The sequence below is a fragment of the Hibiscus syriacus genome, unplaced genomic scaffold (genome assembly GCF_006381635.1).
Source record: "Hibiscus syriacus cultivar Baekdansim isolate YM2019G1 unplaced genomic scaffold, ASM638163v2 tig00111005_pilon, whole genome shotgun sequence".
Taxonomy (NCBI): domain Eukaryota; kingdom Viridiplantae; phylum Streptophyta; class Magnoliopsida; order Malvales; family Malvaceae; genus Hibiscus; species Hibiscus syriacus.
Window position 1 is genome coordinate 238,901 of NW_024062949.1, and position 69,332 is coordinate 308,232.

The 69,332-nt window shown below is 34.8% G+C and overlaps 10 protein-coding genes, 1 non-coding gene and 5 pseudogenes across 13 annotated transcripts; 7 read left to right on the top strand and 9 right to left on the bottom strand.

Annotated features, from left to right (window-relative positions):
- The first annotated feature begins 424 nt into the window (after positions 1-424).
- Positions 425-2,544, top strand: LOC120149408 (remorin 4.1-like). Its single transcript, XM_039162203.1, has 6 exons — positions 425-462; positions 499-541; positions 581-1,028; positions 1,062-1,130; positions 2,101-2,182; positions 2,305-2,544. Exons 1-6 carry the CDS (start codon positions 451-453, stop codon positions 2,515-2,517), a joined length of 867 nt encoding a protein of 288 aa, XP_039018134.1. The 5' UTR covers positions 425-450; the 3' UTR covers positions 2,518-2,544.
- Positions 2,545-3,695: 1,151 nt separating this feature from the next.
- LOC120149505 lies at positions 3,696-4,804 on the top strand (annotated as a pseudogene).
- Positions 4,805-6,940: 2,136 nt separating this feature from the next.
- On the bottom strand, positions 6,941-7,014 carry TRNAV-AAC. Its single transcript has one exon. It is a non-coding gene; the product is annotated as a tRNA-Val (tRNA).
- A 1,403-nt stretch (positions 7,015-8,417) lies between these two features.
- On the top strand, positions 8,418-9,799 carry LOC120149486 (mitotic spindle checkpoint protein MAD2-like). The gene is made up of 7 exons (XM_039162259.1): positions 8,418-8,667; positions 8,748-8,763; positions 8,862-8,992; positions 9,079-9,199; positions 9,272-9,375; positions 9,458-9,579; positions 9,658-9,799. Exons 1-7 carry the CDS (start codon positions 8,595-8,597, stop codon positions 9,712-9,714), a joined length of 624 nt encoding a protein of 207 aa, XP_039018190.1. The 5' UTR covers positions 8,418-8,594; the 3' UTR covers positions 9,715-9,799.
- Positions 9,800-10,700: 901 nt separating this feature from the next.
- Positions 10,701-15,769, bottom strand: LOC120149485 (annotated as a pseudogene).
- Positions 15,770-19,189: 3,420 nt separating this feature from the next.
- On the top strand, positions 19,190-22,408 carry LOC120149481 (serine/threonine protein phosphatase 2A 57 kDa regulatory subunit B' theta isoform-like). Its single transcript, XM_039162257.1, has 2 exons — positions 19,190-20,457; positions 21,990-22,408. Exons 1-2 carry the CDS (start codon positions 19,267-19,269, stop codon positions 22,347-22,349), a joined length of 1,551 nt encoding a protein of 516 aa, XP_039018188.1. The 5' UTR covers positions 19,190-19,266; the 3' UTR covers positions 22,350-22,408.
- Positions 22,409-22,751: 343 nt separating this feature from the next.
- LOC120149482 lies at positions 22,752-40,395 on the bottom strand (annotated as a pseudogene).
- Positions 26,702-30,260, bottom strand: LOC120149480 (two-component response regulator ARR11-like). The gene is made up of 5 exons (XM_039162256.1): positions 29,890-30,260; positions 28,688-28,840; positions 28,193-28,579; positions 27,980-28,056; positions 26,702-27,846 (listed from the first exon to the last, which is right to left on the bottom strand). The coding sequence occupies exons 1-5, from the start codon at positions 30,020-30,022 to the stop codon at positions 26,857-26,859; spliced, it is 1,740 nt and encodes a 579-aa protein (XP_039018187.1). The 5' UTR covers positions 30,023-30,260; the 3' UTR covers positions 26,702-26,856.
- On the top strand, positions 39,720-41,329 carry LOC120149483 (very-long-chain 3-oxoacyl-CoA reductase 1-like). The gene is made up of 3 exons (XM_039162258.1): positions 39,720-40,372; positions 40,462-40,531; positions 40,972-41,329. The coding sequence occupies exons 1-3, from the start codon at positions 39,735-39,737 to the stop codon at positions 41,224-41,226; spliced, it is 963 nt and encodes a 320-aa protein (XP_039018189.1). The 5' UTR covers positions 39,720-39,734; the 3' UTR covers positions 41,227-41,329.
- A 695-nt stretch (positions 41,330-42,024) lies between these two features.
- On the bottom strand, positions 42,025-42,791 carry LOC120149506 (annotated as a pseudogene).
- Positions 42,792-42,979: 188 nt separating this feature from the next.
- Positions 42,980-43,633, bottom strand: LOC120149384 (photosystem II core complex proteins psbY, chloroplastic-like). Its single transcript, XM_039162184.1, has one exon. The coding sequence runs from the start codon at positions 43,610-43,612 to the stop codon at positions 43,037-43,039; it is 576 nt and encodes a 191-aa protein (XP_039018115.1). The 5' UTR covers positions 43,613-43,633; the 3' UTR covers positions 42,980-43,036.
- Positions 43,634-46,365: 2,732 nt separating this feature from the next.
- On the top strand, positions 46,366-47,786 carry LOC120149412 (probable pectate lyase 5). The gene is made up of 3 exons (XM_039162206.1): positions 46,366-46,481; positions 46,579-47,328; positions 47,426-47,786. Exons 1-3 carry the CDS (start codon positions 46,366-46,368, stop codon positions 47,784-47,786), a joined length of 1,227 nt encoding a protein of 408 aa, XP_039018137.1.
- Positions 47,787-49,273: 1,487 nt separating this feature from the next.
- Positions 49,274-53,660, bottom strand: LOC120149450 (T-complex protein 1 subunit epsilon-like). Its single transcript, XM_039162228.1, has 9 exons — positions 53,346-53,660; positions 52,654-52,972; positions 51,569-51,917; positions 51,266-51,398; positions 51,082-51,134; positions 50,689-50,791; positions 49,969-50,135; positions 49,763-49,876; positions 49,274-49,665 (listed from the first exon to the last, which is right to left on the bottom strand). The coding sequence occupies exons 1-9, from the start codon at positions 53,542-53,544 to the stop codon at positions 49,495-49,497; spliced, it is 1,608 nt and encodes a 535-aa protein (XP_039018159.1). The 5' UTR covers positions 53,545-53,660; the 3' UTR covers positions 49,274-49,494.
- A 5,906-nt stretch (positions 53,661-59,566) lies between these two features.
- LOC120149461 (red pigment-concentrating prohormone-like) lies at positions 59,567-60,025 on the top strand. 2 transcript variants are annotated; one of them, XM_039162234.1, is made up of 2 exons: positions 59,567-59,955; positions 59,986-60,025. In XM_039162234.1, exon 1 carries the CDS (start codon positions 59,659-59,661, stop codon positions 59,944-59,946), a length of 288 nt encoding a protein of 95 aa, XP_039018165.1. In that variant the 5' UTR covers positions 59,567-59,658; the 3' UTR covers positions 59,947-59,955; positions 59,986-60,025. The 2 variants fall into 2 exon arrangements, with proteins under 2 accessions (XP_039018165.1, XP_039018164.1); XM_039162233.1 differs by having other exon boundaries at positions 59,567-59,947; positions 59,978-60,025.
- Positions 60,026-62,606: 2,581 nt separating this feature from the next.
- Positions 62,607-65,675, bottom strand: LOC120149428 (actin-related protein 3-like). Of its 2 annotated transcripts, XM_039162215.1 has the most exons (8): positions 65,230-65,675; positions 64,268-64,414; positions 63,964-64,056; positions 63,700-63,819; positions 63,335-63,445; positions 63,107-63,232; positions 62,923-63,021; positions 62,607-62,790 (listed from the first exon to the last, which is right to left on the bottom strand). In XM_039162215.1, exons 1-8 carry the CDS (start codon positions 65,671-65,673, stop codon positions 62,710-62,712), a joined length of 1,221 nt encoding a protein of 406 aa, XP_039018146.1. In that variant the 5' UTR covers positions 65,674-65,675; the 3' UTR covers positions 62,607-62,709. The 2 variants fall into 2 exon arrangements, with proteins under 2 accessions (XP_039018146.1, XP_039018145.1); XM_039162214.1 differs by having other exon boundaries at positions 63,107-63,445.
- Positions 65,676-67,110: 1,435 nt separating this feature from the next.
- The window catches only part of LOC120149429, an 8,662-nt pseudogene continuing 6,440 nt past the window's right edge, over positions 67,111-69,332 (bottom strand).

Consider the following 69,332-nt stretch of genomic DNA (forward strand, 5'->3'; position numbering starts at 1 on the left):
CTACATATAGACAGAAAATTTAAAACACAACTAAATACAGTTCCCAAGGTCCCCAAAGAGTTTGATAATTCCCAATTTCACCCATTTTTTCACCATCAATTACTGTGCCAGAGTGGGTTACATTTGATTTTTGGTTGGTTCAAGTTTCCAGCAACGCAAAGCACTTGTCTTTCACTATATTTTGATGTTCAATGGATCTGAAGTTCTGAAAACCCTGAAACTCTTATCTTCATCTCTGCCAATGCATCCCAAAGATCCATGGTTTTAAACCATTATTCTCTGCTAGACTGTTACACCTCGTTTCTCCTAAAAAAGAGAGGAAATCAAACCCATTCGCCATTTTCCTTCGTTATTCCCTGCTTAATCAATGAGTGTGTTTGAGTGTTTTAAACACGGTGATTAGCTAAGCTTTGGGTTACTTGTAGAAGATAAGCTAAACGTACTTGGGGAATGAGATCCGTTGTATATGAAGGGTGGTATAGCCTTGGACCGGCTAATGGGATTTCGAGCAGCAATGGCGGTGGTGGTGCCGTGAGTTTCGAGTTTCATAAAGCTTCTCAGTCTCATCATCGAACAGCAGCCTTGGGGAAGCCGATGACGCCTTCGAAGTGGGACGATGCGCAGAAATGGCTTGTGGGGCTGTCGAGGAGCCGAGACAAGAAGGTCCAACCCAAAGCCAAGCCTCGAGACTCGAACGCCGATGATACAAGGCTGATAGCGCCCGAGTTCGAATGCGAAACGAAGAAGGTCGATTTCGACGGGCCTGTTTGGCGAGTACTCGACAACCCGGGGGAGAACTCGGTGCCGGGTGTTCGATCGATATGTGTGAGAGATATGGGGACCGAGATGACTCCGATTGCGAGCCAAGAGCCGTCGAGAACCACAACGCCTTTACGAGCCACCACCCCTGCAGGAAGTAGTCCTGTTTCTTCAGGATCTTCGACCCCAGTGAGATGCAAACATGTAGGACCAACATCGGCCGAGGGGAGAGGCGAAACTGATGCTGCCGCTAAAGGAAATGGCTCGGACTGGCTCGAGGGACATGAACCGGGTCAGGCTAGTAAGCAGAGTAGTTTGGAAACTCGAGCCATGGCTTGGGATGAAGCTGAACGTGCTAAATATATGGCTAGGTAATGTGCTAATTTGTTCCTACTCTGACAAAGCACAATGTTTATTATAGTCTATTACCGATTGATTAATCTATATCCGGAATTATAAGTTTGCTTCACTCGTAATATCAATATTCAAATACTTGATGTAGGGTTACAATTCGATTTAATGTTCGTATATCATTCATTTATTAAGTTAAGTAAATGAACGTGGACAGAATTTTTATGGTCATTTAATAAAAATAAACATGAACAAAGATGCTTTTTGTTCGTTATGATAACGATTAAACTCGTTTAACGACTAATTTATAAACTTATTTACTCACTTTTTTTTTCATTTTTAATTTTGAATTGGGTATATTATGTGTTTAGATATGTTTAGTATTTAAATTTTTAATTTTTTAAAAATTGAACCTAAATTTTAATTTTTGTTTCATTTTAGTACATTATTTGAAATTTAAACTCTAAATTTTGAAAAAAATAAAAGTTTATATACTAAATTAAATCAAAATTGATAGTTTAGGTACTAACGCGTTAAGTTTTTAACATCGATGTACTAAAATGAAATAAAAATTAAATAGTATGTATGATTTTGAAAAAAATAAAAGTTAGGTACTAAAATATATAAAAACTAATAGTTTAAATATTAGACGTGTCATTTACCTTTTTAAATATTGGTAAGGATAGATAATTAAATTAAACATAATATGAACTTTAGAGTTCAAACTGTGAACTCTAAGGAACTAGAGTACTAGTGATATAATTTTATTATTTATGAACATATAAATGAATACGTTTACGAATGTTAAATGAATATGTTCCCGGATAATAAATAAATAAACATGAACACGATATTAAAATTTTCATTGAACATAAACACTTTAAAAAATAAATAAACATAAATACAACATTTTTCGATCAAGTTCAGGTCGTTTATACCTTACCTTGAAGTTTATAGTCTAATATGATAAAGGCATGTGTTGCTTTGTAGGTATAAGCGTGAAGAAGTGAAGATACAGGCCTGGGAGAATCATGAAAAGAGGAAAGCTGAATTGGAAATGAAGAAAATAGAGGTAAGTCCTCTGCTAAATCTCCACTATATTCGGAGTCGAATCGGGTCGGATTTTTTAAACGAGAAACATTGCCAGATCTAGATGTTCCATTGCCATGAATTTGTTGTTTTATGCGTTTATAGGCGAGAGCTGAGAGACTGAAAGGTCGGGCAAAAGAAAGGTGCGCAAACAAACTTGCAGCCACAAGGAGAATAGCCGAAGAGAAACGTGCAAATGCAGAATCAAAGCTAAACGAGAAAGCTGTAAGGACTTCACAAAGGGCGGATTACATAAGGAGAACCGGTCATTTTCCTTCTTCTTTCTCCTTCAAGTTGCCTTCCCTTTGCTGGCAGTAACTCTGCAGACTACCAAAGTTAAATTGCCTCTGGAATCTTTTATGACACGTCTGCAAATATCACTGCAGTCTCAAAGCAAGTCGGTTGCGGAGGTTACCGCATATTGTGGATTTTATCTAACTTCCAATTAGTTGTTCTTCGTTTCGATAGAGCTTGATTTGGTTCGAAAATTCGTAAGTCTAAAACTTTTAAGCTTGATTTGAACTCAAAATCATGAATTGAAGTTCGTAAAAGTTTAAAAAAACTTGAAATTAAGAAAAAAATGTTAAACTTAACTCGATTAAAATTTTAAACTCACACCTAAACCTTAAATATATGAAAATCTTATATTGTATTTAAAAAAAATCAATGCATAATAATTAATATTATTAATAATTTATTTAAAAAATAAAATTTTAATATATTATATTTTCGAGTTGTTCTAGAGCTTTTCAAGTTGAGTATTAGGTAATTCGTTTTAATTCATTAAGAATTGAGTTAAGCTTGAGTTTGAGTCTAATCTATTCGAGTCGAATATTTATCGAATTTTAATAGAGTGAATTTCGAATAGCTGACAATCTGTCTCATCTCGTTTACTCATCTCATTTACTGTGTGGTCAATGTTATTTACTCTCTGACGTTGCAAAACGAGACCGTTTAGGTTTGAGACTCCAATGTATTCGATTAAATACAAGTCATTATTATTTAATGAATTTCCTTTTTATTTTTATTAACTATATAAATATATATTGGTCAAAATCAGGGATTCGTTATGGATTAATGGCTGAGTTCTCTTGACAAGATAAATCATAAGTTGAGCCGAGCACGATCAGGTAGATTCATTAATTTATTTACAATTTAAAATTAATATATATATATATATATATATATATATATATCAAAATTTAAAACAATATTTAGAAATATGTAAGTTGTTAACAGAATTTCGAGTCGAGTTAAGTTAAATTGGATTTTGAGTTTTAATTTTTAAATATTAATAATATAATGATATTATTTTATTTTAATTTAAATAATTTTTTATAACTATATATAATACATACATGCTTACTCATATATATATATATATATATCAAACAGAATTAAAAGATTCGACTCAAATTTAAAAATCAATATACTAATTAATAAAAATTTTGAGATATTCGAATTATATTTTATAATTTTTTTTTCGTGTAAAATTTATGAAATTTTGTATCCTCTACCCAGAACTCATTTCCCGCCTCGAAAATCTAGTCTCCTCTCTTAGCACCCGATTTAGCCTCTCCAAAGGCGACTGTGCTCTCGTTTTCTCCCCTAACAATGTCTACATTCCGATCATTTACAAGTCTCTCTTATCTCTCGGCGTCGTCGTCTCTCCCATCAATCCGGCCGCCACAGTTCCCGAGATCCATCACCATATCCGGCTGTCAAAGTCGGTGATCGCTTTCGCCTCATCGGATTCAGCTTACAAGCTACCTTCGCTTAAACACGGGATCGTTTCTATAGACACCTTTGAATTCGAGTCGTTAATGGAAACTCAAAGCGAAACAAAGGAACGAGAAGGAATCAAAGTTAACCAATCAGATGTCGCCGCGATTCTCTACTCGTCCGGCACCACCGGTCCGGTTAAAGGAGTTGCATTAACACACCGTAACTTGATGGCCAACATCGCCGGCGTAACGCGTCCGGTGAGGACGATCACCTTGGTTACTTACTGTACGGTTCCGTTATTTCACGCTTACGGATTATTGTTGAGTATGAGGATCGTGGCGTCCGGTGACTGTTTGGTGATAACGGGAGGAAATCGGACGTTTGATAAGAGAATGTACAGTATCATCGAAGAGTACAGGGTTAACCACTTGGCGGTGGCTCCACCCTTGACTGTATCGATGGGGAGGGATTCTGAGATAATGGGCGGCTATGATTTGAGCTCGCTTCAAGTTCTCATCTCCGGTGGAGCTCATTTGAGTAAAAAATATGATACACAAGTTGAAAAAACGGTAGTTCAGCTGACCCAGGTAAAAGTAAAACCCTTAATTAAACTGCTAATCCATTAACCAATAATTTCATATGATTTCCTTTTTCTTTTTCCATTTGAAGTCATACGGATTGACTGAAACAACGGGTCGGATCTTTGGCACGACGGGGAGCTTTGCCTCCTTTGTAACATGGGGAGCTTTGGGCTCGAGGGGATTTTATAATGAAGGGTAATAATGAAGTTGATGCATATTTAACACTCTCCTCAATAATTTCTATTTGTATGTGTTTAGTAGATCATTCTCATTGCTTCTCTAAACTTCTCAAACTTTAATCTATTCATGTTCTTCATGAATATGCTTATAACTTGCTCATATGTGTTTGTTGGAATCATTTTGATCTCTCCTTCAAGGGCCTTCTTGTGAATATAGTGACAATGTACTTCTATATGTAATATGGTCTATCCTTACATAAAAGATTGGATTTTATGTTAGACGTATGATTGATAAACTAACGCAGAGGAGTTTTACTTAATAATCTTTTGGTTGATAAAAATATTTCATTAGTTGTTTAAGCTAAATATTTTGTGTCGTTGATGTGGTCGATCGATATTTCGCTATGGTTAGAGATGAACTCGGGGGGGCAGGTGAGGACTTGGATGGACTAAAGGGGATGGATCCGCCAATGGCTAAACTCTCGAGATAACGTTCTCGAACAAATTATTTTACAAGATAATGCACTTCCCATATTAATTGCTCAAATATGGTGAAATCTTCAGTGTTGGCCATAGGTCGCCGTGTCTTCCCAACGAGCTATGAGAGAGATTGCATGTGCCACGCACGTTCCAACACGCTGGGCATCCGAGGCCATCCGACCGAGGGCATCCAAGCGAGCTATGCGAAGGCATCCGAGGGCAAGAGGAATCACGCGAGGAGCAGGATGGAGTGCATGGCGACCTACAAGGTCGCCAGGAGTGCATGGCGACCTACAAGGTCGCCCGGCTCGGAGGGCATGGCGACCTATGCTTGGGGACGTGCATGCCACGTAATAGATCGCCCGCAAGGCATGGCAACCTACGGCCAACACTGTGGATTTCACCCTATTTGAGCAATTAATCTTGGGAGAGTATTATCTCGTGAAATAATTTATTCGAGAACGTTATCTCGAGAGTTTAGCCATGGGCGAATCGTCACCTAAAATTTTTAAATTAATATATATTTTAAAATTTTATTTTTGTATTTTCAAGATCTATACACTAAAATTTTAGAAGTTCACCCGAGACTATATCAAGATCTATATCAAGGTAACCAAATATAGTTAAAGATCAAAAGACCCAAAGAGCAACAAAGCCAATACAATGTTGAATGAGACAAAAAGAACACCTTCTCTGCCTGAACCACAGTCCTGGGCAAACCATCCAAAATGATGATAATAATGCTTCGGACACTATCCACATTGAGTGAAAATAATTCTTGCAAAGGTATTTACAGTGTTCATTCTCCCTTTCCCTGTTAAATGATAGAGAATAAGAGACGATCTTGTGTGTTGTCATCTAGTAGTTTGACATGTCCAAGAACTTGCGTGCTTACATAGAAATATCTTGGATGCTGAACAGTGAGTTATTTATTCGATTCAAATTTATAGAGGTAACAATTATATTAGTTGTTATAACAACTACTTTCAAATCAAATAAAGAGAGCTTTGGGCCAGAATCTTCTTATTAATAATTTCTCAAATTTTAGTCTACATTTTTCGTGAATATAGTGATAATGCACTTTTATATGTAAAATTTTAGTCTACTCAGATTCTTCGTGAATATAGTGATAATGCACTTTTATTATGTAATGTGTTTTATCCTTGTATGAAAGACTGAATTTTCTATTACACGTATGACTGATAAATTATCGTGGAGTTTTACTTGATAATCATTTGGCTGATAAAGATCTTCCGTTAGTTGTTTCAGCTAAATATTTTCTTGTGTCGTTGATGTCATCATTTGGTATTCCGCTACGATCAAAGATGAATCGAAGGAGCGAGTGGGAATAGGGATGGATGGGGTAGTCGTTCTCCTGAAAATTTCAAATTAGCATATATTTTAGATGTTTTCTTTGTATTTTCAATTAATAGCGAACATACTCCGGTAGGGGAACGGATGGTCCTCCTAAGCATGGGAAATAAAGAAGTGTAAAGTAACTGGTTCATCAACTTGTCTGCACCTAAAATCATCAAGTAGCAGGATTATTACCAGTACTATAAAGCTGAAGAAAAGGATATTACGGGTGATGATGAAGCTACTGGTTCCATCTTGATGATGGCTTGCATGATCATTGGTTTCAAAAGTTAGCAATGTCTTTTAAAAACATTCTGACGATAAGTAGATGATGAACAACTTGATTCAGGTATAGCAAGTGATCTAACTGCAATATATAGCAGCGACAGCGGGCTTTGGCCTCAAAAAAATTAATGAAATTGGCGTCGCCCGGACTCGAACCGGAGACCTTCAGTGTGTTAGACTGACGTGATAACCAACTACACCACGACACCCCGTTGGTACTGGGTGTTGATCATTTTTATAAGGATGCTTTGAAAGACGAAAGTTAAACATATATTTAAGGTGTTCATTGTTCGATTTTTAGCAAATTAATATATCAAATTGAAATTTAATTTAATTAACTAGATATTCGATCGCAGTTTTAAAATTTTAAGTAATAATATAGGTAAAAAAGAATTAGAGGTCCCTGTATTTTTTTAAAAAATCAATTTAGTCATCATATTATTTTTCTCCTAATGTGACCCTCGAATATAGGAAAAAGGTCCAATGTGACCTTTAAGATACGTTTGGTTCACGGAATATAATATTACCAGTGGGAATAAAAGATTAGCAGGGAATAGGATTACTGGAAATGTTGTATTTTGTGTTTGGTTGGTTTAGCAGTAATGTAAGATTATCGTGTTTGGTTAAAGGAATAAAAGATTATTTGAATGTATATTTGACCAAATTGTACTTATTATATATTTGTTTTTTAACAAGTTGGAAAATATTTATATATTCTCTTTAAAAAATTTAAATTCATAAAATTTATATAATTTTTTTATAAAATTGAAAATATAAAAAGGTTTAATGAAAGGGTAAAATTTTATTTTAACCCCTGAACTTCATATAAAATTTTAATTATAGATTTTTTTGTAAATTAAAATAGTTTAAGGATAAATTTGTAATTTAACATTCGTAGAATTTTTATTATTTAATGACAGAATAATAATATTTTTGAAAAAAATTTAAGGACATTTTAGTCCAAAACGTCAGTAATCCAACCATACATAAGGAAATGGAGGTAATGACATTCTCGGTAATATACCCAAAAAAATCCACTATTAGTAATGAAAGATTACCAGGAATGACATTCCCTGCCAACCAAACGGGAGAATGTGGATTCCATTCCCCCAACCAAACACACCCTTAAAGAACATTTTTCGTTGTTTGATCGTTACGGTATCGACGTGGAGTTCACAGTGCTAATGTAACAGTGCACGATGGTTGATAATGTGGCATATAACATGACAGAGGGGCTAAATTGGTAAATCAAACATGATATGTCAGTATCGTGGACCACCACGTCAACACCGTAATAGTCAAACTACAAAAAAATATTAATCAAATGATTACATTAGATTTATTTTATGAGTTGAAAAATTACATTAATAAAATAATATAAGAGTTATATTACCTTTTTTTCAAATTTACATATACCTCTAATACCTTTTTGCTATAAAATTATCATTAAAATAATATAATAAAAGTTTTAATTAAAACGACAAACAAACATGCACTAATTATCCTCTGATAAAAGGACCCACTTTTTATTACCGTTAAATACGCTCTTTAAAAATCTGTAGTTGGCTCCAAGTCGAACGTCAAGAAACTAGCCGTTACACATTTATTTTATTTTTTCTTCTCGAACCCATATTTCTCGAAAACTCATCAGCCATTACCGATATTCATCTCCTTCAAACCAAACGATCATCTCTACTTCCTACATCTCAATTTCAGCTGCCTTTTTGCCCTCATTTTCTCCATTTATTTTGTTCCTTTTAGTCAAAATTTCGAACCCAGAATAATTCGAATGGCGTCCAGAACTGTTGCCAAAGATATAATCACTCTTCGAGGATCAGCGGCGATCGTGAGCGAGTTCTTCGGTAATGTGCTTTCTTAATTCTGCTCTTTTCTGGGTTTTCTGGGAAAATTTTCGCTGACTTCGTTTTCCCCCCTTTTTCAGGATATGCAGCGAATAGGTAAGGATGAGGGGAAGTTAATTCTTATTGATTTCTCTGAAACTGTTATTTTTCTGGAGAAAATATCTGTGATTAATGAAAGAATTGGCTTTGTTTAGCATTCTGTACAATCGAGGAGTTTACCCCGAAGAAAGTTTTGCCAAAGTGAAGAAATATGGACTTCCAATGTTGCTTACTCAAGATGAAGGTGTTAAATCCTTCATTACCAATCTAACAGCTCAGCTTTCTGGTAAATCTCTGCCTTTGAACATGTATAGATAAACATATAAAAGTGATAATTTTCTCACATTGTGTAAACGAAATTGTTGGGAAAAGAGTGGCTGGAATCCGGGAAATTACAGAGGGTTGTAATGGTTATCATGAGCAAGGCAACCAATGAGGTTTTGGAGAGGTGGAATTTCAGCATCGAGACTGATAGTGAAGTTGTTGAGAAAAGGTAACATTTTTGGTGTTTTGGTGTGAAATCCGAGAGATGGATTTTCATTTTGTGTGTGTGTTTGATTTGCAGTGTGTCGAGGGAGAAGAGTGACAGAGAAATCATGAGAGAAATCCAGGCGATTATGAGACAGGTTGCTTCGAGTATTACTTACTTGCCATGCCTTGATGAACCTTGTAAGTTGAAACTTATTAACTAAAAATGTGATTCGGATCGTCTTCTTTCACCGGATCGTCTCATGCACTCGTTTCTTTGCAGGTGTGTTCGATGTTTTGGCGTACACCGATAAGGATGTTGCAGTACCGTTCACTTGGATAGAGAGTGACCCGAAGTTGATTGCAAATCCACAAATGGTTAAGTTGCATTCATTTGATACCAAGGTAAATCAATCAATCAATAGAATTTTGAGGCCAAAGTTGTTGTTTATGCCAAGTATATGTCTGTTTGGGGTTATGCAGATACACAAGGTTGATACTCTTGTTTCGTACAAGAATGATGAATGGGACGAGCAGTAGACCGGACAGAACCTTTCTTTTTACTGCAATATTTATGTGAATCTTTCTTCACATATATTTTCAATGGATTGCTGCGAAAGATGAAATGAATCGGATGTTTTGAGTCTGCTTTTGTGTGTATGGTTGTGAAATTTGTTTCTCAATATAAATGTCAAATCATTAACAACGGCAGATTTTCTTACATAGTTCATTTTATCCTATAAATGATTCTTTCTTCCTCCGATCATTCCATGGAACCCTCGCTTGTCTACTATGTTGTTTTCTCCCGATGACAAACAGAATGGACTCCTACCGAGCCTTGCCCTTTCCCTTTCCGTCCATCCATCGCAAACGCAAACGGTAGGTCCTATTATCTTTATACATTTCGGGTCTCGCCCAGTCCTTGTATCTCCTGCTGCAGAAATAATGTTTAACCAAGATGTCCTATTTGCAAACCGCCGTTACCTGCTCACGGGAAACACCTCGGTTGCGACTATACTACTCTTCCGGGCTCTGTATGGGGAACACTGGATAAACTTTGAATAAATTCTCAAAAAATTGACCTCATTTGAAAACCTTGCCCAAAAGCATATGTACAAAGAAGATGCCCAGGTCATATACACAGATAACGTACTGGAGTGAATACATAAGAAAACACTCAATATGAGCAAATCTTAGAATCCCGCATGCACACTTATGCCAAGGCAAGGAAGATGCACCAGCTTTCAGCTCACGCCTCGATATATAGCATTAGTTTGAAGGTCATCCATATTGTCAATGTTTCTGTATCCATCAATCTCCCTGAGACTTGTGTAGGCCCGACGGACTAGATATTCAAGGTAATCATCTTCTGTGTAAAAAGTCTTCTCCTCTGTGTGGACTGGTATATGATCTGACTCGTCATAAAGGCACACTATATTTTTATGAAAATGCTTACCATAAATTTTTTATGGTTAGAATTTGTAGAGCACGTCAATCTTACCTTCATCAAGATGGATTGCATAATTTCCTAGATGCATTTCCCTGTCTAGACTACGAACTATATGGTCTTCATCCTCTAACCAAAGTGCACGCTTAGTTCCCAATCTAAAAGCAGATTTAATTGCCTCTCTGATGGCTTCAGCTGTACCATCAATACCAATCCTTCGGATGTAGTCCCCATACTTGACAGTTATAACCCTGCCTCCATATGGCTAACAATCCCCGCCTAACAAATACGGTGCGAAAGAGAATAAGTCAACATAAATATTTCACTCAAAATTAAAAGTTTCACCTCAGATAAGATGGGAGTCGATTCTCATGACCAAGCACTAGAACACTTGAACATTGTTCTACATGCAACACAATAATATTTTTGGTGAAGTTTGTTCAGCAAAAACTCCAACAGAACTTACCGTTTCCAGGGGTGTCTCTCCAGTTCCAAAGAGGAACTCCAATGGATGCAACTGCCTCAGCTGTTGTGATAGCAAGAGGATGCCCTTCATGATCTAAACCTCTTTCGAGATTAAGTGTCCGCCTACCACTAGCTGTATACCAGAAAGCATAAAATGGAGGAGATGCATAACTTTTTTAAAGTTGAGAAAAAGGCAGCATGGAAATGAAGCAAGTCTATATCCTGAATAAATGAAAGACACGCATCAGTAAAAAGTCATTCACTTCAGATCAGTAAGAAATTCTTTAACTAAATGATGATTCAGTGCGGAAGCACATGAACACGCACAATCGATTTTCTTTTCATTATTTAATTACCAATTCTAAGTATTTCCAAATAAATAATAAGCCCATTGAGATTGAAAATTAATAGAAGGCATAAGATTGCATATCCACATATCATAGATTGAATGCTTATGAACTACAGTGATGGATGCACATGTCCTTGAAGTTAAATTGCATCCACTTGTTCAAATGTAAAGTCGAGCCAGATATGATGAAATACACTATTGATTCTCTATAGTAGTACTGGCGCTATAGGAAAAGACCTCGTTAGGGACATTCCATCTGATATCATTTGAATGCTCAATCAAAAGGTTTCTATCAGTACATGACGTTTCATGAAATAAGGACAGTATTAGATTAAGAAAGTGTGATAATCAACAAGTTTCTATCAGTACATGCTGCTTCACTCTCATATTAACGTATTCTGTGTGGCAGCTGGTGTTATGTTGGACTCACAACAAGGCTGATGACACTGTTACCGCAATTAAAAGATCAGAATTAACTGCAAGTCGAGAATGAGGGTAAAGAAACAAGCAAGTCTGTCCATAAATCTTGGCCAAGAAGGCTGAAAAGGGAGGTTACTTTAAAAGGGAAAAGTTATTATTCCGTTTTAAGTTCCAAAAAGTGATAGGAATACTCTTCTCCAATTATGCCTCAAGTTGAATCCCAAAAGAAGAAGAAGATGGGTATGGGGTTGATAATATTAATAACATTGCATCCAATAAATTCTATGATTCAATCGAATTAGTTTGAGGGAAAACATTACAACGAGCTTATAAAGGGATGAAACAGAAATCGTGTTATTGAACCAGAAGACAGCAAATTCAAATAACAGCAGCAGCAAACATACCTTCGAGAAATGTTATGCTGGTATCCTCAAAACCTGCAAGAGTCCAACCATAACAGTGACAATTATTAAAGTCGTGATAATAGAAAGAAATACTTGGTATATGCAGCAATAATCCATCAGGTAGCCCCCGTGAACACTATGCTCAAAAGGAAGAGATAGGAGGGAATAGACATTTAAATCTCCAAAGTCTGAGAAAAAGAACTTATATACAGCTTTCATCAAGTGATGCAACCGCAAGGTATTATGTCTGAAATAAAACAAAACCCGGGTAAACCTTGTAAACGTAAAATGACGGTATCAGAAAACGGATCATAGTCAAACCACTTAAGAAACAGAGGAATTAATATACCACATATATATTATAATCTCTTCCAATGCAATATTTGAGTTTCTCAACATACTACCTCCCTACTCTTATCAAAATAGGGGTATTGTAGAACTCATCCTGTTCGGCGCAGGTTGGTTCATGCTTCAAGCACCTTGAACCCCATATCATATTTTGAATCAGAAGTAGACAATACAAGTTAAATATGTGACTGTCTCGAAATTATTTGCAATAAAAGAACCTCTTACAGTTAAAGTCCAAAATTAATTTCTTTTCTCAGCTGCAATTCAGAATACCATCTTAAGTCAACTTTAGCAACTTAAATTCAATTGGGAGAATTACAGACTTTAGACCCCAAACATCAGCGTTTACATTGGAAATTCATTAAAGCCATAGCACATAAAAACAGATTCTTGAATCCAAATGAAGGCTTTAAATAGAAAGCCTCACATGCATTAATGAAAGCTCCGCTTTCTAAAAAAATGCAAAATAAAGAGGGCAAAGAACAAACTGGAAAGCATAATATACCTGTCGTAACCGTCATTCGGGTGGGTTCATAATCAGTTCCGACTTAATTTGATGTGATGAAAAACTCTTGAATTTTTTGTGCTTTTTATGTATTCAAACACTTTGCTTTCGGTTCTTAATTTGGTGTTTCTGCTTTTTCTATATATTTTGTTGATATTGCTTGGTTGCTTTGATTGTTGTGTATCCTCGATTTTTCGATGCTATGGTTGTTGTTTGCTTGGTTTTTCTTGGATTTTTTCTTGTTCGGTTTCTTGGCGTTTTTGGTTACTCCGGTGATGTCCTTCCTTCTATTTGTTGGCTCCTTAGCGTGGGATTTGTATAGCCCCTGTTGGTGGATGTTTCTGATTGCTTCGGGAGTCATTCTCTCCGTTCTCGATTTATTCGGGTTGTGAACGTTGTTGGCCGAAAATCCCGGGATGATTCAGTCCCGAGCTGTTCCAATTTTCTCTGTCGAAAATCTCGGCCGATTATTATGCGTGGCTACTGGCGACGCCACCAACCGCTCAATCCCTCTATGCAATGTCCTTGATAGTTTAGGGTTTACACAACCCTAACCCACTGCTGGATTTACTGATTGGGTCAGATCTATCCCTATCTGGCTGGCTTGTTGAGTCAGACCTACTTGCTCGGTTGGATTGTAATTTGGACTGAATTAAACCTATAAACAAGGAAAATAAATAAATAATAAAAATATGTAATAAATATAAATAATATATATAATATAAAAATAATAATATATATAATAAATAATATTAATATAATAAATAATATAATATATATACTATATAATAAATATATACTATAATATATAATAATAAATATAATATATAGATATAATATATGTATAATATATAAGTATATAACTATATAGTATATATAAGAGAAAATAACCTCAGTGATCGAAAATGCCTTATAATATACGATTTTAATCAACTTTTTTTGGATTTGCCAAAATGACCAACAAAATCGCAACGCGAATTCTAATTTTTCAACTTAGTTTTCAAATTTGCAACGCAAATATCCAGATTCGCAACGCGATTTTGAAAAATGTGTTGCGATAATTAAAATGTTTTGCGAGAGTTTGAAAAACGTGTTGTTGCGATAGTGAAAAAGTGTTGCGATAGTGAAAAATCCAAAATAAGTTTACATTTTAACTATTCCAAATTCATGTGGAGTTTGAAACAATAAAGAATGTGTTGCGATAGTGTAAAAGATTCCCAAGCCATTTGTAAGATCTTAGTTTGAAACAATAAAGAATGTGTTGCGATAGTGTAAAAAATTTCCAAGTGTTTGCAATGCTCAATCCCACATAGTATTAAAAAAACTATTGAGAATGAGTATTTAAGGCTTGGATTTCCCACTTCCTTGTTGAGTGGAAGATAACAAGGAGGACTCTCGCGTACTGTCGCCGCCGCCGTCCCGTCCCGTCTCGTCGTGATCGTGGTCGTGGTCGTGGTAATACGTGTCTTCAACACGTCCGCGCGGATACTATTTTTTAGAGAAAATTCTTAAGAAACAAATGCAATACCACCAGTCGTTGCGATTTTGTATTATCGCATTGCGATAGTCATAATCGCATTGCGATTTGTATTATCGCAATAGTCAGAATCACTTTGCGATTTGTATTATCGCGATAGTGAAAATCGCGTTGCGAATCTGAAAACTGATTTGCGATACTAGAGATCGCGTTGCGATTTAGAGATCGCATTGCGATTTTGTTAGTCATTTTGACAAATCAAAAAAAAGTTGATCAAAATCGTATATTATAAGACATTTTCGGTCACTGAAATTATTTTCTCTATATGTAATATATAACTATATAATAATATATAATATAAATATATAATAATATATACTATATAATATAATTAATATATATATTATAATATATTCCCGGACTAAAATAGGTCTACAATATCCTTATCGAAGAAATGCATGAAGGAATCAAGCTTATGAGGAGGAGGAGGAGGAGGAGGAGGAGGAGGAGGAGGAGGAGGAGGAGGAGGAGGAGTGGGAGTCTTATAAGCATTCTTCGTCCTCTCCCTTAAAATCTCTTCGATTTCCTTAAAATAAGACATCTTAGCTGACCCACTCCCTCTATCATGATGCTTAGCTTTCTTAAACTCCTTCAACAAGTTCCTCCACTTATCTGTACACGTAGTCGGTGATCGATCGAACCCTTTTCCCCTCATCTTAGCAGATATCTGCTCCCAAAGGTGCTTGTTCGATTTGAAAGTATTGAGACGGACGTCAGTTTGGGTCATCACCGCTGCTTTCACCCAACATCATTTGCTGCTGCTGCTGGAGCTGATGTGGGAAATCCCCATTGGCGGGGACCTCGATGATCATGTCATTAGCTATGGAAGGGCCTTCCTCCTTGTATTAACCAATTGGACGAGGCTTCTCCGAGATGTACATGGCCAGCTTTGAATCTGAACAGGGAAATGGGTTCTTATTTCATCTTTTTTTACTTTTTTGGGGGGGGGGTTTCAAGGCTTTTAGGAGTTGAAAAGAGTGAGGGTTTTGACAAGGAGAAGGAGAAGTGAAATCATGGGGTTGGGTTGGGTTTAATTTGATTTTGATTAGTAATTTTATTCCTTTTTCAGTGTTTTGTCGATAAAGAATGAAGATTGAAGAAGAAGAAGAAGAAGAAAAAGAAGAAGAAAAAGAAGAAGAAGAAGAAGAAGAAGAAGAAGAAGAAGAAGAAGAAGAAGAAGAAGAAGAAGTGAGCATCGAGTACTAAAAATGCTTGTGGGGTATTTTTTGCCTTTCTTCTGGCCTTTGAACGATGCGTTGCCCTTTGGCCTTTCCATCTTACCTCTCTCACTCTACCCAAATTGATAATATTTATTTAATCAATTTTAATATTACATTTGAATTTTAATTTTATTTTTTTACAAAAGTGTATGCAATTTTAAAAAAATTAACGTGGTCCTCTTATTATTATATTTTAATGTGACCTTCTAACTAAAAAAATTAATATGATTCTTTGATCAACATTTTTTGTCATTGACCAACGATTCTGTTAATTCTTACTGAGGTTGATGTTTTATCAAGTCTGTTACGAAGGGAATCCTACTTGTAGCTATTGGTAGAGATCGAAATATTCAGTTTCTGGTTGTATGGGCAATTGTTGAAAGGGAAGGAAAAGAATCATAGAGATTATTTTTGCATAAACTTACGATTAACTTAGAGTATCCTAATAACGAAAGAATTATACTAATATGGGTCAATGACGAAAAATATTGGTCGAAGGACGATATTGGATTTTTTTGAATTGGAGCACACATTGAGAAAAAATAATAATACGAAGACCCTATTATTTTTCTAAAAGTACAAAGGCTTCACGTATCATTTTATCTTATTTTTTGATACGGGAACTTTGTATAGGAATGATTAATGGACATGTGCATTGTCAAATATTAAAAAAAATTATAATCATATATAATTTTCTTGTACCCATATAATATAAAATCAATGGATATTGAACATTTAAAAATAAAATTTTAAGGTTAAAGTTGATCTTAAACATTTTGGAAAAATAACATTTGATCAATATATTAATAAATAAATTATTACATTCGTAGACACTCATTTTTATCTGAATTTAAAAAATTATTATTTATTTATTATTTTTTATTATTTTGCAGGGCTCATGTTCAACCCCATTTCCAACAATCCAGTTTATTTAAAAAGGGTCACTTGCTTGATAAGGGGGGAAGCATGGACAGTTTGGGGGATGGAGACCAACGAAAGGGACCTTTTTTTTCCTCTTCCCCGAAACCTTTCAAAACCCCTCTTCTTTCCCTTCCAAACCCGTTTCCATCACCAGAAACCTCAGTTCACCATCTTCTCTAAAAACCCATTAAGAAGAAAACCTCCAGTGAATCACCCATGACGCTTGGCTCAAGAGGATCGAGTGTCGTGGTGCCTCGGAACTCCAGATTGCTGAAAGAGCTTGAACGTGGAGAAAAAGGTATTGGGGATGGTACTGTGAGCTATGGAATGGATGATGGAGATGATATTTACATGCGCTCTTGGACTGGCACCATTATTGGTCCTCATAATACGGTACAAGAGGGTTGAATCTATCAATTGAAGCTGTTTTGTGATAAAGATTATCCTGAGAAGCTGCCAAGTGCCCGTTTTCATTCAAGGATCAACATGACTTGTGTTAACCATGAAACCGGAGTGGTGGAACCGAGGAAGTTTGGACTCATTGCTAATTGCAGAGAGAATGAAGTTCAAAAATGCATTGCACGGGCAGAAGCATTTCTCTTGAATAAAAAACAAAACCCACGTGAAGTTGGACTTTGGGTAAATTCTCTATATGGTCCTTAAACGATTATGGGTAAATTCCTTCACAGCCATTCAGATATTGTGGCTAAATTATTCTTCTGGCCCCCCTATCTTTGATGCATCGTGTAACATAGTTTATTTCTTTGTAATTTAATTTTGGATGTTTAACTTTGATTATTATCAGTCTAACCCTCTAATTTTTTTGCAGTTTATTTTTTAGTATTAATTTCAGTCCACAAAGTCCAATTTGATTCATTTTGGTCCTTTTATTTATTTATTTACTTTTATTTTATTTTATCTTCCTAACATTTTTTTTTAATTTCAAAACTTAACCTTTTTTCATTTCTTTTATATTTTATTTATTTATTGGTATTATCATTTCTATTATTTTATTTATTTATTATTATTATTTTCTTCTTAGAAAGTTAATATTTCCACCTTTTGTTTTGTCTTTCTTTCAACATTTTTTTCTTTTAAAATTTAACATCCTTTTCTATTTTTTATTTTCTTTGTTTTTTATTATTTAATTAATTTTCACTTGATATTTTTTTTATTTCACCATCTAACATTTTTTATTTTCCAGTAGTAACTCTAACCGATCAAAGGTAAACAATTCGAATCAAATGCTTTAAATTTTAATTTTAATTTTTAATTTTCGTAATTAAAGACAACCGACAAATTAATTGGTACCGAAAGGGCGGTTCAAGTGTGCTAATCATTCCTTAACCGTAACCGACTCGCGAACACGACACGTTTCCGGTAAAATGCAGATCAAGTAAGGTGCCCGACCCACCTAAATTCATTTTAAAATGGTCGGTGACGACTCTAACCCATTCATTTCAAGTTGAAGCCCAATTCCGGACCCAACCGAAAGACGGTCGCGACAACATTAATATTAGTTATCAATATTATATTAAATTAATGATAATTTTTATTAATCAAAATATAATATTAATATAATCCGGGTTTAAAAATGATGTTAATGTAATTAAAGTTAGGAAATAAATGTTGATAGTTTTAATAATTAAAAATATCAATTTAATGCAAAGAAAAAGAAAAATAATACCGAGAACGACGTCGTAGAAGACGGTGGTTTTGTGTTTGTCTGGTTCCTATTTCGGATTTGACCTTTGACTACGATAGACGAAGTCCACGAGATGAGTAGAAAAAATGCAGAGATTGAGAAGTGAATCAAGGAAGAATAACTGGAAAAGCACTACCAAAATTAAATAAAAATAGGATTACATAGTCAACAAAGCACGGCAAGCAAGCCAAGATAGAAACTTTCGCAGCTTGTTTTCTCTGTAAGTTGTTGCTCACCAGCCCTATTTTCTTTTTAATTCTCAACTAGTTGACTGCGGATTTTACGGCATGTGTTCTTTTCTGCAATTGGGTAGAGTTATTTGATTGTTTCAATTCATCTTATAGATAAATTGGAATCTGGGGTATCTTGGAATTCACTTAATTTATTCTTTTTCGTCTTTTTTTTTTATTTCCTTGGTGGAAGAACAGAGAAGGTTGTGCTGATCCTTTCTTGTTTTGGGTGAGTTTGTATTTACTGGGTTTTTCTCTTTATATCTGGAAGTTTGAATCTTTGCAATGTTTGGGGTGAATTTCAGACACGGGGCTTGAAGATGAAGAAAGGGTCTCTGTTTTAGGTGGTTGGATTTGAAAATAATCTGGAACTTGGGTCTGGTTCTGTTGTTTTAGCAGCTTGGGTTTGGTTTTTCATATGGTAGGGGATTTCGGGTTTTGGTATTTCATAGATTTTGATTATTGATTAGCTTGACTGGTACTGAATATCGAGTAATTCGTGTGAATCGGCATTGTGGCATTAAGAAGGGGGGGGTGAATCATGTTCAAACAGGTTTTAAGTAAGCTTCCCTGGAAGTCATCGAAGACTTCGGAGAGTCGCGGACATGGTGGAAACCATGGTGCTTATTCCAGCGCTTATGGTGGCTTGAGGAGCGGTGATATAGGAGCTGACAAGTCGGGAAATTTGAGTGTTTCGTATTCTCCGGTGCCTAATTCTTCTGCTGATGTTGGATGGAAAAGTTCCAATACGAAGCCCGGTGAGAATAATGTGTTCTATGAAACATTGCCTGCTTTCGAAGGCGTTCCGGCTTCAGAGAAGCAGAACTTATTCATAAAAAAGATTCGCTTGTGCTGTGTTGTATTTGATTTCAATGACCCCACCAAGAACCTCAAAGAGAAAGAGATCAAGCGACAGATGCTGTTAGAGCTTGTCGAGTATGTGACCTCTGCGAATGGGAAATTTTCAGAGGCTGTTCTGCAGGAAATTGTTAAAATGGTATCAACAAACTTATTTCGGAGCCTTAATCCTCAACCACGTGAGAATAAAGTTGTAGAAGGCGTTGATCTGGAAGAGGAGGAACCTTCGATGGATCCTGCTTGGCCACACTTGCAAATTGTATACGAGTTTCTTTTGAGGTTCATAGTCTCACCCGAGACTGATACAAAATTGGCCAAAAGATATGTTGATCAGGCTTTCATTATCCGGTTGCTTGACTTATTTGATTCTGAAGATACTAGGGAAAGGGAATATTTGAAAACAATTCTTCATCGTATCTATGGCAAATTCATGGTGCACCGACCATTCATTAGGAAAGCTATAAACAACATATTTTTCCGTTTTATTTTTGAGACTGAGAAACATAATGGAATTGCTGAACTTCTAGAAATATTGGGGAGTATTATTAATGGATTTGCGCTGCCGCTGAAAGAAGATCATAAAGTGTTCCTTGTCAGGGCACTAATTCCCTTGCATAAGCCGAAATGCTTAGCAATGTATCATCAGCAGTTATCTTATTGCATTATTCAGTTTGTGGAGAAAGACTGCAAGCTTGCTGATACCGTCATTCGAGGGTTATTAAAGTATTGGCCCATCACTAACAGTGCAAAGGAGCTCATGTTCCTAAATGAATTGGAGGAAGTTTTAGAAGCAACTCAGCCACCAGAATTCCAGCGCTGCATGGTACCATTATTTCGCCGAATTACTCGTTGTTTGAACTCTCTGCACTTTCAGGTGAGAAGTTTCTTAAAATTTTGTATTATGCTTTGCGTTTCTGTTTAGATGTGGAAGACACATTTTTAAAAAAAAAAATCAGTTTGACATGGATGATATTCTAGATTTGCTTATTTCATATCTCGGACTTCGAAATTGAATGCATCATAGATGCTATAATGTGGATTTGTTATGTATGTAATTATGCATAGTTTGTGGCATCGATTAGAGCATTTTTCTGATTGTTTTCCCCTTACTGCCACTGTCTTCAATGCCTCTTTTTCCTTTCCTCCCATATTGCGAAGATTTCTAGGATCTTTTTCGAACACGTCAATTTGTACTGAGGCAGGCTGTTGGTAATTCAAATTCAATTCTAGTCCCTAGTAAAATTTTAATATGATCAACTTTGTTTTCAATACTATTTGCTTGAAATGCTCTCATTTTTTCAAAGAATGTGTAATGCTAGGATCAGTCAAGTAAATGTTAAAGGGACAATTTGCGATCGGTTTGATAGTGGTCCTCTAATGATGTTAGAAAAGATCAAAACTTGACTATTCATCATAGAGTTTAAAGACACAAAGTTAGGCTTTATTTTGCATTCATCCCATTTTGCATGTTTATTGCCGTTCCTGTTCGCGTCAAATTTGTATCCTACCGTTTAGACAGATTATGCGATTGCATACTCGGAAACGGTTGAATAATTGCCAGAAATTTGGAATTAGCTATGCCAAGGCTATATGAAATGTTACTTTCAATTGTATTTCATGAGGTTCCACCATGTAGCTGCGGCTTCTAAATAGTTTGCTCAACACTATCACAAGCTTTATGGACTTTAAAATTGTTTTCAAAAGAAAAATCTTTTAATTTCTTTGAATCTTTTTCATATCTGCTTGTCCTGTGTTTGAGTGCTTCGGTGTTTGGTGGTCATATTGGTAACGTTGGAATAGCTCCGGAAAGTCGAATATCTATAACTAGAACTCCATTCTCTTTGGTCGATTGAAAATTATTTTGTAGTTAGTCATAATGGTTTGCCCTACTTTTACTTTCATGCTTATTACTGCAACAAAGGGAGGGTGTAGCATTAGAGCTACTAATATCTTGGCCCTACTCGGTGTATCCATATGATATCACCGGCCATGCTCCTCTATATGATCGGAGTCAAGGCTTCGAACCATTTTCATTTTATAATATTTCCTCATGCGGGAACGGATGTAATATACGGTAATATAAATCCTTGGAGATTATGCCAGCAAAACTGGGATTATTGTTTCTGTTAAGTGATATTATTTATTTTAACATGCTTTCTGCTGGAGAAGTCACTTTGAGACTTAGGTACGATAAAACGCTTTGACAATGATTGCCGACGCTAAGCACACTTTCAGCTTGAAATATTTTGCGTGACTTGAAATATGATCCGGGTTTTTTTCCCGGAACTTAGGTTCTATCACTGTGATCTTTCATGGAACTTGTATTATCTTTTTTTTTTGGGGTTTTTTTCCTCTTCTGAATGTCCCATGCAACTTCTGGTTTTTTCCCCTTCTTTCGCGTCTCAGGTAGCCGAGCGAGCTTTGTTCTTGTGGAACAACGATCACATTCAGAACTTAATCATTCAAAACCGCAAGGTTATACTGCCGGTTATTTTCCCGGCCTTGGAGAAAAATGCTAGGAATCACTGGAATCAAGCTGTAAAGAGCTTGACCTTAAATGTCCGCAAGATCTTCTACGATCTTGACCCGGAGCTGTGCAAGGAATGCTCGGTTAAGTTTCAGGAAGATGAATCGAAGGAAGATGAGATTGAAACGAGACGTGAAACGACATGGAAGCGCTTGGAAGAACTTGCTGAAAAGAAAGCTTCCGGCAGCGGAGCAATGCTCATTCCCCGCAAAGCAAACACCAACGCCTTGTCAGGTTAGATATCGATAGGCGCTTCTTACTTGTAAGAGTTCGATTTTATATAGGGGTCGAAGTACCAGACTGAGATTGGTGTATGATAAGTTCCTTGCCTATTAGTGCAGTTCAATAAACAGTTTTGTTAATTTATTTTTTTGTTCAATCTTCACAATATATGATTTATTAATTGAATATGTGATCTATTAATCGAATAATTTGAATCGGTAGACCAATTATAAGAGTGAAACCGTAACCTTATTTAAGAAATATAATGTCTCATTCCATTTATACGATTCTCATTGTTGGTTTTGCATCATAAGTCACTGTTTCTGTGATTAGGAATATGCTTTTGTTCATATTCTATACTTAAACATGGAATATACTACCGATGCTCTGCCGGGCTTGAGTTATCATCACCGGAACTTGGATTGGAACTCAGGTAATATAGGCATCGAAAATCAATGCCGGACACTTCGAATATCGTAGTAACCTCGATTATTTTACTTTAAACAACGTGAAACAGTTTAACAGGATGGCCGAAGTTGTGTCCTAATTGACCTTATAGTTCTTCCTTCACTGTCGGGACGAGTATTAGAGGAGTTCGTTTCCTTGTAGCGAGACCGAAAATCTCATTAACATTGCCATCATCGGTGCTAAATCCGCGAGGCAATTCCCAATCAAAATGAAACAAGAGCTGACCGAGTGCAATCTCGGTAGCGAGACCAAAAGTGTAACCCGGACAACCTCGTCTCCCACCTCCGAACGGTAGGAATCGAAAATCTTGATCCTTGGCACCGACGTCTGGATCGTCGAATCGTTTGGGATTATACTGCAGGGGATGGTCCCATGAAGGGGGATCTCTTCCTATAGCGTAGGTGTTGATAAGGACCCGAGTTTTGGCAGGTATTCTGTTGCCATCGAGGATGCATTCATCCATGGATTTCCGTGGAACCAACAACGGACCGACGGATCGGACCTCTTGTTGCGCTCACTTCATTAGTTCAGGGTGCTTGGCTAACTCTGTCATTGTACATTCTAAGGTTGCCGCTGTTGTATCAGTTCCTGCAACAAACATGTCCAGAAGAAGAGCCTTGAGATTATCAGGGTGCTTTTGCACTTTGAGTAAAACATCTACCAAGTCCTCTTTATTCCCTCCCGAATTCAAATGCTCCTCTATTATCTCATCACAAACTCTCCTCAACTCCTCCAGATTCTTCTTCAGTCTCCTCCTGTACCCACTCACCGACTGAACCCACTCCCACTCGGGGAAAAAATCTCCTACGCTCATCCCCGCGAACAGCTCCTGCGTCTCCGTCAACACCGCCGCCAGATGTCGCTTTTCCCCCTCATCCGACGCCGCCGCCACGCCTCCCGTGAAACGCCTCCCGAACGCCACCCGACAGAGGATGTCGTTCGCTAGCGAGAAGAAAAGCTCGCTGACGTTGACTTCCGATCCTGACCTGGTCGACAACGCGTTTAGTAACCGGTTCACTTATTGATCCCGGACGAGTTGGAACGAGCTGACTCGCCTCGGGCTGAGTAGCTCGGTGACGCCGACTTTTCTAGATTGACGCCAATACGGGCCGTAAGGGGAGAACGTGACGTCGGAGCAGTTGAAGGAGAGGTACTGAGAGGAGACGAGTCGAGGACGGTTCGAGAAGACCTGGTCGTGAGTCTTGAGGACGAGTCGAGCGAGTTCCGGCGAGGAGACGACGATTGTTGGGACCTGGCCGAGACGGAGGTAGATTATCGGACCGAGTTTCTCGGCGAGTTTGGTGAAGGTGTGATGTGGCATGTCTGTGAGGAGGTGAAGGTGACCGATTATAGGGAGACTTGGCGGTGACCGTGAGCTTGCAAGCCATTTCCGCACGTAAGAGATGAAGTAAAGGGCTATGAGGGAAATGAAGAATGTTTGAAGGGTAAAATAGTCCATTTATTTTCGAAATATGGTATCAGCCTCTCAGGTCAAGAGAATGAAAAGACATGAAGACTGAATAAAGTAATAGACACCAGAGAGGTCTTTATAATAATATTTAAAAAATTTAGTTCATTATTATTTTCTTATATTATTCTCGAATTAATGTTATTTTTCTTAATAATTTTTTTTGAATAAATAGGATAAACTACGCAAATGATCACAAAAATTTGAATAAAGTTTCATTTTCCCAATAAACTTTTAAAACTTATAAATTGATCACTAATCTTATCGATTTATAACAAAATAACCGTGTGGCATTATAACAGCCATCAACCTTGATGATGGAAAGCGGAGTTAGATCGTTAAACTCTTACCTAGACCGTCCAACATGAATATCTTGGCCTTTATTGAATGCTTCTCATGCATGAATATTGACCATGCTTAAACCCTAATACTTGGCCACTTTGTCTAGGTAAAAGTTTAACGATCTAACTCAACTTTCCATCATCGAGGTTAACGAATGTTAACACCTAATGATCATTTATTATAAATCAATAACGTTAGTGATCGTTTGCATAAGTTCTGAGCTTATTAGATTTAATTCATTTTGACGACCGTTAATGGCCAAACATAAGTGTTGGAACCATTAATTAATTTGTAAGAAAAAATTGCAAGATATGTAAAGTTTTGGATAAATTTTTAGTTTCGAGTTGTTTAAAAATATAATACAGTAAATGAAAGCTTTTATCTTATTACCAATAGGACCAGTTCAAGTGGTAAGCAAGATCGATCTTAACTATTTTTCAACTCGAGACGAAATTAAAAAAAATAGACCCCCTAATTCAAAAAAAATTAAGAAATGTAATTAATATAAACTTTTTTTTTTAGATTTTTTCATTAAATTAAACAAATAGTAATTCACTACAATATCTAAATTTTCACAAATATATTTAAGCATACAAATACTTATAAAAATATCGTATTCGAACATTTCTTGATACGAAATCATTGATGATAGTGTCAACATCAATGTTTTCCAGCATATTTTTCTCAATACATAACATAACATTTGAAAATAAAATAACGATTTTATCTAGAATTTAAAAATATATAAAAATCAAAAAGAAATAATTTCAAAATATGATCTTACCTATAATTTTAAGAATTATATTCAATATGGTCTTACCTATAGATTTGGAGAATTGACGGTGAGAATTTGGAAAAAATCAAAATTAAAAATATTCAATTAGATTTCTTTTTAGTTTTGAGAAAAAAAATATTGAATTAGAGTTTTATGGATAGCTAAACAGTTTAATAAATTCAATAATTTATTATTTTTAATGAACTCATAGACATCACTATTTTATTTTATAATTTTTTTAATTTTTTTATCAAAACTTAAAAGGAATTATACTAAAAAATTAATTTATGAGCTCTAGGAGGACGTCCCATGCCCTGACCTAAGGCGGGTCCTGGTGGTAAGCAGTTTGATATTGCTTAAGTAATGTCTTAGGTTCAAGCTTTATGCATGTAGAAAATCTCCGTTGGGAGGAAGAGTCGTCCATCAAAATTAGATGTACGATATGAGTCGGTCAAGACTAATTAGGGTGAAACTTTGAAACTACAAGGAAAAAAACGTTATCTTGTTTGTTTGTTTGTTTGTTTTGCTTGCTATACAAGTATGTATATCAAATATGGAATATGTTTTTATTTGTGGTTATAAGAATTATCATTTCTCTAATAAAATATAATTGTACTATACTTAAAACTAAATTTATATATCAACTGAAGTTGATTCGAGTGGTAAGATATTTAATATTAATTAGATAAATTTTGAGTTTGAGTCTTTATATAGGCACAAAATTTCGGTTGAGAGACACATTTGTGCTAGATTTTGGTTTACACGTCCACTCTAATTTTTTTTCTAGAAATAATATAAATAATATTTTTAATTTATATTAATGTAATGGGTAAATTACATTCGTTATCACTTAATTAAAAAGAGAGATTCTAATATGACAATCGATCTTTTAATTTTATTAATTAGATTATTTCACTATTTAAATGATATTAATCAAGCTACAAGCAATTAACATTTAACTGAGAAGATGATGCAACTGTTAAAAAATTTGGTTTAATCACACATTTGGTCACTATTACTTTATTAAAAGTTAGAATCAAATTAATAGAATGTCTAAGTAACATGGACCAAATGTATAACTATACCAATTTTTTCAACTACCACATTACCGTCTCCATTGAGTGTTAACAGTTGGTGGTTTTATTGACATCATTTAAATAGTTAAGTGGTATGATTGACACAATTAAAAGTTGAGTGGTTGGATTAAAATCTTGTCATAATTAAGTGGTCACGGGTGTAGTTTACCCTAATAAAATATACTTTAAACATGATAAAATACATGCTAGAAAACTGCAGAATTTATTATGTTCCAACGTTTTATCACCACTTGTATCATACATGCTTCAACATTCAAGTCCAGAATTGAATGGCAAAATGGCATTTCAATCCAATGAAAATGGAAGTACTCTACTTACAGATATTACCTATAACAGCAAAGGATCGGTTTCTGCGCCGTTGATGTGATTCCGTGCTACGCAAACAATCCTTGATCGATCATGTAATATTCCGCGGGATCGAACAGATGCTCGTGATCGAACCTTGGTGCATCATACAAGTGAAACGGCATTTCGGGTATCGTTGCTGGATTGTTATACTCGGTGCAGTCGAAACCCTGGAGAGCGGAATTCATGGCATAACAATCATCTTGAAGCCAACAGAGTTGCAAGTCCTCGACTCCTAGTCCGTCGTACAGGTTTCTCGGTGAAAATTCCGACTCCGTGAGGTGGTTTGGAATGATGTCCTGACTTTTCATGCTTGATGTAGAAGTGCAAATGGACTCGAAAACTTGATCATTAAGCGTATGGCTCTCACCGGCTGCTTCTGTTGGAGTCGAATGTTTGATGTGATCGCTTCTGTACTCGTCACACATAGGCTTAAATTCAAATCCACTACTGGTACCCGTTTTTTCGGTTACGGAAGGTCCAGGGCCAACTGGTACGGCAGGTTGTAGATATTTGGTCAGCAAATCATGCTGCAAACCAGGTAGCGGATGTTGGTTGATTCTGTTTTCTAATTGCAACTGTTCATACTCTTGTTTGAATTGAATCTCATGAACTTCATTCCAGGAGTACTGCACCGTGTCAGTAGAACCGAATGATGCCAAGTTTACAACCGAATCAACTGATCCATGGGAATGATCGAAGCTTATCTGCAAACTCTTGCCTTTATGAGGATCAGGAATGTCGATAGAAAATGTTCCTTTGGACTCTGCCATTGGCCCTGAAGTAATTCCTTTTCCATCACCTTCGTGGCCTTTGAGATCGACATCCGGGACACATGAGTTATTCACGGAAAAACTAAAGCTGCCATTAGACACATTGTCCTGTATCACATTCATTGAGTTATGGAGACCAGAACCGGAGGTTGAATCTTTCGAAGATGGATCCGAATGCTTTATTCCGATAAATGAGTTCTTTATATCGCATTCCTTCTGCAGCCTACTCAAGTAGAGGCGGTACTTCTGCACAAGAGAATTTTTCTTGATGAGAATCTCTGTCGTGTTGATCTCAAATAATCCGAAAAAAGTAAAATAAACCGAGCATGTTTTTCCTCGAAAACACTCTTTTCTACCCAAAAAAGGAGGAGCTATTTACCTGCAAGTGGCTGGCAACATTTTCTCTCGTTAGCCACGGTACATTCATCAGAGCGAGTATCTTCTTAGGTCCTACTTCTGTCAAACAGACATTAAAATGAGGTTTTATGATGTATTATTGACGGAAAAGGCTTTGGGATATTGCTCGAATTCTGTGACGATAATCTAGAGCTTAACCTTTAAAACCGAAAATTTGAATTCCAATCATACTTACTATCAAATCCAATCTGATTTACTGCCTTGACGAATCTTTGGTGAAGGTCTACTGTCCAAGCAACTCTGGCTTTCTTGGTGGATGAAGGATCAACGAGGTCTTTATCGTCATGTTTGTTGTCAGCGTCTTTTCTTTTCCTTCCCGAGGTTGAATCTTCTGCACCAAGGAAGTGCCCATCATCGAACAGCTCGGAGCAGCTTCTTGTCATATGAATACTTTCGATGCCTTCCAGACTTTCAATGTCTCTCACCTCATGTATCTTCTTTCTGAACACATGCTGCCATATATTCCGAAGCTCTTTCATTCTAATAGGTTTTAGAAGGTAATCGCAGGCGCCATGCTGAACACCTTTCATCACTCTTCTTGTTTCTCCATTGACGGACATCACTGTCACATAACACGAACGGAGCTTGTGAGTAGATGTTTTGATCCAATTCGAAGGGGGGGGGGGGAGGGGGGAAACAGAACAGACAACATTTACAATAGAGAACTGACTAATGACAGGTAAATCCATTTCGAGTCCAACGTGTTCGAGAAGTTTAAAACCATCCATGTCGGGCATGTTAACGTCACTGATTACGATGTCATAACCATTCTTCCTTTCACGAAGCAAGTTCAGGGCTTCTCGTGCAAGACAACATGTAGTCACTGAAACAAGCCAAAGCACCAAAAAAGAATGTCAGGATAGTATAAAAATACATTCCAATGCTTAATTTATCGTCCGAAAAACGGCTAAAAAATCCCACATCAGATTTGTAATCGTTCGAAACCTACCATATCCTTGTTAAAAACATCTTTAATCTAACTGCAACGATGATATTCGGAGACCATCTGAAGTTACACAGTTAAAGCATCTAGAGAAAAAGGCTAACCAATACCAAAACAGGAACACAGTAAACTTGTTAGGCAAGCCAACCTCTGGCCTGTTAGACCCTGGATGCAACTACCTCGAGTCGAGCTTCAGCCAAGGATTTTCGTTTTTCCGCTTCAAGTTTAAACAGATTTCAGTAGTTTTGGCTAAAGTCAAGCTCATTAATACATCCACCAAATCTTGTTCAAACACTAACACCAGTAAAGCTGATAATCAAAGACATTCCCAGCTCTCAGTACAATCCATCAAGTTAAAAATTCAGCGCAAAGGGTGACAGGAGTTTCTCGAACTTCCCGATTGATCAACCGAATCATAATCTCGGCCATCGGTGTATGTTCCTAGTTTAACTAAGATTAGTTAACTACATAGAATCCCATCAATCTCCTCCATGTTAGCAAGATATCAAACCAAACAACACTAATAAAATCACACACACACACATATATACACACAGAGAGACATATAAAAGGCAGACTTTTCAAATTAGTCACTCCAATTTCATTATCCAGTATTAGAAATGAACCAAAAATAACACTCCTATGACATTTATAGGGGATAACAACATTCTAAAATGATCCATAGCCTTAATCTCTCAATTAAATCATGTGTTTTCAACTTTAAATGGAACACACACACATACAAAACATCAAGAACAGAAGAATGAAAACATCCCTACACACTAACAAAGCTCTAATCTCCTGTCCATGGAATCAAAAACAAAAACCCATATTAAAAAAATACAAGAATTGTTCACAGCAAAACAAAAAGAAAATGAACAGTGGTGCATTAAAACAAACACAAAGAAGTCATAAGCTACTGTTGTGACCTTCGTAAAAACACTTTTTGAGCATCTTTTCAAGGATCTTCAACCAGGTAGGATCGTCATCGACGACGAGAACACGGAGGCCGGCAGGAAAGGCGTCGGTTCGAGGAGAAGAGAAGTTGGTTTCGACCACCATGATTGTGTAGTACTATATGTTTTCCTGTGGTGAGTAAGGCTTCGTTTTGAGGATCCAATGGCTAAAAAAGGGTGAAACCTAGTGTTTTGAGTTCGAAAGCGAGTTAGAGGAAACGGGGAAGAAGATGGGATTGGGTTGGGTTTTAAGGGATGAGAAGAACCGAAACCATGGAGCTATCGAATACTTGGCGCCGGCTACTTAACGGTCCCAGTATACTCCACATTCACAATTTTTTTAAATAATTAGCAAACATATTCGCATGGGTAAATAACAAAATTATAGATCAGCTTTCTTTTGACTCTTATTTTACTCACTAAAGGTTTGGGGTAAATTATGTATTTAGTATCTAGCTATCAATTTTGATATGTTTTAGTACTTAACGTTCAATTTTTTCAAAATCATACCTGACGTTTAGTTTTTATTTCGTTTTAGTTCCTTGTCGTTAAAAACTCAACGGGGATTTTCACGTGACACTTTTTTATATGTAAATCGAATCATTCATCAGTCGACTATCTTCTCACTCCTATTTTGGTCACTAAAGTTTAATTGGTTTTAATTTAATCACTTTAACTTTCTAATTAACTTTTTATAGGTAATTTAGCTCAAATTACACAGACATGACATGTGGCACATGTGACACATGGGCATCATTAGATGGAGGGTTAAATTTATTTTTAATTTATTAAAAATATGACTAAATTGAGAGAATAAGTAAATAATAGAAATCGAATTTAAGATTATTCCAAAATATTTAACTGTTAACTACAATTATCTGGACAAAACACAAACATAAATAATCGATCACGCAGTTAACCCTAATAATATTATCACAAAATTCACCAAGATAATGTGAAGGTGACTACGACCACCACAACAACAAAAACCACACTTAAATTTTAATGCAAGATCTAATACGATTTAAATATAATTTAGATTAATTAATTTTAAAATCAAACATGCTTAATTCGACCAAATTTAAAAATAATTAATAAAATATTTTTATTTAAGTTTAAATAATGAAAAGAATTACCATTGGATCAGACCAGAATCTATATCTATTTGAATATATATATATTAAAATAAAAGTCTTAAAAAGGTCTGTTAAAGTACACTCTTATCTTCTCATTTGACTATTTTTTTTTTCATAAGCTTTTCATTGCTGTATGTCTGTAATTAAAAAATAAAATAATTCAAACACTAGCTGGTAATGGAAGAATAATATAAAGAAATTCCTTTAGATATTCTCTGTATAAATTCCTCTAAAATTAAAGCATATTTTTGTACTTTGAAAGTTGACAGAAAAATACTACTTGCAATAAGTAGAAGTTAGCAAAAAAAATTTAGGCTGAAGTACATAAATGGTCCCCTGATTATAAGATATTACTTTTTTTGAGTCCTCCGACTATCAAAAGTTTCAAAATTTCAAACGACTATCGTGTCTCGATATCAAATTAAAATGTAGGTCAAATCGTCATCAGTTTTTAATAGAAAATGATGAGTTTTGAACCTAATGAATAGTCAAGTGACCATTTTATAACTTTTAATAGTTAATGAACTAAATAAAGCAATATCATATAATTTAGGGACTGTTTTGTAATTTTTTATAGTTTAAGGACTTAATAAAGTAATATTCTATATAATCAGGGACCATTTGGTGTACTTTACCCAAGTTTTTAAATGTAATAATAAATAATTTGGCATTTTTAAGTAATATATTAAACTTAAATATTGTATATAATAAAAAAGAAAAATATATCTTCTAAGAAAGGTTTTGAGGTTGTTGATAGTCAAATGAAATATCTATGTTCCTCTTATCCTATCGTAAGGAAAATATTAGATGGATCCGATTCATCACATCATTCGTGATCATAACTCATAATATTTTTACATTTTATTTTTTTTCAAGGTAAAGATTCACCTATTTCCTACATGTAAATAAAGAGTAGACAGTTATTTGGAAATTATTTCAAAATCGACGGATAAGATTCACTGGGACCATGAATGACATGGTGAGTCGACACCATAAAATAATTTTTCGTTATAAGAGGATATTTCTTCTTTTTATATTTTTTTGTGTGTTTGTTTTATCAGAAACGAAAGAATAATTTGATGGCAAGAGATGAATTTATAAAATCATAAGAGACAAAAATATATTATAAGTAGATGATTGATATTAATATCTTTATGAGATGATCGATATTAATATATTTATTAATTTTATTTTGATTTTTATCAGACGATTGATATTAATATTTTTATTATTTTTTTATTAGTGATAAATTTAATAATCTATCTAAAATAATAAATACATTTGGTCTCTAGAAGACTTAATGTATCTTCCTTTATTTATACTAAGATCTTTATTGACTATTAAAATGAAGAATCATAGTGGCACTTTTGGATTGCAAAATATATATATATAATAATATAAATAAATAAAAAATTAACTCTGAATTTAATTAGAATTTTGGTGGCTGTCGAGTGTCGACTATAGAATAAAAAAAAAGGTAAACAATGTATTTAATACCAAAACTATAAGTTTTGATTTATTTGAGTATCAAAACTTTCAGTTTTTTCAAATTCATACCTAACGTTAAGTTTTCGTTTCATTTTAGTATCTCGCCGTTAAAAACTTAATATGATTAGTACCTAAACTGTCAGTTCTGGTCCACTTCAGTACCTAAGTTTTCTATTTTTTTTAAAACTTAATGTTATATTTTGAACGGGATACTAAAATAAAAAACTAAACTTTAAGTATAATTTTTAAAAAACTAAAAGTTTAAGTACTGAAACAGATAAAAATTTATAATTTAGATACTAAACGTTAGTTTACCCTAAAAGAGCCTGGAAAAAAAATCGAGTCTCCACGTATTTCCCGACAGTTTTTTGTTCTTACAAATATTTGTTTTGATTGTAATATTTTTCAGACAAGACTTTTGGATCGTCAGAATTTTAGACACAGTAAAAGGAAATGGAAAAAAAGCTTTCGAAGAAAAACATCATTTGTCAACTCAAACTCAAACTCGGGAGACCTGCCCACGTGACAGTCTCCTCGTCATTGGAGCGTGTTCCCCACGCTTCCCAAATTGCCTTTTATTTAATACCCCTTTACATTATTTATTTAATCAACAATATTAATATTCTATAAACTTTTATTGTTTCCATTTATTACTGCTTAAATTTGTTTTGTGTGAATTAAAGGTTTTTAATTTTTATGTTTGGACATTATATTTGACAATATGCTAGTATGTCGATGTAACATATTTGATAACATATCGATCGGTTAAGATAACGTTTATTTATTATTTGTTAACTTTTTTCTAGTTTTGAATTTTAAAATTGAATTTGGATATACTATTTACGCTAGGAGATAATTTTCTCGTGACGTTTGATTCTGATTTACGATTTTCGATAATTTTTTAATATTTTAATCTCATATATGTTCATATCTATATTTTATTCAATTTTTTTATGAGTTTTTAACATTTTTTAGTATGTTTCTTATATGATATCGAGTAGCGAGTTTCTTGTTTGCAACAAAATGTCCTAATTATATGTTCATTGTAGTGTTAGATTTTATCTGTTTTTTTTTAATAATACATGCGTTTTATATTTGCATTAACGTAATTTTTTCAAATAAAATCACATACATCAAAAATGTTATTTTAGGGTTTAATCAACTTACATATAAATCACAATACTTAATATTTATTTATACGGATAAATTTCTATTAAAAAAGTCCATCTAAAAAGAAATCAAATCAAATCAAATCAAATTTTCTACTCTTCATCGATGCATGAAGAGAAAAGTAGAGTTTTATACTTTGATCCGTATCATCTCGAGCTCGCTCGTCAACATAAATCTTCATTTTTAACTGCTACTTTAAATGAATTTTTCTTAGTAACCCTAACACAATTAAAAAATTAAACCACTCCACTCTAATAATATTTTTAATATTTTGGAGGGCATATAGATAGGGTAAGTGGGCATCTATATCCTCCATGAACTTCATTTCAATGGAGCACCAATAAGTCACCTCACCACCCTAGCCAGCCAAACCAATAACCTCTCCCCTCCAATTTCTATCTACTAATGGAACATTACAAAGCAATTTTTTGATGAAGACTTGAGAACAATCTTGAACCTTATTACTAAAATTTAAATAAAGGGTAATACATACATTTAAATTAATCGGAGTGAAATTATCATTAAATAAATTTAAGGTTCGAATTTCAGAACTTATTGAATGGTCCAAGTGATAGAGGGGAGTGTTATTCTCCTTAAAAGTTTTGAAACCGAGTAGTTATATTTGTAACGCGTGTACGTTATTAAAACATACTAAGAGTATATATGAACATATACTATCATATAATTATATCGGATTATAAAAATTAAAAATGAAAACCCAAATGGTTTGTAAAAGGGGAGTGGTGGGGGTTGTGTGCATGATTGGTGAGTCCATGCAACATCTCTTAAGTGGGATTTATTCTTTTAATTAATTTAATTAAAAGTTTAGAATATAGCTTTACTCTGATTATATTGTTCTATTGTGATTAAGGGCTTTGTTCTTAGCTGTTTTTATTCTCTTATCTCTTTTTAATTAGCTGTAGATTTCGGAGGAGATGCTGAATTATGAAAAATGCTGCAATATAGTCCTCCAAAATTTTAATATAATATTTTTTAATTTTAATATTAATTAAATATTATTCTTCTTCTAATTTTTAGATTTAAGTATTTAATAGATATTCGTTCTCCCGACGTAAAATAGTTTCACTATCCACAATGCTTATTCTTGTCTCTGTCCCCGGTAGGAACGAACACTCAATCGAATCGAGTTAAAAAATTTTGAGTTTGTCAGGCCGATGAGTTGTATCTTAGGATTCGAACTTTATTTCAGTTTCTTAATTGAATTTATGAAATTCGAGTTGAATCGAATAAAATTTTCGAGTTTCTTTTCAAATTATAGTATAAATATTTATAATTTTATGATGCGGGATTTGTCTTATTCAACAACTTTCTCTAACTATATATATATATATTCACATTCTTTTTTTTTTTGTGTTGTGATGTTATTTAATAAATCAAATACCATAAAAAAATATAAAATATATTTATAATTTTATCTTTTTAAGAATATATTTCGGAGACAATGTATTGACATAAATATGAATTGATCGACGAAAAGAAAGAATCTACAAAAAATTACAATAAATAACCAAATTTCATAAAATGCAAAGTTGATACATTAAATTGTAGAAAGTGTAAATCTATTGTTAAAAATAAAAGTTGAGGTTGCGTACCAACAATCAGTTGGTCTAGTGGGACGATGCACCAAATTCCTTAAGCGAGGTCAGGAGTTTAAATCCTGGCGTTAGCGTATGAATCAAACTGGATTGGGAGTGTGATTTTACAGCGGTTGATTAGCATTTGATTGTTAATCGAAAAATATATTAAAATTAATTTAAAAATATATTTATTTTTTAATTTTTAATCGATTTCAGACACATTGTCTAAACTTAAATCTTTGAACAACTTAACATGAAATATTACTTGGTAATAAAAAGTAAATTTATTAATTAAATGGGCTTGATGGACTTGATTGAAATAAAAATTTTATGGTCCAAATCAAACTTAGATTATGTAAAAGATTTATTTGGATAAAACCCCAAAAGCCCAGAGGTATGTAGACCAATCTTTGTGCAAATATCCCACATTTTTTTGAAACCCAAAGGAAAAATAGAATTTACTCATTCTTTTTCTAGTTTTTAAATTTATTGATATTAAAATTTTAATTTTAGATTTATATAATATTTAAATTTTAATAATAATTTTAAAATTTTAAGTTTTGGATGGGGTCGAATTTTTTATCGTCTCAACGTAATTCAAAAAATAAAGTTTAATATGTACGAACTGAGTAATTTTTATGATAAAATAATTGTTATTATTTCTTGAAAACTCGATTTCGAACACTATAGACATTAAAATTGTAGATGTTATGTTTCTTGAAGACTCGAATTCGAACACCACATATAATGATTTTGTCCGGACAATGATTGAATTTTGCTTAGATAATTTCAACATAAAGCAATTATTAATATATAATGGTTTTGTTTTTCTTGTTGCTAGGCTTGTAAATGAACCGAATGTTCAGCGAGCCATTCGTGAATTGTTCGGTGAGAAGTTCGTTTATATTTGTTTATTTATTAAACGAACGAACATGAATAGAGGGCTCGTTCGTTCATTTAGGTTCGTGAATTTTTGGTCATATGTTCGTTCGTTCATGTTCATTCGTTTATGTTCGTTTATATTCGTTCGTTTATGCTCATTTACGTGCGTTCATTTATGTTCAACCCAATCTCTATAAATTCATTTAAAATATTAAAGCCCAATAAATTTAAATCTAATACACATAAATATTTTAAAATTCAATTAATTTTAAATACAAATAAAAAACTCAAAATAATTAAATAAAATATAATACTAAAATTGTTAGGAAAAAAAACTATTTTCATTTATGTTCTTTTATTGTGTTCGTTTACGTTCATTAGTTTGTGTTCGTTAACGTTCGTTTATTGTGTTCATTTATGTTCGTTTACATTCGTTCGTTTATATTTGTTAATTTGTGTTCGTTTATCATTTAAAGGAACGAACATGAACGAACACGAATAAGCTATATTCCTTAACGAACGAATATGAACAAGCAATATTCCTTAATGAACGAATATGAATAAATTTTTTATTCGTTTATGTTTGTGTTCGTTTATTTATTTGGTTAAAGTTAAACGAACAAACGTAAATATATCCGGTTGGTGTTCGTTTGGGTCGTTTAGAGGCCTACTTGTTGCACGAGTGTAATTAATAGTATAATATATACGTTTCATTCCCAGTAGCATCCTTCTTTATAATCACAAAAGTTGAGGCGGAGGAAGAACAGAAAACCCTTTTTTTCTCAGAAAAAGAGAGAGAAATTCTCTGTGTTGTTCTCGGGGGATTAGGTTCTCAGAAAAGGAAGAAGGAGCCACCTGCTTTATCTTTGTACATTCTTTGTTTTGGGAGATGGTGTATTATCAGTTTTCCAGGTCTTCTTATCAGGACTCTTTGAAAATACTAGAGGCTGATATACGACATGCTAGTTCTATGTAAGTTTTCTTTTCTGGGTTTTCAGTTTTCTGGGGAATTTAGTGTTCTGATTTCTTTATCTTCACCATCCCTGTAATGGGGTTTTTGAACTGTTTTTGTTTCTGTTTATTAGTTGCTTTAGCTGCTTTTGATGATCGTAATCATGATGAATTAATTTTTATAATCTTTGGTATTGTGGCTACTGGACTTGTTGGTATTTTGATTATTATTTAACTCATTGGAGCTGAAGTGAATTTCTGCTATTTAATGGTATGTCAATGTTGTATGTTTATGATAAGATTTTAGTTCAAAAACAAATAGAAGTTGGGGAATTTGGCCTTTAATTTTTGGTATAACTTTAGGCCGTTTGCGCTGCTCGGATGATTGGTTTAGAATGTCATTTAGATGTCTCCGTTCAGGTTGTAGGGCTGCTGCGGTTCCGAGGGCCAAGAGTGGTGCTCATCTTCAAATGAAATTAGTGTACAACCAGTTGGCCCCCTCTCTTCCTGTTTTTGCTACAATGGATGGATAATTCATGTATATATTTACTCCCTAGATATCTAGACCTCTTCCATGTACTTGTATACATGGTTCGTCCATCTTCCCCCAGCTTATTTCGATTCTTAAAGGACGGCGGCTCCTGTTATTTCCGTATGTATTTACACGTTCCCTTTCTTCGTTTCTGGCTTATGTGCTATTGGTACATGCAGATGGGAGATCAGAGGTGTCTACTCATGGAAGGAAGGCAACAATTAGGGAGTTTTATGGTAAGCATATAGTGAGTGTGTGTGTATTTTCATAGTTTTATGAGCTTAAAATTTGCTGTTTTTATGATTCATTTGCCTTATCATCATCGTGTTCGCTAATTAACCGAGTTGTAGGTGTTATATTGCCATCTCTTCAGAGGCTCCATGGCTGCTTGGGAGAGTTGGATGATGATAAGGAAAGGGGATTTACGATAGATAGTTATGGCCAAAAGAGAATTGGGAATGTTGATCGGGAAAGGGAAGATGAATGTGGGATTTGCTTGGAGCCTTGCACCGAAATGGCGTTACCATTTTTTGTCATGCAATGTGCATCAAATGCTTACCAACTAAACCAGATAAAAGAGTACAATATTAGAATTCCCGGACGGCGCCAACTTGTAGGATCAGCTAACTCGTAGAAGGAAAGTGAGGGGACCAAGACTGGTAGCGTAACTGCCTGCATTCAAGAATCAAGCCCCACACCAACTAAGTCATCAATGTGAATAGTATTTCCCATGCTTTTCTTTTTGCCCTCCCGATTTCAGGTTTTGACTTTATTAGTCTGGATCGACTCGCATCGCACAGTTAATTATGATGAGTGAGTCATCTAAAGAAATTATTTTACATACTCAGGGATACGAACTCAATACTTATTTAAACGATATTAAATTACCTATCACTGGAATCAATCATGTGGCCATTATTACCATGCTTTTCATTAGTATTGTATATAAAATAAAATTGAAGGGAGCACACATAAGGTTAAGCTTAATGTATGTATGATATACTATCATCTCTCATCCATAGGTATAGGTAGGGATGGGCACCGGATTTGAACCCGATGGGTTCCGCCCTGATTCGACTCAATTGGGTTGAAGTTTTTTAAAAGAAATTTGGGTTCGAGTCAGATTTTTAAAGAATAGGTTCGGGTCGGGTAAGATTTGAGTTTAAGGAGAAAAAATAGACCAGACCCAAACTGACAAATAATATAAAAATATATTATATATTTAGGGGTAATTATAATAGTATTTATCTTTATATTATTTTTTAATTAAGTCCCTATTTATTAAATAAAATTAATAATTTTATATTATTTCGGGTTGGGTTGAATTAGAGTCGGGTAGCGTTTCGAGTCGGGTGGAATTACTCTAAACTCGGGTCGGGTTGATTGAAAACCCGACCAATGCCATCCCTAGGTATAGATAGTGTTTTTCCAATAGAATATTTTTTATTATTTCAAAAAATTATTAAGATTTAATATTCAATATTGATAAAAAAATTCTATTGAGTTGTCTTTGTATTAAAAAAAAGAAAGTTGTTTTGTTAGATGTATCGGGTTCGAGTAATTACGTATGTATGTATGATGTATATATATCTTATTAATAAACTAAGAAAATTCTGAATATATACTATTTAGAAGCACTTCAAGTTAATAAAAAAATATTGATCAAAAAATTTAATTGATTCAATTCTCGGTTTAACTAAAAATTGTCAATTAGAGAGCTCATTTGGATGCAAGAAGTTTAGAGGGATTTAATTGATGTTTTGGGAAAACTTTGAGTACCCTTTTGCCATAACATTGTTGAACAGTCAAAACAAGACATGACAAGCTCTCCCAGGTTTCAGTAAACAGTGTCGTGTGAAGTAGTTAACTAGGGTGATTTTCAGCTCATCTGCTTCACCCACTTCTTCCCCTTTTTCATTTATAAAATTCATCACCTTCCCCCAACTGTTTCTGCCTAACAGGATTCTTTAAAGATTCCCCCTTTTTTATTTTTCTGCACTCTTTTTATATTCCCCTTAGATTTTTCACACAAATTTCAAGTTTTTTTCATCGACAATATCCATGGAAACCTGTTTCTTCGATGCTCTAAAGGCTCAGCCTTTCTGGGTCATTTTCCTTTTCACTCTGGGTTCTTTATCAATCTTCAAATCCTCATTTGTTTTCCTCAAATGGGTGTGGGTCAATTTCCTCAGACCGGGAAAAAACCTCAAGAAATACGGCTCATGGGGTCTCATCACTGGTCCAACCGATGGCATAGGCAAAGGTTTCGCCTTTCAGCTGGCTAAGAAAGGGCTTAATCTCGTCTTGGTGGGCCGTAATCCAGATAAGCTCAAAGATGTTTCCGATTCGATCTTGGCCAAGCACGGCAAGATTCAGATCAAAACCGTCGTCGTGGACTTCACCGGCGATCTAGATGAAGGCGTGAAGAGGATAAAAGAGACCATTGAAAGGTTGGATCTTGGGGTTCTGATTAACAACGTTGGGATCTCGTATCCTTACGCAAGATTCTTCCATGAAGTTGATGAAGGGCTGTTGAGGGATTTGATTAAGGTCAATGTTGAAGGTACCACAAAGGTCACTCAAGCTGTTTTGCCTGGGATGGTGAAGAGGAAGAGAGGTGCCATTGTGAATATTGGCTCGGGTGCTGCCATTGTTATACCTTCTGATCCACTTTATGCTGTTTATGCTGCTACTAAGGCGTGAGTGTTTTTTTTTTTACATTTTTGCATTGTTTAAATTTGGGTGTTTGTTGTTTTTAGCAACTGAAGTTGATGGGTATTGTTTTCAGGTATATTGATCAATTCTCTAGGTGCCTTTATGTTGAATACAAGAACAGTGGGATTGATGTTCAGTGTCAGGTAATGTTTGCTAATACATGCCTATGATTTACATTGAAAGGTTGAAACTTGAACCCACAGGTGAGATTCCAGATATGGGTTAGGCTAAATCTGTGTTATTCGGATTCGGGTTTGTGTCGGATGCAAGTATGGTTAGCCTTTTCGAAGTTAATTTCATGTATTTGGAGGTTCTTTATAGTTCGAGTAACATTGGTCTACTGTTTAGTATCGACATCTAAGAGGGAGGGTTATCGCTAAATTGTTTTAGGAAGTCTATCCATTTGTATGATCACAGGATAAAAGTTTGAGCTTCTATGAGTTTGATGTATATAGGTCAGTTGACGAATGCTATAGCTTTACACAGATGAGATGTTGTACCTTAACACTGTCGCAAATATCGAGCCCTGCTGAACTCTCATGCATCGGCTTTCTCTGATCAATCAAGGGGTTTCCTGATGCAGGTTCCATTGTACGTTGCAACAAAAATGGCATCAATCAGAAGATCGTCCTTCTTTGTTCCATCGACAGACGGGTATGCTCGTGCAGCCATGCGGTGGATAGGCTATGAACCTCGTTGCACGCCCCACTGGCCCCATTCCATCCTCTGGGGCTTGGCTCATTCACTGCCGGAGAGCGTGGTTGATGCATGGCGCTTGCGCTTCTGTCTCGGCATTCGAAAGAGGGGACAACTCAAAGATTCTAGGAAGAAGGAATGAAAAGGCTAGGATCAATGTGCCTTTGGCTCCTTTCAACTTCTTGAGATGTACTTTTCCCCCTTCATGTTTATTTTTAAAATTTAATTATGAACTCTTTTGATAATTATGTCTTTAAATTTAATTGTGACACTTCCATTAAAGTATTCAATTAAAATAATATTAATTGTTAGAGGATTCAATTAGAATGTTCTTAAAGATTAGGACTAATTTGAAATCTAGATATAATTTGAGACGTGTGGTATAATCAACTCTTGTACAATAATAATATAGAAAGTGATGATACATATACTTCAGTAGACATTTGACGATACATAGGTATTATATAAACATCACACTAAATATTTTAGGGTAAACTACACATTTAGTACCTAAACTATCATTTTTAATCCCTTTTAATACCTAAATTTTTAATTCTTTCAAAAATATACCCAACGTTTAGTTTTTATTTCATTTTAGTCCCCCATTGTTAAAAACTTAACGCATTTAGTACTTAAACTATCAGTTTTGATTCGTTTTAGTACATAACATTAAATTTTGAACACGGGTACTAAAAAGAAACAAAAACTAAACTTTGGGTATTGTTTTGAAAATATTAAAAGTTTAGGTACTAAAACGGATCAAAACTAATAGCTTAGGTACTCAACACATAATTTACCCAATATTTTATCAAAGTACAAATTAAACAAATTATTAAAAGATAGGTATTGTATTAGATATTTCATTAAAGTACACGTCTCAAATATGATAATTATCTTATTAATTAGTTTTATCAAAACTAAATAATAACAAATCAAATCATCACCCTTGGATCATTTTTCTCTTACGATAGACAACCTCGGTGTCCAACCCGAAACCGTCAACTTTACGTACACGAACCAGCTCCGATCGCCGGAAAATTTTTGTCAACGGCTTAATGCTATACAAATCGTTAGCCGAGTACTTATCGCTGCGTGTCGAAAATGCCACGTGTAAAACGCAGACACCGTCAGGCTTCAACGTCCGTTCGATCTCCGCGGCGAACTTTTGGGGTAAATATCGTGGTTGAAGACGTTGGAGAATTCGAAATCGAACGTGTCGTCGTCGAAAGGTTGATTATGGAAGTCGCCTTTCACGATGAGCGGCGGGCAAGGGACGAGGTCGATGCCGACTGCGTCGGAGACGCCGACTTGTCTGAGCGCCTCCACTTCTTGGCCGACGCGGGCGCCGATGGAGAGAGATTTCGAGGATTTGGATAACAGGTTCTCGTCCATCAGCTCTTTGAAAAATCTGGAGAAGACTTTGACCTTGCGGTCCCAATCACGGGTCGTCCATATCTTCCGTAGTTTCGGGTTCAGGGTTTTGTTGAGTTGGCGTTGGATGTAGGCGTCGTAGGCGGCGTATCCACGTCTAATTTTGAGGTCACCGGAGGAGGCAACGGCGGAAGGAGGAGGGTGATCGACGGCGGTGGCAATGGTAGCAAGTAGGGCTTGGGAGCGGCGATTCTGGAGAAAAACGAAGAGCAAGAGCGATAACGAGATTATTAGAAAGTACTTCAATACAGAAGGTATCGTCTTTGCAATCTTCATGCTTGCATGAAATGAACAAACATAACAAATAACACTATTTTTAGGTCTTTTTTCAATGAAAATTTGCAGAAAAAAACTGCGTAATTTGATCGATTTAATTAGCCATCGATAAACCCTAGCTCGGTCTATGATGAAAATATTGAAAAAAGGCTTATTGTGATTATAATCGAGGAAAATTTGTTATTTCGAAAGTAATTAAAGAGAAAGTTCCATTAACATGGTGCAATACAAAGATCCACACTTTCTCACTGAGATCTCATCCTGTTATGCTGGTTCAAAGCTGGTTGCAGAATATTGTACGCCACCCAAAGCAGCGCCGGAGCCACGACGAAGAGGAGTGTACCCCTATTGTCACTCGAAGCAGCATCGGCCACTATGGCGATTTCACCGGCCGATGCTTCCGGCGTATACATAAACCCCGACGCAGCCAACCCTCCGAGCCCTAACCCAACGATCACTCCCTTGGTGCTCCTCATTCGGTTAAGCTGGTTAAGTGCCGGTTGGAGGATGTTGAAGAGAACCCAAGCGACGGCAGGGATGATGGGTAGCAACAGGGCTAGACCGCGGTTGTCTCCCACGGCTATCTCGGCTATCTGTTGCGCCGCGAAGGCGGGATCACATGAGCTCAGCGTCGAGAAGATAGCTCCGGCAATGGCGGTCCCGGTAAGCGAAGAAGAAGGAGAGGAAAGGTTTGGTTTTGAGATTGAAATGAGAGAGACTGTTTTTGGGCTTGGTTTTGACATCGGATTGGCCATCTTGTTTGAGTTGACGCTTAAGCATTTCGCATTGAGCATCGCCATTGTAGCTGCACTTGCTGCCATTTTTCCCCCTCTGATTGACGATATGGGTTTTGGGGGTATAAATTTAACGTGAAACAAATCAAATGGTGTCCAATTAAAATGAAGATTTCTGGATTCTTTTCTTATCCAGATGATAGGAGAGGTGAGAATAGGGATGGACATGGTCGGGTTGGTTCGGGTTTTTGTTCCACCTGACTCAATCCGACCCGATAATAAGGAGTCCTCCACCCGAGACCCGATCCGATCAATATAAGATTTCATCCGATCCAACCCCAACCCTATATATAAATTAAAAACCCGACCCGACCCTACACGAAATAATAAAAAAATATTTTTATTCAATAAAAACAGTGATTTAATTAAAAATAATAATATATACAAGAGTATTATTGTAATTATTCTTAAATATATAAGATAAAATTATATATATTTTTCGGGTTTGATATTTTTCATTCTAAATCTGAATTCGACCCGACCAGAACAACACATTAAAAAAATTCAATCCGACCTGAACCTGATTTATTAAAAAAAAACACGACCTAATCAGGTCGGATCGGGTCAAAACCCATCTGCTTCGGGGTCCCATGCCATCCCTAGGTGAGATAGTATCGTGCTTTCGTTTCACATTATATCGGACTTTGCAGGCCTACTGTTCGATGAAAAGCCGCAATGGAGCCCAATAGAAAGGCTAAGCTGTCTATTCCCATCTTAAAAGGACGAAGTCCTAAGCCTATCTTTGGGCTTCTCTGTCTGCGTTTCTCTTTGTTTCATTTGTCTTAACTATTGTGGTAACAAGTTGATGTTAGGGATCAATATGGGTTGAGTTTTTAGTCAATTCGATACGACTTAAAAATATATACATTTTTCACTTGAAATTTAATTCGATTCGAATTTAAATAATTTCATTCAATCCGAACCTAATTTAATCTGAAATAAATATATTTATAAAAAATATTAATTTTATTCGATAAAAATAGAAATCTAATTGAAAAATAATATACATAGGGATATTATTGTATTTATCTCTAAATATATAAAGTATAATTACTTTATTTATTGGGTTGGGTATTTTCACCTTAAATCTAAATCCTCTAAAAATCTGACCCAACAACACAAATTTTATTTTTTTTAAACCTGATACAATATGATCATGTCGGATCGAAACCCGTCAGATTCGGGTCACATGTCCATCACTAGTTGATATCTTAACATTTTAGGAAACCACATTAGGGATGGAAATGGTTGGGTTTGTGACCAACCCAACTCTACTCGAGAAAAATATTCATTGCTTTCAAAATTTGACTCGATAAAGGTTACGAAAAACTCTCTTTGGTTTAAAATCTGATCTGTTTTTGGGTTCACACATATATATTTCTCATTTTTATTCGATAAAATATAATTCTAATTAAAAAAAATATAGAGAAGATTATTATTGCAATTATACGTAAAAGTTTAAGGGATAATTGCACTATTATCTCATATCGAGTCACATAAGATATTGTTACCTTAAACCTGAAATCAACTTGACCCAACCTTACTCTCTAGAAAACTTAGCCTAACGTAAACCTGAATTTTCAATAACAAAAAACTCATCTCTATAAGGTTAGTTTGGACCCCACCAAATTCGAGTCTCATGCTCATTCTTAGAACACAATCAAAAAGATCAATATACGTCGTATAGAACGAGAGTGGTGTTTCTAAAGTAAAGATTTGAATCTAAATGTTGCATAGATCATAGAAATACTGTTAAAAAGCAAAATAAAATTCAATCTAACTTAACTCTAAACTTAATCAAGACTCAATGCAACAATCCCAAGCAAAAGGATCCACATGGGAGAAGGAATGTTAAGGGGACAAAGATCACATGGGGAATTGAGAGTTGTACTATTTTAAACACAGAATTAAAGGAAGAAGAAGATGAAGAAGATGAAGAAGAAAGGTCACATGGAGAGAGCGTGGCTTGGCCCGATAAACATGGCCACCATGTTTACGTTACCTGTTTTACGGTCCGTACGGACTTGTCCATGTGCCCACTCCACCGTTAAAGTCCAACGTCCGAACTACCAATTATAAGCTAAGCTAAAATCATTTTTATAATAAAAATATGTGTCTATATACAAATTTATAAGGCTTAAGAGCTACTTTTATCCTTGTAATACATCTAATTTATCATTGTTGTTCTTATAGTATTTTCTTATTAATTTAACTCTCATGATTGCTTAATCGCGTCCGTGTTTAAAATATTTACAATTGTTTAGTTTTTTAAGTTAGGGTTTAGACTTTATGATTTAGGGTTTAATATAATGCAATTAAAAAATTTCGAGGAATGAACTGATGCAAAAATATCATAGGAACGAGAATGGTAAATAACAACATGAATAAAAGTAGACCTTAAGCTAATTTATAATATTTGTAATTTATCTACATGAGTTTTTCGACATTATTAAATGTTATGATAAGTTTATTACATGCACATTATTATGATAAGTTGACCACGCACGTTGTGTGTTAGAAACTACATGCACATGCATGCTTACGTTTCAGATGATGTCCTGGTCGTACAGTTATCTGTTAAACCAACGGCTGCCGATTAAACTAAAGCGCCGAACTGGAATGCTGAGTTCACTCTGTTAATGTTTGGATTTGACTTTGAATGCTTATCATCCTTATAAAAACCTCTCTTATCTCTATCATTTTCCCCAGAATTTTCCTTTTCCTTTCAGTTTCTCCCCTGTGAAAAAACACACACTGAAAAAGGTTGTTTAATGCTTAAAATGGCAACCCCATTGTCCCTCTTTCTTCTTTTCTTGCCTTTCTTGGCTCCATCCTCCATTTTCTCGGCCACTTTTCTAGTTCAAGACACTGAGCAGGTTGTTCAACAAGTCAGCGAGTACGTATTTCTTTTGTATCTCATCGAGCTTTCATCGGTTTGGAAATTTAACACTGATTGTGTTTCTAAATGTGTACCGTGTGTTTAATTTATGCAGGAGCATAAGGAATGCTACTATAGCTAGGAGGAACCTGGGATTTTTCTCGTGTAAAACCGGTAATCCGATCGATGACTGTTGGCGGTGCGATCCTAATTGGGCGAAGAACCGTAAGAGGCTAGCCGACTGCGCCATTGGGTTCGGTAAGCGTGCCATTGGTGGACGGAACGGGAGATATTACGTTGTGACAGATCCGAGTGACAGTGATCCGGTCAACCCTAGACCCGGCACCCTTAGGCATGCTGTTATCCAAGACAGACCGTTGTGGATCGTTTTCGCTCGTGACATGGTGATCAAGTTGAAGGTCGAGTTGTTGATGAACTCGTTTAAGACAATCGATGGCCGAGGCGTCAACGTTCACATCGCTGGGGGGCCGTGCATTACTATACAGTACGTGACCAATATTATAATCCATGGGATTAACATACATGATTGTAAGAGAGGTGGGAATCTTTATGTGAGGGACTCTCCTAGGCATTATGGTTGGAGAACTATATCCGACGGAGACGGCGTGTCGATATTCGGAGGCAGCCACATTTGGGTGGACCATTGCTCGTTGTCTAATTGCAACGACGGACTTATCGACGCCATCCACGGATCGACGGCAATCACCATTTCTAACAATTACATGACCCATCATAACAAAGTCATGTTGTTAGGCCACAGTGACACTTACACGCAAGACAAGAACATGCAGATCACCATTGCCTTCAACCACTTTGGAGAAGGGCTTGTGCAAAGAATGCCTAGGTAAAAACAAAAGACATTATCACCGTCTTCGTGATTATAAACTCTAAACCCTAAACACGAAAATAACGACTGTATTCGATTTTTTGCTCGTGAGCAGATGCAGGCACGGATATTTTCACGTCGTGAACAACGATTATACGCATTGGAAAATGTATGCCATCGACGGAAGTGCTAACCCTACCATCAATAGCCAGGGAAACAGATTTCTTGCACCAGATAATAAGAATAGTAAAGAAGTGACTAAACACGAGGATGCACCAAGGAGAAGATGGAAGAATTGGAATTGGAGGTCAAGTGGGGATTTGATGTTGAACGGAGCGTTCTTCAGACAAACCGGCACCACTGCGTCGTCAGTTTATGCAAAGGCGTCGAGCCTGAGTGCTAGACCGTCTTCTCTCGTCAGCTCACTAACGTCCGGAGCCGGTGTACTGGTTTGCAAGAAGGGGCGAAGCTGCTAGGCATGCATTGGGAACCAATAGCAATAAACACTGTAAAAGATTGAAATAATTGAAACATAGACAGTTGATCAATAGATTCATGTTTCTTGTGTATATTAATCGGCAAGTTCTCTTCCCCCCACCCCCGCCGCCTCTTTTATCGTCTTTTGATGATGTATACGAACTGCAAGCTTTAGTCAGCCTGTTTCTGGAAGAGCCTATCAGCTAACAGAAACAAGAGCCTACCAAAATGTTTGATAAATTGAATTTTCAATTCAACCAAAATGACCATCCAGATCAGGTGGTAGAGCATAAGGTTCTTAATATTGAGATCGTGGAATTGAGTCCCACGAAAGATATTTTATAATTCGGAGGTCTCCTACGGAAGCTGCTCTCAACCTGGTGTTGAGGATAACCTACTATCCTACCTCCCCTTACCCCATTATATATAGGAATAAGGGTTAGCTAATTTTTTTATCGGATTAAGTTTCTAATAATAGGAAGGATTAAGGCTTAAAGAATAAATTATGAAAGTATACAAATCAATTATCACCGACTCCAAACACTCATTAATAAATATTAACGATTTGAGATTTTTTTAGGTAAAAATACTTAAAACATAAATTTAATGTGACTTTTTAACCAACAGTTTTTATCGTTAACTATTATGATACTAACGTGACATTCATAATGTTGATGTGATAATCTACTGTGTTAACATGACAATTCAATGTGGTAGATTAATATAGCATATGACATTACAGATAGATTTAATTGGTAACTCAAACATGACAGATAAATTATCACGTCAACACTATAAACCAAGGAGATGCACTTGACCCTATAGGGGACCAAGTCCAATATATTAAGGGAAGAAGAAAAAATTAAAAAATTTGCATTCCCATTTTATTATAAAAATTAGAATTAAAATTTTTGAACCTCCATTTTTAAATTCCTAGATCCACCACTAGTATAAACCATCACATCAACACCATAAACTAACGCGTAATGTAACGATCAAAGACAAAAACGTTATTTAAAAAACCACATTAGATTTATTTTCTAAATTAGATGACCACGTTAAAAAAATATAATACAAGAACTACGACGATTTTTTTAAAAAAAAAGAACAGGGAATTTTGATGCTTTTTATCTTTTTCTTTTAAAAAAAAAGACATTTAACCAAGTTAACTAAATTGAGACGGCCTTTGATTAGATCAAATAATCAACAATCGTACAAGCCATATCCTCCTGTTATATTTATATTTTTATTACCATGTTTTATTTCCCCCCATATTATGTAATAGAATCATATCGAAAATTATTAAACTTAATTGCACTTAATCTAATGAACTGATCGGGAAGTTGGTACCAAATTTACAATTTCAAAGATAAAACATTGAAGACAAGATAGACACAAAAGTATGGGAAATACTAAAAGGCCCCCTTGGTTTTAGATTTTCATGTTTGGGTCCTAACTTGATGATTCCGGGTGGTAAGAAGAAAAGGGAATATGAAAATCGATACATTGATGATTGAAAGTAGGGACTAAATAAAAGAAATAAGCAACCATTGTCAATAAGATGAGTTCATCATCTTACTTCAACCCGGGGCTTGGCAGTCCCAAAACAAGTTCTCTCAAGTGAACAAATATTGTTCCGGAGCGAACCAAACCAAACAATCGAAATCAAGGTAACCCTTCTGGGTGAATCGATTTCGGAATTATACCTCAGTATTCCGATGGAGAAATGACATCGTCAATTTTCAAAATCATCTTCACAACTTGTGTTGCTAGTAAGATCTGTTGCTGCTTCCCAATCAGAGTCTCAAAGACGTCTTGCTGCCGCATATCGTTAGTCCCAACATCATTGCAGTCTATTCCATAGTGTGGATTGTTATCCTGGAATCGAATACAAGAGAACGAAATTAACGATATACTACATGGTGGAGAGATTATAGAAGATCAAAACTATTATCATACAAATTATAGTTATTACCTTAATTTGCTGAGATTTCACTGCTGATAGTGTTTCGATTGGTTGGAGACCGCTGTTCTCAGCCAGGGCCATGGGTACCGAGTCTAGTGCATCTGCAAATGCCCGGATTGCGTACTGCAGGTGAAAACAAAATTTTGATGTTACACAATTACTACAACAAAAAAGAATGTTAAGGTACTTCGACGATTACATGAGCTTCTTCTTACCTGCTCAACTCCTGGATATTTATCTGCAGCTGCCTCGACAGCAATTGAGCAAGAAATCTCAGCTGATCCACCACCATAGACAATAGCATTGTTGCGAATGAGATTCCTTGCCACGCATAATGCATCATGGATACTGCGCTTTGTCTCCTCTATCATCATCTTGTTCCCTAATGAATCATCAACCACAAAGGACCCAAGCCTTTATGAGATTATATAACTAATCCATATCGATTCAGCTTGCATTGCACGCCTTGGAATATTCTTTTTGTTACTTTTGGCTCAACAACATTATAAAACAAAGTAAATCCTTTCATGGTTCTGTTTTATGATAAACATGAGTGAATGGCCAACCAGTTCTAGATTGATCAAGAATGAAGTTGTCCATAAACAAGAATGAAGAAAATAAATTGCATACCGAGGAAAAAAGGAAGCAAGAGATCTCTTCACATGTCAAAGTGTCGTGTAAGTTTCTTCCTTACAGTTCTCTTCAACCTAGCCATTTTCCCATTTGTTTATTTGGTTTTAAGAGTTGGCTGGTAAAGACATCCATGCTCTAAAACTGTCCAAGAAATTTTTTGGCACTAGATACTATCTCTAAGAATATATCAACAAGTCTTACTATTGAGACTACGCTTGAGCATAACCAAGATACAAAGTCAAATTATGATGACTCATTATCATCAATCAAACATAAACCAAACGGAAGGGACAAGAGTCTACCTCCACGAATAAATATGGTTACAGCCCTTGAATTTGCACAGTGTTCAATGTACAACATTTTATCTTTTGTGGTGCCAAAAGACTTCTCTCTGACCATACCAGCCTAAAAATAGAGTTAAAAAACAAATAAGTGTTTGTTATAAGAGACAGATGCAGTGCCTGGGGAATAACCTGAAATTTTACAATGTAAATACTTCATCAAACCTAAATTGCTAGTCCAAATGAGCAATGCTTTAGTGCTTAAACAAAAAGTGATCAAATGTTAAGTCGTCTCACTTTTGCTTCACCAGTTGTCCTCTATCTATTGAATCAAAACATTTTCCTAAGTAGGAATTTATCAAACACATTTCTAAGCAATGAAACACAGACAAGGAAAAAATGGAGTCAACATACCCTTCCCAGCTTTTCCGGGGTCAACTCCTGGAACCTAGGCACAATCCTTCCACCTATAAAGATAAATATAATTAGATCGCTCATTAGGTTACACGCCATATTAGCAACTAGAAATTTACTTATCATGAATTTGGTTACCATGTGGCCCATGTCTTCAAATGAAAATAAGATACACAGAACAAACCTGTAGCTATCGCTATGAGCTCCAACTCCACACCACCAACCCATCTGACAGCAGGCAAGTTTCGGTTCATTAATAAATGATTTGCCTCATCATCAAAGCCCCATTGACAGATGACCAAAGTTGCACCGACATCCTGCAACAAAATTACTATCAGAAAAGTTGTCTACCCCAAAATTGCAAAGATGACTAACAATTATCCACCTGCTTCCCCTTGTCTCATCAAAGAGAATAATCTAAAGAAATGTGAAAGACCAACCTAAATTGAAAAAGAGACTCCATATGAACACAAATCTGCAGCCATACCTTGCACTTCTGAACCATGTCATCGAAATACTTTTGCTCTTGAAGACGTAAAGTTTGAAACTTTTCCACTGTATCAATCTCCACCTTATGTTTGGTCTTTGGCTTAGGTGGCTCAAACGGGCAAGTTAATATGGCAATTTTTGCATCTTCAATTTGCTTGGGCATCTGTGGATGACTCATGTCCTTATCAACAGTAATTCCATATATTAGTTCAGTATCCTCCAATTTTCCCCCAACTTTCCCCTCGACCTTGATCATATCTAAATTGACATCTTTCCTCTCTAGATCAGCAACAGCAATAACTGCTTTAACAGAAATCTCAGCCAAATGGCGCTTGCATCGGTTCACTCTGTAAAACAATGAAAATGATTACAAACTGGCTTCTCAATACTAACAAGTTTATGAACTGCCAGCTCACAGAAAGAGCTATTTCAATTGAAGCACTGCATAATTCAGATGGTTCATGGTCCTGCATAAACACCCTAGCTGATTTGCGAATATCAAAATAAATCAACACAGATTTTATTTGAGGATCAGTAAGCCCAAAGGACTACTAATCACAATTAAACAATATACTAGCAAGGTAAGGCATTGAACAATCACTTGCACACAGTGTTCTTTCCACACAAAATGATATTACCGCCTGCAATTTGTCTACCAGCTTCCATGACATAATGTGCTAAAGGGAATATTAATGGCACCTTGCACTGATCAAATTATTGTCTTAAGGGAAATCTTTATTCAATTGCAAACTATAATACATGACGAAATATGTAATACAATACAACTATGATTATGTAATCAGATGTGGCAAATCCTATTGGTGGAGACAAGTAGCAAAAATGTAGAGTAGATGGCATTTGCATATTAATTAACCTTCAGACAGAAGGTACCATCTTGAAACAAATTAAACATGATTAACACCTTATAAAAGACAAAACTGAAGCAAAAATAAGTTAGTATAACGCCTATTTAGTTGTGATATGAATGTTTCTAGTCCAGCATTGGGCAGTCTAAGCATTGTGAAGGGCAACAGAAAACGTAAATTACAGCAATAGACCACGAGAAAGAGCTAGGAAACTTACATTTTAGAGGACAAAGTGGTCATGCAAGTTTGAACCAGAGGCTCTATATTTGCTGCTCCAAAATCAAACTTCTGAGATATGTGCACCAAATGTTCAACAGCAATTTTCGAAGCCATTTCATACCCCTCTGCAATCCGAATGGGATGAATCCCACATTCTAGTAACCGTTCTGCCTGCTCGAGAAGTGCTCCAGCCATGACAACAACACCAGTTGTTCCATCACCGATTTCGTAATCCTGACTCCTAGACAGTTCAACCAACAACTTAGCAATTTGGTTGTCAACATCCATCTGTTCCAATATTGTCGCTCCATCATTTGCTGAAAAAACATCCATGAAATAAAGAAGAAAAACACATCAGGGGACTTCGAACATAATACATCATGTAACTTCACCAAAAAAATATAACATCCAGAAATATGAACTCCACAAAGCTTTCTACAGAAACATTAAGCTTATAGTTTTATGTTAGCAAAGTTCAAAAACTAGTAAGCTCAATGAAGTAACCACGAACTACTAAAATCACCAAATAGCTTACTTTAACTAACTTCTCATTCCGAAGCTCGAAATCAAACAGATCCATAACCGAAAATAATTTCCAAATCCTAATCGAGTTTCCAGAAGCTTAATGATCAAAAGCAAACATTTAAGAGAAAAAGAAAACAAAAAGGAAAGAGGTGGAAAGGAGTTAACTGATGGTGACATCGCCGTCGGGGCTTTGGAGAATCTTATCCATTCCTTTGGGTCCGAGAGAGGTCCGGAGGATCCGAGCAACGGCTTTACCGGCGGCAATGTTGGCCTTTTGAGCTTCGATACCTCTCAGCCTGGTTTTCTGGTCTTGCTCTTTGAGTATAATGAAGGGCCTCCCGTACTCATCGAAGGCCAACGCCATTTCTTCAAAAGCTTTCTCTACTGCTTCTTCTTCTTCTTCTTCTTCAGTGTTTGAGTCACTTTGAGTATAACGAAGGGCTCGCTTCACGTTTTGCTCTGTACGTTGAATGCCCTAAAAGAACCAGTGATTTCATTTCTGTCATATCTTTGGGATTTGTTCGGTTGTCTGTATTTGGTTAGACTTAAGCCCGTTTCTCACATTAACATTAAAGTTCTGTTTGGATTCAAACTAGGGAAGAGTATGGTCGGGTTGGATCGAATTTCTAATTAAATCAATCCAATCCAAAAATTATATATTTTTTATGTGACTCGAATATTTTTCCGGATTAATTCGGGTCAGATATTTTTTACCCTAAACCCGAATCCGACCTAATCCGATTCAAATATAATCTCTAAAAACCCGACTCGAACCCAAACCTAATCTTTTTTTAAAAATCTTACCTGATAGGGTCGGATCGGGTTCAAGACTCGTGTCCATCCCTAATCCAAACACTTATTTATTTATTTATTTTTGAATCGTCTAAGGTAATTATAATATAATATTTGTTCGAATATTTTTATTTAATTAATAATACACATGCTCTACAAATATAACTATTCAAATGTCAATTAACAAATACATACCTTTTATGAAAAAAATAATATTTTCTTTATAATTGATACTATTTATAGTAATTAAAGGAATATTTATTATTTATAAAATTTATGGGCTCAAAGATCAGCTATAATATGATATTTGAATATTTATTATTAAATAATTTAACGTTTTTAAAATATATATTATAACTTATAATCACTCTAGATTAATAAAAAAATTAATCTCTATATAATTCTACAATTGTAAAAAATAATATAAATGTCGATGGACTTTTTTGTTTTATGCTTTTTTTTTATTTGAATTTATAGTTTTATTTCAACTTTATATAAAATAATTAAAATTCCTTATTTAATAATTGAACATAAAACTAATAAATCTATATACAAGTCCTTTATCATCTGTGATTAGCTATCGAATATTTTTTTTTGCAAACATATCTTTTATATAAAATACTTTTTTCCATTTGCGTATTGAGTATAATAAAATATAGTTTTTATTAATTTTTAATTTATACATATCATATTATCAGAAGCGTAAATGAATCGATCTTGAACAAACAAAATTATATTTATGTTCGCTTGTTTACTTTTTAGGGTGTTCATGTTCACTCGGTTAGCGTATACGAACATGTTCGTTTAACTTTCATGAACCATCAATCTCTTTTTACCTTTTTATTTGTAAGTCAAAGAAAAACGGTGAAATTTCACTATTAGTTTTTATGCAGTAGGTCTCGAGTTCGAGTCCTTGAATATATAGAAAATTCATACTAAAAGATTCACCTACTAAAATCAAGTGTGCGATACAGGTCGGTTTGAATTAGTCAGGACAAAACCTTTACGAACAGAGAGGAAAACAAAAAAAAATTCTAAAAACCATTAACTAGGGATGGCATGGGTCGGATATTTGGTCCACCCGACCTGACCGAGAACAAGGAATCGTCCACCCGAGATCCGACCCGACCAAATCAAGTTTTCACCGACCCAATTCCGACCCAATATATAACTTAAAAACCCGACCCGAAATAATAAAAAAAAAATATGTTATTCAATAAAAACAGTGACTTAATTGAAAAAATATATATAAAGGAGTATTATTGTAATTATTTCTAAATATATAAGGTAAAATTATATATATTTTTCGGGTCGGATCGAATATTTTTTACCTTAAACTCGACCCGACTCGAACCTATTTTTTTTTAAAGGAATAAAAAATTTGATCCGATCAGGTCGGTTCAGGTCCCATGGCCATCCCTACCCTTAACGTAGGAAAAAAACGATAACCCGAAATTTAATATACTTAATTTCTGTAAAAAGAAAAAAAATGAACGGTAGCCCGAAATTTAATCCACTCAATAATATCTTATAAATGATGGATCTCATAATGCTCGAATCATCAATCATTTGTATCCCTTACGCAGTGATTCTCTATTGTTAATACAAAGAAGCCTTAGAGAAAAACTGCGTTTCTCCGTCGCCAATTCACTAGCTGAAAAATGGCCCGCCAAATCGCTGTTTTTGCTCTGGTCTTGATCGCCCTCGTCGGCTCGGTTTCCGCCGCAGGCACTAAGGCCTCCACCTCACCTGCCCCCGCACCCGGCGGCGCTAGCGGCCTTGCAGGCTCACATGGTTCCTCTTTAAGCGGCGCTGGTTCTCCTTCTGAAGCTTCGGCCCCTAGTCCCGGCGGTGGTGCCGCACTTGAGGTCTCGGCTATTGCAGGAGTTGGAGCGGCGGCCGTTGCTGGCTATTTTATATTTTAATTGCGTCTAAGAATGCCGCAGGGTTGCCTTTTATAAATTATGTTGAGATTTGTATAAAGTACTTACTACTAATGAATAAATGAAATGGATTGGTGCATATTGAATACAATGTTTATTCGTTAAGATTATTTTTCTTTTGGGTAAATTACGTGTTTAGTACTTAAATTATCAAGTTTGATCTGTTTTAGTACTTAAATTATCAAGTTTGATCTGTTTTAGTACTTAAATTATCAAGTTTGATCTATTTTAGTACTTAAGCTTTTAATTTTTTCAAAATCATATGTAATATTTAGTTTTGTTTCATTTTAGTACCCACATTTAAAATTTAACGTGTTTAGTATTTAAACTATCATTTTTGGTTCGTTTTAGTACCTAAACTTTCAACTTTTTTCAAAATTTAACGTTAAATTTTTAACGAATGTACTAAAATAAAACAAAAACTAAACATTAGGTATGATTTTGAAAAAAAAAAGTTCAGGTATTAAAACGAACCAAAACTGATAGTTTAGATACTAAATGTACAATTTATCCTTTTATTTTTTTCCAACTACCGATATATTAACTGATTAATTCATAAAGATATTATAAAAATGTATTATAAGAACAATCATCTTAATCCAATATTGATATCATACTATCATTAATATTGAGTCATTTTGTATTATATCGATCAGATTCTTATTTAGTTGTGTTAAGTTTTTATAATCTCAACCCAGTAGTTGTATCACATTATTGTTAACATTCTGTCATTTTATATCATATCGATCAGATCTTTATTTAATTTGTTTATATGATTTAGACGTTAATTTTATAAGAATTCGAATTCAAATTTTATCATTTTTATTTTAGATTTAAATCTCGTTGTGTGTGATTTTCTATTCTATTGTACTTTATATCAATTTAATTTATAATTATTCAAACATATTATACATATTGATTTGAATATTGATATTAATTTTTGTCACTCTTGTTATAGACTTGTTAGTCACATTTATGAGTGTACCAAACACTAATGTTACATAAAAAATCAATCTTTAGCACGAACTAACTTATCTCAGTGGTTAAAGAAATTGTTGTTGTTCTTAGAGATCACGGGTTCGAGCACCAACAACTACAGCAGGGTGATTGTTGTCAATGTTGAAGCTCTACACAATGATTTCCTTAGTGCTCAGGGACAACAACTCCCCAACAGGCACTGTGTCAACGATCCCAATCGGTGGAGACCGCCAGGTAGACAGTTTGTTAAATTAATGTCGATGGTGCTTACAACCCAACGTTTCGAATGACAGTAGTAGGTGTTGTTGCTCGTGATGCTTCTGGATCGGTCCTTGGTGGTTTAACTACCTCTTCGGGTGGTATTTATGAACTGGTTTTGACTGAGTTACATAGTCTTGCTACGACTGTTAATCTTGCAGTTGAGGGGGAATGGCGAAATATTGTTTTAACTACCTAGGGGTGTAAACGAGCCAAGTCGAGCTCGAGTATTGCTGAGCTCGACTCGACTCGAAAACTCGCGAGCTTAAAATTTTCAAACTCGACTCGAACTCGAAATCTTGAACTGAAGCTCGTGAGCAGCTCGAAAAGACTCGAAATGAAGAAAAAAATTCTTAAACTTAACTCGATTAAAGCCTCAAACTCGAACTCGAACTCGAACATGAACCTTAAATACATGAAATCTTACTGTATTTAAAAAAATCAATACATAAATATTAATATTATTATTAATTTATTTTTTTAAATAAAATCTTAATATATTATATTTTCGAGCTGCTCACGAGCTTTTCGAGTCGAATATCGAGTAGCTCGTTTCAGCTCGTTAAGAACTCGAGTCGAGTCCATTCGATCCTAGTATTTATCGAGCCTTGATCGAGTCGATCTCGAATAACTCGCGATATGTCTCGTCTCATTTTCAACCCTATCTACGACTGTTACAAAGTGTAATTAGTGCCTCCACGCAAGTATTTTCTTCTCTTTTAAAATAGATCTAAGCAAAAGGGAGTTACAATATATATTAAACAATTAATATTATGGCATATGTTTGATAATTTAAACATAAAATGATTAGTTTTTGTTATATATATATCGGTTAGGATCCACCTACACTATTAAAACTAATAGCTTTACTTCATTTTATAGCCATTAGATTTAAATAAATAAATAGCTTAGATTTAATTAAAATTTATAAACTGTAAATAAATATTTCTTTAACTCAAATGAAAATACTATTTCTTTCTTTTTAAGGTTAGGGTTTATGATTTGTGGTTTAGATTTTAGGGTTTGTGGTTTAGGGTTCAAAGTTTGAGATTTAGGATAGGAGTTTTAGGATTTAAGACTTTAGGATTTAGGGTTTAGGTAAAAATAAATATTAATTTACTATGGGTTAAAAGATATTTATGTGTTATAAATTTTAATTAAATTTAAGCTATTTATTTATTTAAATCTAATGACTATACGTTAGTGTAAAAATTATTAGTTTTATATAATGTAAATGAATTCCGATTTAATTATTTATAAATAAAATTTCAGTTATAATTATACATCAATAATAGATAAAGATGTTTATAGATTTGATTCCAGCGATGGACGAAAATGTTCCTAATAAATTGATCTTGACCGAGAAAAACCAGAAGTTTAATACAACCCTTGATAAATATATATGGATAAAATACTGAAACAACCATTGAATTAGCTACTTTTGTTAAATAAGTCCCTATGATTTATTATGCTCAAACAAACACAACACTATTGTTTAATTTGTATTTAATTTAGCCCTAACTTCGATTGAAATGTTTATTAACGTTAATGGTCTTATTTCTGTTGTTCTCAAACGAACCCAAATCATTTGAATTGTAATTAGTTTAGACCTTATTTCAAATGAAATATTGATATATATATATATATATATATATATATATATATATATATATATATATATATATATATATATATATTGAGGATTTAATTAGATATAAATTAAAGGAAAAATTAACTAAAAAATCCGAAATTTAATCTATTTCATTCATGTAATTTCTTTTAGGGTAAAGAACATAAATAGTCCCCCGACTATATGATATTGCTTTGTTAAGTCCATTGACTATTAAAAGTTACAAAATGATCATTCGACTATGGAGTGTTGCTTTGTTGAGTCCCTCGGATATTAAAAGTTACAAAATGGTCACCTGACTATTTATCATGTTCCAAACTCGTCATTTTCCATTAAAAAGTCAGTGGTTGTCTAAGTTGGAAGTTAACACTACGACTGGGATGTTATAGCCGTTTGAGACTATGTGATCAAATTTTATCATATTACAACAAGTTAACGTTTAGGTCATCATACCATCAATTTTTTAACGGAAAAATACGAGTTTAGAACATAGTGAATAGTCTGGTGATAATTTTGTAACTTTTGATAGCCGAGGGACTCAACAAAGCAACACTGTTCAGTCAGAGGATTATTTTGTAACTTTTAATAGTCAAATGACTTAATAAAATAATATTCTATAATCGGGGGACCATTTGTGTACCCTAATTTATTTTAAGTCGTGTTATTTAACTACTACCAATTAACAAGCATTCCTTGAATTGTGCAACTAAAAGTCCTCAATTTAGAATTTAAATGTCTATATAAATTGCTCGCATTACCCTTTTTCAATGTGCAGTGATTCTCTATCGTTAATAGAACAAATTACCTTAGAGAAAAACTGCATTTCTCCATTTTCATTCTATCTTTTACTTCTCCTTGATCAGCACCCTAACCAAAAATGGCACACCAAAACGTTGTTCTTGCTTTGGTCTTGATTGCCCTCGTCGGCATGGTTTCTGCCGCCGGCTCTAAGGCCAGCAGTTCACCGGCCTCCGCACCCGGCGGTGCTGATGGCGGTTTAGGGGGTGCACCTGGATCTCCCGCAGGTGCACTTGGAGCTGCTGCAGGTGGTAGTTCTCCACCTTCTATGGCTTCTGCACCTAGTCCCAGCAAAGGTGCTACGCTCGAGGTCTCGACCGTCGCCGGCGTCGGAGCAGCCGCCGTTGCTTTCTACTTCATGTTCTAAACATGTTTTCGCCAAAGGCTGCAGCGAGTTTTATAGTTATCGTACGAGGAAAAGGCTGCCTTTATTAATTATTCTATGATTTGCCTAATTTTAATTTATGAATAAAGGAATGAAATGGAGAGACTCATTTTAAAAGGTTATCGCCTTTTTATTTTATTCTACTTTTTAATAATTTGTTCTTCTCGTATTGTCATGCAAATTTATACCCAGAGACTAGGGGTGATTATTGTGCGATTCGATCGCGAATTGGACAGTGCTGAACTCGTATTCGTTAAAAAATTTTGTTGCTCAACTCGACTCGTTGCTTGTTAATCTCGTTAAATTTTTGCTCGTCTCGTGCTCGTTAAAAAAACTTGTTGCTCGTTAAACTCACCGAAAATTTTACCTTATTTTCTTAGTTATAGGTAAAATCTACTAATATTATACATAGCTTAATATAAACATAAATTAATAAATTTAACCAAAAATATTATCAAAAGAGTGTATTAAATAATTTCAAAGTCTAAACTCCAAAGTAACAATCCACAAATATATTAAAATAATACTAATTAATAATTTAGTTTTTTTATTGTTTATTAGAAAATTAATAGACTTGTAATTTATATATTTTCTATTATCTATTAGTAAATTAGTATTTTTTTAATGAAATAATTTTTAAGATAACTACTGAAAAAATTATATAAAAAAAATTAATGAGTTGCTCGCGAACTTATCGAGTCGAGTTGGACTTTGCTCGAATCAACTCGTTAAGGTCTCGAGTCGAGTCATCCCAAGTCGAGTTTTTATCGAGCTTTGATCGAGTCGAGTTCGAACTGCTTAACTCATTAAGCACCCCTACTAGAGACAGAGTAAAGATTGAATAATGAAGGGATAAATTGATTAGTTTTGAAATGATAAGGTATTAAAAAGTAATTAAATTATAAAAATTGAAGTAGTTTGAATTTGATTTCATTAATTTAAAATAAAAATTTTATGAGAGAGAAAAATATTTAATTACAAAAATTTTAAAATTATCATGACCTAAAATCATTCAAATGATATATCCTAATCGCCAACGAGTGTTGGCACAAGTAGTTGCGATTTAAGAATTTGAGCTTGTAAAATCAAGTTCAAATCCCACCACTATTACTCTTGATGGACAATCTGTAAAATCCTATGTAAATCTCAATTAGGTCTTAAGTATGCTCGAAATTCGTTAACTCGTTTATATTGACCGATGTTTCTTATGATTACTGCAAATATAGTTTGAGAGTATTTTAAACGTTAGTCGAAATATAAATAAAGATATATTACATTTTTGAAGAAATATCATGTTTAAACTCGCACAAAATAAGACAACATGAATATTTTTAATCATTTAAATAAAATAATTTTATAAAAGGTAACAGTCCAATTTAAACAAAATATATAAATAAATTCTATGAAAAATTGTGTTTTTTATAACCTAAACTCAATTAAAAATTTAAAGTTTTTATTTAAATTTGACTCGATTCGATGTTTTAATGATTTTTTACTTGATTCCAATTTAAGGATTAAAATTCGTTATACCTAAAATAAATAAATAGAATTTCTCCTATTTTTATTTAAAAATAATGTTAGTGATAAAATTTATATAAACAATAATAGTTGGATGACAAATAGTGCAATTTATCCAAAAAAATTTATATGCATTAAAAGTATATTTTTAATATATATTAAATTGTTCAAATAAACGTGTAGCTATATTAAATCCATCTTAATATAAATTTCAAGTAAATAATATTTTTTTGTAAAACATTCTAATTTGTTAAATATTTCATATTTATTAAATTAAAATATTTTTTAAAAAAAAATAATAATAAATTCTTATGCATAAAACATGATGTTGTTATTCGGAGAAATAAAATTGATTTGATATATTTGAAAGTTAATGTCCGCATATATCAACATAAAAATAAAAGTGGTGAAATTGAAAATAAATTATTCGAGTTAATTGTATTATATGTCCCCAAACTATGACCCTCATTTCAAACTAATCCTTAAACTTTTATACGTTCTAATTTCATCCCCAAACTATGACTCTCATTCTAAATTAGTCTTTAAACTTTTGATCATTCTAATTTCATCCTCAAACTATGACTCTCATTCTTAATTGGTCACCGAACTTTTGAATCTTCCAATTCTATCCCTAATTCATCCAAATATGTAATTAATTTCAACAATAGTTTAACCTAATTTTTTCAAACATATAATAATATAACTTGGCCTAACGATTTTATTAACAAGGTATGTGATTAGTATATACATATAATTTGAGATGAAATTGAAATGTTCAAAAAGTTTGAGGACCAGTTTAGAATGAATATCATAGTTTAGGGATGAAACTGGAATGTTCAAAAGTTTGAGGAATAATTTATAAAGCCTTTAATTTGTACATTTAATGGAAATAATAAGGAAAAAAAGACTTCATTACAAGTTATGACTAAACAGTTTATATTCTTCTATCTCTAAGTTGAAGATAATTGTGTTTCAGCACAATCGAATTCACATCCTCTTAGATATTACATGATAACGATGTCAATCGAATAAAGTCGATCACCGGAACGATTGTGGTTAAACATAGTTGACCGTAGAATCTCTTAGATATTGTAATAACAACGGTGTCAACCGAGCAAAGCAGGAATCATCGAAGTAAACTGATGTGCATGACGGAAGTCGAATTAGCGAATAGCGAGTCACCGGAGATGGCTCCATTAATACCGAGCTGAAAAATGGATATTTGCCTCAAAACATCCCCTTGAAGACTGGATTCACTCGGCAAATGCTTGCTCCATGTTCCTCATATTCTGCTTTTGTATGACAAGCCTTCACGTTGGCAAGTTAAGGTTAGGAATGATGCACATGGAAACAGTAATGGCAAGCACATCATACAATTGACATATCGATAAAAGCAAGAAACAATGAGTAGAAGGTTCGTTTAGAATCGGAGATTCGTACAGCGAAGAATTCAGGTGTTGATGCTAGTACAGAACCTCCGAACCAAACGGCAAATCTTTGGATTGGATGACTGACTACATTAACTTCCACAGGTTTTGCCTGCAAGATGATGCCCCAAAAGGAGAATAGCACTGAGCTTTGGTAAAATGATAATGGGATGAAAATACAAGCACAAAATCCTTACTTTTATATCCCCACCATGAAGAGCAGTTGCCGCCTGAACCCGGGCATCGACGATCTTTTTCACGTCCCGTTGCAACCTTCGGTGGAAGTCTTTGAACATGGTTGATCCACCAGATAATACAATATTCTGAAAGAGTTGAAATAGCAGGCATAAAGTGGAAGAGATGCCAAAAGAGTTATATAAAGCAAAGAACCAAGATTTTGCAATTTGAGCCAATGCATACTTCACCTTATATAAAGCTCTTCTTGTGTCAATTGGTGCTGACTGAATGCACTTGTCTACTAGAGCTGGTAATGGAGTTATATAATCACTGGTATAGATCTCGGGACTAAACAAAACCTGTCGAACCAGACATAGAAAAAGCATCAGCAACAAGCAATCTTCAAGTTTTCATTTCTTCAAAAACAAAGTTGGAAAATGGCAAAGAACACCATGAAGAAATCTAAACTAGGGGAAATCAAGGAAAACTTGCACACCAAGGCAGCCAGCAACATAGTTGCAAATTTGCAATTATGTTTGGATGTGAAGAAATGGCAAAAGTTTCAGCAATCTTAGACTTTAGAAATCACTTTGCAAGTAAAAGTAGGACAAACCTCGGGGCCTAAAAATCGTTCATAACCGACATCGCAGGTGTATGGAGCCCCTGTCTTCAGTCTGATACCCCTCCACTGTTTGATATACTTTGCAGGTTCCTTATCATGCTTGGTGAACTCCTAAGATGGTTACAAAAAATAGTCATTATTGGATCGCCATTCGAGAGTCCAAACTTATGAACTTCATTACAGTATCTCAAGCAGGGTAAGAATGCTGGGGTTAATAGTTGTTCCAAAATCACAATCCATTTAAAGCACAATAACCTTGACAATATCAGAACTAGTATAGCAGTACATCTCCTTCACTTTCCGAGCTGCTTCAAATGAGTCCTCAGGTGGCATTTTCTCTCCCCTTTCCTGCAAAGGCCAAGAATTCAATGAGAAACAAAATTCTACTCTTCTGCTATGTGTTTTTCTCCGATAAGATTTTCTACGTAAAATCTAGGTGTTCTTTATTTTGCGATAATTTTACATTCGTTATTATCATGCTTCCAACTAGTATAAGAAAAATTTCTCATCAACACAATGATATCAAAGCACTAGAGAGACTTGTGAAAAAAGAGATAACCCGCATGAGCTCCTGTATGAAGAGAGTAACATCTTTTCCAGCTATTGGGATCGACTTAATGCAGCTCCCAATAACATAACCTTCTGCAACAGGTACAACACGCGTAGCCCCCTCTCCGACATCCACTACCACCCCTGTCAAATCACACTATACAAAACAATAGTTCAATCCAACATTCGAACATGCAATTCGATGTTAAATAATGCTAACAAACCAAGGACACAAAATAGAGCATGTAATACTGTTGAGGAAAGATGCAGCGGGTGGTGGTTAGACGGTCGTTGGCTAGTGTCAAGATATTTTGTTAGACAGTTGTTGGCTAGTGTCAAGATATTTTGTCTCCATAACGAGGTAGGAAAGAGATGAGTGAGGAAGAAATGGTTACATATCCTTTTCTCAGTCTTGATTGAGAGGCTTTATAGTGGCTCTTAGTATTGGTGTTAGAAGTAGAGCCATAATAACTACTCATAAGTTGACAGAAAGGGACGGAGCTAGGATTCTAGTTTAAGGGGGTAAATTATATAGGACCAAATAGGTAGTTATCCTTGTTTACTTTTAAGAAAAAAAAAATCAGGGGACAGTGACCCCCGAGTTAATAAATAGCTCTGTCCGTGTTGACAGATTAAGTGGATATAATCAGCTGACGGTAGATTTGACTATGGGAAGTTATTTATGTCAGAGGCTATGTAAAAAGATCGTGACTTTCAAAGAACGTTGTGTGTTGGAGGTTCTTTCTCTAGAGATACTTTTTCGATACCCTAATCAGAGACTTGAATTGCGATTGCGAACATAACATGAACTATTGTAATGATTACGGGTATCGCAATCATGTAATAACGATTTCGGATGATATTGATACTCTTACATAACGGTGTCTATTTAAATCCTTGATCCTAACTATGAAGACATACAATACCATTACCGTGACAACAAAATGGGTCGACAGAGAGTGAGTCACAGACCTTAGATGTACTGCACCCAGCTGCCAAAGCAAGAACAGAGTTCACACCAATATAAAGCCCAGGAACATTGAACGTCTCGAACATAATTTCACCCATGTACTCTCGATTCTCGGGAGCAGTAAGTGGACTCTCGGTCAGCAAAAAGTAATGGTCCTCAGGATCACAACGTAGATAAGCGAATATACAATGCTGCCAATACCGTTCCATAGCATCCCAATCCTCCACTTGGCCGTGGTTAATGGGGTGGCTTAGGGTATAAGTATTGCTCGCTCTCGATCTCAACAGTGCATCGTCCCCGATGAAGAAATCGAGGTCCGCCATTACACCCGCCGAGTACTGGTTAGCCATATTCGAGGAAGCTCTCGTCTGGTTTAGATACGAATCGTTAAGCGCTACGACTGTTGGTTGAATAAAACACGGCTCCACGTTACCCGCGAATCCCATCTTAGAATAACTGCAACAAACAAAAAGAGCTGATGACGAAACACATTGAGGAATTTCGACAAACAAAACGTGAGCACATTTTTTACAGATGAATTCCTCTCGAGAAGATGAACCGTACCCTGTACCGTTGTCGATGACGACGGTGGGCCGAGAAGTGGGGTCCATACGCAGCGACGTTTCAAGGGTGTTGTTAGCTTCTTGGAAGAATTATAGCCGTCGTAGCTCATATCCAAACCCAGAAAGTCTAATAAATAATACACAGTTTCAAAACTCCATTGTCATCATAATCATTTCTTCGAGATTATCAGTTGATTGATATTTTTCATAGCAAACAGACTGTGTATATATAGAAGAGAAAGACGAGGCAAGAATGTCGGGGATGTGTGGCAGTGATAAGACATTGAGTTTAGCATCGTACGACTTGGTCTGCATGCATGCATGATAGATCCATCATATTTCCGTTTATAGTATGTACTTAAACAATTATGTTTTGTCGAGTTCTCTCTTAATTTTTTTTTGGGTAAATTGTTTATTAGGTTATTTAATTTCTATTTTGATCATTCAATTATTATTTTTTAAAATTAATCTACATTATGTTTTGATTGTAATACAGTCACTCACTGCTTAAAATTAATTGTGATATTAAAATGATATTTTCTTAATCATTTTTTAATTTTAACGCAACTTTATATTAATATGTTAATATTATAATTTTTATAACATTTTCATCAATAAAAAACATTATATTTTTTATAACATTTTCGGTTACGTACGTTCTCAAAATAATCATGCTTGCTTCTTCCAAAAATGATTTCAGCACCGATTGGCGGATGATTGCTTCTTGTTAATAAAAAAAATTAAAGAAAAAACCTACCGCAACATGTGAAAAATACTCTCGACATTTCTCCTACACTACTAGCATTTACGCCATTATAATTGGGGATGGGCATGGATCGGAACCGGATAGGTTTTGATTAGACCCGATCTAATTAGGTCAAATTTTTTTAATTTCGGGTTTGTGTTGGGCCAGGTCGAGTTTTTTAAATATGATGTTTGAGTCGGGTCGGGTCGGGTTTTTTAAATATGATGTTTGAGTCAGGTCGTTTCGGGTTTAGGTAAAAAAATACTCGACCCAACCCGACCAGGAAAAATATAATTTTACCTTATATATTTAAGAATAATTACAATAATACCCCTATATTTTTTTTCCAATTAAGTCATTGTTTTTATTAAATAAAAATAATATTTTATTATTATTTTGGGTCGGTTTGGGTCGGGTTTTAAGTTATATATCATGTCGGGGTCGAGTCGGGTAAAATCTTATTTCATGAGGGTCAGGTCGAATCTCGAGTGGAAGAGTCTTTGTTCTCAGATCGAAAAAATCCGACCCAACCCGACTCATGCCCATCCTAATTATAACACAGTGGTTGTAAAGAAGAGATAATATTATAACATGAAATTTAAAAGAATAGCAATGAAAATATTTAACTTTTAACCAGCTTGTTATGTTGCATGGAAATGGTATTTTGGATGTGCTGATGTTATCATTGCTTCCAAGCCTTCTTCCCCCGGAGCTGTTTGCCGGAATGCGACCTCCAGGGCCGGCCCTGAGCCCAGGCGTGGGGGGCGACCGCCTAGGGCCCATTCTTGGAGGGGGCCCATTCTTGAAAGTCGATACAAGATACAAACTCAGATTTTTTTTTATCTTTTACCCTAGAAGATATGTAAAAAGAAATGGATATAAATATTCTAAAGCATTTGTAAAACATGGTCCTCATTTCTTTAATAAGCACTAAAAGTTGATGGCAATTGCATTCACGTGATTGTACAATTTTTCTTACAATTCAATTATAAAATAGGGCCCCCATTTATTTAATAAGCACTATGGCAGACATGAACGGTACAATTTCTTACAATTCAATTATAAAATAGGCCCCATTTATTTAATAAGTACTATGGCAGACATGAATGTTATTGTACCATTTTTCTTACCATTTAATTATAAAATGTGGCCCCATTTCTTTAATAAGCACTAAAAGTCGTTTTACTCTCTCCATTTCTCTCTGCAACTCACATCCGCCTTCTCCAAAACCTTCAACATCTCACCGGCCACCACTCTATTTACCTTCAGCATCAAAGCCTAAAACTTTCCTAAACACTCCGATCTATTTACCTTAATCCAAATCAAAATTGAAAATCACATAAATAAGGCCAAAACGCCCTTAAATCGAGACCTGAATTTTGGTTTCTGTTTGCTCCGATGAACCCGACTTCGATGGCCGATGGGAAGCTCCGATGAACCCGACTTCGATGGGAAGCTCCGATGACTCACAAGTAACGCTTTCCCCTTTCTCTTTGACTCTATTTTGCTTTATAAAATTTTGTTTTTATTGTTGTATTCGAAATAAAAAACGAATGGATAAAGACTCTTGTATTGTCTTGATTCTCTGGTTTGTGTGTTGCTTCAAAAAATTAAAGAAATTGTTTGGTATTCTCTGATTTCTCTTGAATGAAGGGGAAAAAAAATAAATTATGATTTGTCTAGTAAAGTTTTGGCATATATTTCTGGTTTTAAATTATGATTTGTCTGTGTAGTAAACTTTTGTTATAACTTAAATGTTTTAAAAGGATGAATGGATGATTGATACAATTTGCTAAGGCTCTGTTTACTTGATGTTTTTTGATGTTTTTATTTTGGTGTTCATGTTATAACTATTAATATTTATGTCAACAGTGTCAATTATCAAATTGGGAATTTGGCTGCAATTGTTACAATTCTAATTGAAGAATCCAGGTGCAATTGTTCTTTTCTTATACTTATTTATTAGAATTGGTTTGTGTTTGACTCTTTGATGAGATGTTGCCTAAAAAATATTTGTCTGGAAGTGAAAAAAGAAAAAAAAAGAAAGCGAGATGAGGAGTTAAAAAAGTCACAAAAAGGTGCTCTTGATAAATTTGTGTTTAAAAAATGTTGATTCTCATGAAACTTTGAATCAATCAACTGAAAATTTGCATATTGAAAATTCTGGAAATTCTGAAAATGTGAATGATCCAATTGACTTTAATGATGTGCCAATTGATGAAAATGTTGAAAATTTAGGCATTGGTGAAGAAACACTTCCTCATTTGAATATATATGATCCTATAAATTGGGAGAATCTTGACAATAATGCGAGGGATATATTAGTTGAAAAAGGGCCCATAAGAGAAATGGATCTTGAATTTCCTGTTGATAAATATTATAGACATTTCTCATATGCATGTTATTCTATAAAGTTGAGCAATGGTGAGACTAGTGATAGAAAATGGTTAGTTTATTCTAAAAATGTTGACAAAATATATTGTTTTTGTTGCAAGTTGTTCAAATCGATTAGTAATGAAAGTTTGTTAGCAAATGATGGCTTAAGTGATTGGAAACATATTAGCCAAAGACTTAAACAACATGAAAATAGTGTTGAACATATGACTAATATGAATACTTGGAATGAATTGAGAGTTAGATTGAATAAAAATCAAACAATCGATAAAAATTTGCAAGAAAAGATTATGAAAGAGAAAGAGCGTTAGAGACAAGTGTTACAAAGAATATTCTCAGTTGTGAAATGTCTTGCTAAACATAATCTTGCATTTCGAGGATCTAATGAAAAAATATATCAAGA

Coding starts and splice junctions, on each gene's coding strand:
- LOC120149408 (XM_039162203.1), top strand. Junction 542..580: donor TGGTGGTGCCGTGAGTTTCG/AGTTTCATAAAG, acceptor ATCGAACAGCAG/CCTTGGGGAAGCCGATGACG. Junction 2,183..2,304: donor TGGAAATGAAGAAAATAGAG/GTAAGTCCTCTG, acceptor ATGCGTTTATAG/GCGAGAGCTGAGAGACTGAA.
- LOC120149486 (XM_039162259.1), top strand. CDS start 8,595: ATGGCGTCCAGAACTGTTGCCAAAGATATAATCACTCTTCGAGGATCA. Junction 9,200..9,271: donor AGTGAAGTTGTTGAGAAAAG/GTAACATTTTTG, acceptor TTTGATTTGCAG/TGTGTCGAGGGAGAAGAGTG. Junction 9,580..9,657: donor TGCATTCATTTGATACCAAG/GTAAATCAATCA, acceptor GGGGTTATGCAG/ATACACAAGGTTGATACTCT.
- LOC120149481 (XM_039162257.1), top strand. CDS start 19,267: ATGTTCAAACAGGTTTTAAGTAAGCTTCCCTGGAAGTCATCGAAGACT. Junction 20,458..21,989: donor TGAACTCTCTGCACTTTCAG/GTGAGAAGTTTC, acceptor TTCGCGTCTCAG/GTAGCCGAGCGAGCTTTGTT.
- LOC120149480 (XM_039162256.1), bottom strand. CDS start 30,022: ATGGTGGTCGAAACCAACTTCTCTTCTCCTCGAACCGACGCCTTTCCT. Junction 28,841..29,889: donor CAAAAAGTGTTTTTACGAAG/GTCACAACAGTA, acceptor GGCTTGTTTCAG/TGACTACATGTTGTCTTGCA. Junction 28,057..28,192: donor AAATCAGATTGGATTTGATA/GTAAGTATGATT, acceptor TCTGTTTGACAG/AAGTAGGACCTAAGAAGATA.
- LOC120149483 (XM_039162258.1), top strand. CDS start 39,735: ATGGAAACCTGTTTCTTCGATGCTCTAAAGGCTCAGCCTTTCTGGGTC. Junction 40,373..40,461: donor GTTTATGCTGCTACTAAGGC/GTGAGTGTTTTT, acceptor TATTGTTTTCAG/GTATATTGATCAATTCTCTA. Junction 40,532..40,971: donor GGATTGATGTTCAGTGTCAG/GTAATGTTTGCT, acceptor TTCCTGATGCAG/GTTCCATTGTACGTTGCAAC.
- LOC120149384 (XM_039162184.1), bottom strand. CDS start 43,612: ATGGCAGCAAGTGCAGCTACAATGGCGATGCTCAATGCGAAATGCTTA.
- LOC120149412 (XM_039162206.1), top strand. CDS start 46,366: ATGGCAACCCCATTGTCCCTCTTTCTTCTTTTCTTGCCTTTCTTGGCT. Junction 46,482..46,578: donor GTTGTTCAACAAGTCAGCGA/GTACGTATTTCT, acceptor TAATTTATGCAG/GAGCATAAGGAATGCTACTA. Junction 47,329..47,425: donor CTTGTGCAAAGAATGCCTAG/GTAAAAACAAAA, acceptor GCTCGTGAGCAG/ATGCAGGCACGGATATTTTC.
- LOC120149450 (XM_039162228.1), bottom strand. CDS start 53,544: ATGGCGTTGGCCTTCGATGAGTACGGGAGGCCCTTCATTATACTCAAA. Junction 52,973..53,345: donor CGACGGCGATGTCACCATCA/GTTAACTCCTTT, acceptor ATGTTTTTTCAG/CAAATGATGGAGCGACAATA. Junction 49,666..49,762: donor TGAAATCTCAGCAAATTAAG/GTAATAACTATA, acceptor ATTCGATTCCAG/GATAACAATCCACACTATGG.
- LOC120149461 (XM_039162234.1), top strand. CDS start 59,659: ATGGCACACCAAAACGTTGTTCTTGCTTTGGTCTTGATTGCCCTCGTC.
- LOC120149428 (XM_039162214.1), bottom strand. CDS start 65,673: ATGGGATTCGCGGGTAACGTGGAGCCGTGTTTTATTCAACCAACAGTC. Junction 64,057..64,267: donor TCATACAGGAGCTCATGCGG/GTTATCTCTTTT, acceptor TGGCCTTTGCAG/GAAAGGGGAGAGAAAATGCC. Junction 63,820..63,963: donor CTAGTTCTGATATTGTCAAG/GTTATTGTGCTT, acceptor TAACCATCTTAG/GAGTTCACCAAGCATGATAA.